This window comes from Microtus oregoni, unplaced genomic scaffold (genome assembly GCF_018167655.1).
Source record: "Microtus oregoni isolate MIOR12 unplaced genomic scaffold, Mior012 000008F_ref0000371, whole genome shotgun sequence".
Lineage (NCBI taxonomy): Eukaryota > Metazoa > Chordata > Mammalia > Rodentia > Cricetidae > Microtus > Microtus oregoni.
Genome location: NW_024543067.1, coordinates 13150001 through 13210948, shown reverse-complemented (window position 1 = coordinate 13210948; position 60948 = coordinate 13150001). Strand labels below are relative to the sequence as shown.

At 41.4% G+C, this 60948-nt stretch overlaps 1 protein-coding gene and 1 pseudogene across 1 annotated transcript; both read right to left on the bottom strand.

Moving 5' to 3' along the window:
• Positions 1-1293: 1293 nt before the first annotated feature.
• On the bottom strand, positions 1294-28114 carry Ubxn2b (UBX domain protein 2B). Its single transcript, XM_041657302.1, has 8 exons — positions 27997-28114; positions 25003-25106; positions 20153-20303; positions 18692-18775; positions 17706-17815; positions 8312-8449; positions 4638-4799; positions 1294-3044 (listed from the first exon to the last, which is right to left on the bottom strand). The coding sequence occupies exons 1-8, from the start codon at positions 28078-28080 to the stop codon at positions 2882-2884; spliced, it is 996 nt and encodes a 331-aa protein (XP_041513236.1). The 5' UTR covers positions 28081-28114; the 3' UTR covers positions 1294-2881.
• A 23316-nt stretch (positions 28115-51430) lies between these two features.
• On the bottom strand, positions 51431-52585 carry LOC121451833 (annotated as a pseudogene).
• Positions 52586-60948: the final 8363 nt, after the last annotated feature.

Genomic DNA, 60948 nt, shown 5'->3' with positions numbered 1-60948 from the left:
TTAGCCGAATTGTACAGTCATGTGCAAAGCAGGGCTGGACATGAGGAGCTTGAGACTAAGCTGGAATTCAGGAAAATTTTAACCTGCTTCTTTCTGGGTGAAGTAAAGTTTGATAGGAAATAGAAACGCTGTGTGAAAAGGTGATACATAAAGAGAAACCAGGGCTAGGGAGCTCTCAGCCTACCTCATGACAGACACTTAAGAAGAAAGGTAATTTACAAATGACATCACCGGCAGGAAAGCCTGAAGCAGAAAAACGAGGGTGTGGGTGCACAGCCCTCAGATAACACAAAAGGCTGGGATGGCTCAGTAGCTAAAGTGCTTGTCATGCTGGCTGGGTAGGATGGGTGCCCACAATCCAATACAGGGAAGGTGAAGACAGCCTAGCCAACCGCTGCGGTGGTGAGCTCTGGCTTTAACTGAGATCTGCCTCAATGAATATGGTGGAAAAAGACTGAGGAAGACTCCCAACGTCAATTCAGGCTTCTTCCAGACACACATCCAAACATGTACACAAGCAGTACACCACACATGTAACGAAGTGGTCTGCATATTAAGTCACGCAAAAGGCTCTCAAGGGTATGACACAGTTCTGTTTTCTCTGAAGAACTAAAACTTAGAGATGGGATTATTTCTGTTATAGAAAGTTGCTTGGAAGAGCTTCCTGTTTAATGGAGCCAATCTCCATGACACACAGGCGATCCGTGAGTTTTTTCACAGATCACTGCTATTGTAAAATGAAAAGCACACAGCACATTATGAGAAGAAAAAACAAGCTGTGTGTCTTCTGCGAAAGGAAGGTGATGTAGACAGTCCAAACTCAAAGGACTAAGTTACAAGAGCCATACGTTAATGGTGGGCCTTAGACATTGATGGAAGGTCTGGCTGATTTGCAGGTTTCTCGGTAACAGTGGCTCTGCTTTTCACTGTTGCCTGCCTTTTACACATCAATGTTTATAGCTTATTCTATAGCTGTCCTGACATTTATCTGTGAAGAGATAGTTCATTTTTAGTGTCATAGGCTGATGGGGGGAGTGTCATATATCAATCTGTTGATTTCATTGGTTAAGCAATAAAGAAACTGCTAGGCCCATTTGATAGGCCCACCCTTAGGTGGGTGGAGTAAACAGAACGGAAGGCTGGGAGAAAGAAGCTGAGTCAGAGAGTCGCCATGATTCTCCCATTCCAGGCAGATGCAGGTTAAGATCATTCCTGGTAAGCCAGCTCGTGGGCTACACAGATTATTAGAAATGGGCTAGTCCAGGTGCGAGAGCTAGCCTAGAAGAGGCTAGATAGAAATGGGCCAAGCGGTGTTTAAAAGAATACAGTTTCCGGGTAATTATTTTGGGTATAGCCGTGGGGGTGGCTGGGTGCCGGGGGCGCAGCCCCACAGCTCCTATTTCAACAATAGGCAGAGATGAATCTCCACTTAATTTAGGTCATCTTAACAAGATTTGGGACTTTTGAAACCAATGAAATTCAGGTAAGTGAGTTGAAGTGATACGCTGAGATTTCTGAGCACCTGTGGATGAATGGGGTGAGTGTATTTAGTAGGTGAATCTCTGAGACAATGTGGGCTGTGGTAAGCAACTGTATCAACTCCCCCACTCCCAAGAAGGTGTAACTGAAGTGGAAAAGAGCAACCCTGAAGGATGATTAAGGTCACTATAAAGCTAACGCTAGGCAATGAGCTTGGGTTCACCTGTGCATCCTGTCTTGTCTTTATGTCCTCGAAAGCAGAGCACACTGTAGTTACAGAAGGCTCAGGGAGGTGAAAGTGCTGGCAGTCAGAGGAGTTTGAGCACCACGGGTAAGGAACACAGGCGGCCTCTGGAGGCTCAGCAGCCAGGCAAAAATTCTCTGGAGTCTCCATGCAGTCCCACTGACACCTTAATTCTAGCGTAGAGAAACTCGTTTTTAATATCCGATCTACATACTTTTAACATAATAAATCTCTGCTACTTCAGTCACAAGCTCTGTATTTTCTTACATCAGCAACCGAAAAGTACACAGCCACAATACTAAGAATGGAATGGTGTCTGCAGGGAAGCAAGCTTTCCCATTGTTCGATACTGCCTGCATCACTCAAGATGTGCCTGGACAAGGAAAACACTAACATCTTGCTGGCAGTTTTTGCTCCAGCCTCTCAGACTGAGTTCACATGTTGAAGAACACATTCTGTGTTACACACCAACAATAATGTTTCTAGTTTAACAGATCCCTGTTAAAATGCTGGATGAAAATGAATGTGATCAAGGCAGGTCGGATGGGACTGCAATGTCTTGACTTTAAAGTTCTGTTTATCCCATCTTCTCAAGAGTGGAGCGGATGACCTTTACAGCTACTAAGATTTAGTTGTAATTTTATAAAATACAAGGGCAAAATATACTCAGTGATACTAACATAGTTCAAATGACATGTAAAAATTAACAATATGTAAAATCTTAATTACTTTATGATCAAACAATTTCAAACTCAGAGCAGACACTGGCATATATTACAGAAAAAGGGATCCTTACTGGTTACTGGTCATTGGTGCATTAAAAAACTTGAGTGCAAATTTTACCAAATGCATTTACCAAAAGAGATTCTTTCCACTTCTGAAAACATTATTACATTAACACTGAGCACGTAATAAATTGCTGACCTCGATGTTTATAGCTATCAATCACTAAAAGCCTGACCTGCAACTAAAAGTTCAAACATTCAAAAATTCAAAGATCTATCCGTGGTTTAAATTTATCTAGACAAATACTGGAAGATAGATCAACAGCAAAAACAGGATTTATCTGAATAATAAAAATAATTTGGTTGTTTTTATGCTGGAAATATTTTACCAGTGTGTACAACATTACCTATTCCTACATGGGTTGGAACAATACTATTTTAGCTGTTGGAGTATCACAGTATTAAGAATATCTGCTTCTTGTAGTGTCTGACTTTCATCTGTTAGCTCTTTACTTGGAAACGAAGTCACAAGAATAAAGTCTGTTGTTGCAAACTCAGGACGGGACTGTATTATGAAGTCTCGGACATCCAGGACCCTGAAGGAATAAGTAAAACATTCATTGTAGCAAGGGCACATTTCCATGTAAACTTTTAGCTAAAATCATCCTCACAAAAAATTATATAATTCCAACTTTTGTTTAAAGGTGCTATAACTTTATTTAATTATTTTGATGGGAAAGTTCATCAGGTTATGAAAGAAAAATAATAATTTTGGAGTATACATTTGTAATAAAACAAAAACAATCTTTAAGTGAATTATGTATAAAATAAGTATTAACAATATTGTTATATTAAAAGAAATCAAGTCTGATTATTTTCAAAATAAAAACCGTTGGTAGCCTATGCCTCTAAGCCATCTGTGTGGACAGTGAGCAGGATAAGCCTAACACTATGAAAGACACACACACACACACACACACACACACACACACACGTGCACATTCATACATATGAAAGTTAGGTGTGTCGTACAAGCCTGTAATTCCATTTCTTGTATGGTTAAGTCAATATCACTAACTGAGGCTACCCTAAGCTACATAGTCACACAGTAAAATCCTATCATTAAAAATAGTAACAAAGAATTTAAAAATTATTCTCACATATACTTAGTAACTTAACTAAGACCATAATAAGTGCATGTAGGGCCCACAGGTCTACACCTCCTCCAAGGGTTCATACTGAGGATCGCTTGTAGTTTCTGGCCAAACTTGTTGTTGCAGTTTCCGGCTAAACATCCTCTTTGTTCCTGTGCTACCTCTGACCCCACTGGTGGTTAGCTTAGGGGTTTTGTTTACTTTTGAGCCTGATAATTTCCCACCTGTCTTGGGGGGATTTCCATTGTGCAGCAGCTAGGTATATAAGGTTTTTTTCTAAGTTTGAATAGATGGCATTTGGCATTCTCTCCTCACGAATGACCCATGTGTCTTGTATGTTCCTTTAATCTCCAGGCCCTTGCCTGGCTCGCATGGTCCAGTAGCGCCAACTGTACCGCAGAGAGTAACGCAGTCATTACAAGTACACATCAGGGTCTTATAACCAGTGAACAATGAAAGCACTATTATGTGCAGGGAAAATATTTATATTCAAGTGAGCATTAAAGAGAATGAGGCAGCCTATTAGAGAATACTGTACCAACAACACAAATGACTTACACCATGCATTTACAAGATGGGGTTGCTTAACAGAAAGTTCTGGTTAGAATTTCATAAACTTATTGTTTGTTTGCGATATACCTTATTATGTAGCTCAGATTTACTTCAAACTTGTACTTGCTTTGAGCTGCCAAACAATGGAAACAGGTGTGTACCAACCACCATCCTAGGTTATAATGACTAATATGTTAACCGAGAAAGTCCCAATAGATTCTTACTATCTTGAGTCTGAGTCCACTTGATGTAGTTTTAGTCACAATGCAAAACTACAGCTAATATATTTGGAGTTGTCTAAACTTGGACTAATAGGATAATTTACCACGAATATTACCATCAATTTCATCTAGTGTATAGGTCGTCACCATCCTTTTAACTATTTTTCTGTCAAAAGCTTACTGTGAAAACGTAGAGCATGGGCAATTTTCTGTGATGAGCAACAGTAGATGAACAGAAGACCCTGGCTGGGGAGCAGCTCACCGGTGGGTGCTGTTGAATCTCTGGATCAGACGACTTCCATCTGCCAACCTAATCTGAACTTTTGTGGTTGGCACAGAATCATCAATAAGAACAGCTGCATTAAGTATTGATTTGTCCTCTTCCTCTGGAGAAGAAGGAGTACTGACAATTTCAGGTGTAAGGCTAAGAAAGAAGAATGTAAGAATCAGAACACACACTGAGGACACAGGACACAGGACACACTGAAGGTGGCCGAGCCTCAGCTCTGCAGTCACTTGTGCCATGACTCCTCTGAGGACTTCCCTAGCAAGACCACAGTTCCCTTCCAGTTTTCTCTACTTCTTTTGGCCTCTTTAATTCTACTTAATCCCAGATATCTCAGAAGCCTAGCTGCACTTTCTCCAACTCCATCTCTGAACTTTCTTTACACTGTTTAGTACACAGTTCAGGGAGAAATGAGAAACCAGAGACTTAATGTCAGCATGCCCAAGAGTATAAAGAAAATAAACTTCAAATCCCGACTATGTTCTAGCTAGCTACACTGGAGGAAGAACATCAATCTAGTATAATTCTGTAAGACTGTATTCTTAATGTATTTACTATCCCATGAAGTCCTTCAGGATGATGCCTGGGACAAAGAACTCAAAAGTTAATTTTGCTTATATAATCAGAACTGAACTGATACTTTCAAACACTGTTAAAGCAATTTTAAAAACATCTGACTTAAGTAGATACTGCTTTGTAAAAGAGAAATAGCTCTAAGCTTTAGTGAGAAATAAATTCATTACCCAGATGTCCTTTCTCCTCACCAGTGGCCATGCATAGACATGATACATAGCACAGCACACTTACCTCACCCACCTGCCCCGTGACCCTGAGACAGCCATCCCCACTGGCCTGCATCCTTGTTTGGTGAGAGAATACCACTATGTTGTACAGATTAACCCCGTCAGGTACAAGGGTTCTTCAAGTTAGGTTGCTACACTACTTGAAGGGACCTACTGAGAAAGGAGAAAGTTGCTGCATAATGGTGATTCTATCATCTAGTATCTTCTAGGAAAAATTCTGAGCAGGCAGGCAAGCTTCTTCTGAAATAAAAAGTTAGTATACAGTGGGAAGGGAGCCTCAGTAGAGAGCACCTGAATGTGTCTCCTTGTAAGAAACAGGTGTGCGGAAATGAGTTATTGACAAACTAGAATTGATGGAGTAGGTGTGGCAGCGATATCAATGGAAAAGCCGAGTCAGAGGTCGACCAGAACGCTGTCCCATGTCAAGTTTGTTACTGGTGAACAGGCACTGTGGTTTTATTGCTACATTCAGTGTTCACTTTCAAAGTCACTCTCCCTTCTTTGAAGGCAGTGTCTCACTCTGTAGCTCAGATTGGCCTGGGACTGATCCTGCTGCTATGGTCTCATGATTGCTGGGACAACATCAGTGCACAGCAAAGCTCCCCCTTAGTTGACCATCACACTACAGTGAGTTTTTAAATAAGATTTTTTTGTGTACAAGTGTTTTGCCTACATTTATATATACGCATAATGAGCATGCCTTGTGCCTGTGGAGGCCAGGGAAGGCATCATGTCCTTTGAATCTGGAGTTAGAGATGGCTGTACTCTGCCCCAAATGGGTACTAGGAACCGAACCAGGTCCTCTGTAAGAGCAGCACAAACTCTCAACCACTGAGTCATCTCTGCAGCCAGCTACATTTTCATAGACTCTTTATATTTTAAGGTTAATTAAAAACTTTTTAAAGAGAGAAATTAAGAGATACAAAAAGACTTTTAAGAAAGCAAGAAGAAAGGATCTGAGCTGAGCTTTCCTTAGACAGTTGGAAACTCACAGGAACGGACCAGGAATCTGAAAGTATCATGAAAACCATCACCATCGGCCTGAGAAACTCTGAGCCAAGCGAGGAAATTTGCTTAAGCATGCAATGCGGGATTGACGAGGGGCCGAGGGAAGGGAGCAGGGAGCGCCTGGGATCAGCCCCATGGGATCTAGGGGGCCTAGCACCACCTGCTCTGCAGGGGTGCTCGAGAGAGAAGATCCAGAGGCTGAGGCAAGATGAGGGCTGAATGAGTGGCAGGACGAGAAGGCAGGGCAGAGGGGCTGCTGCACATCAGACAGGAGCATCCCAGCTGCATCATTTATCATCATACAGTTGAAAACCCTCAGCCAGGGCCACCTCTGGTTCTCCCTGACAGCAGAAGACTATTGGGCTCAACTCCTGCTCAACTCAGGGTATGCTATCATTTGTAAACATACAGCTGTCACCCATGACTTCCTTATTTCTATTTACTTGTAGATCACAAGAAAACTTGGCCAACTTCTGCCTGTACGCTCTTTGTAATTAGACTACTGCCAGTGGACAAAACTGGATTATTTCCCTTTTTGTACTTCAGTAGCTGGCTGGAGCTCTTAGGAAATGAGAACTGTTAAGCTGCTGTCTTAATAGTTTTTTAGTTTCAATTTTCTTTCTTTCCTTTCTTATTAAGTTTTGGTGCCAGGGATCAAACCTATATAGTTCTTGATGTAAATGTCCAGTGTAAAATGTTATGTGCAATTCTTCACTTTAGAAATGTATTATTTGATTAAATATGAGTTTATGTATACTGAGTCACGTCACATTAACACACTAGTGTTAATTTTCTGTATATTAAAACTGAACAATTTCCTATTTCCACTTTGAGGCAAGGTCAACCTCTCATAGCCCAGGCTAGCAACAGAGTGAGTATACACCTGAGACTGGCTGCAGACTGGGTAGAAGGTGGAGGGTGACCCTCTATCTCCTTAGTGCTAGGATTAGAGGTGTGGCCCAGCAGGCCAGGTTTGTGGTGCTGGAGCCGGAACCGAAGGGCTGCTTCCAAAGCACAGAGAACTGAGGCACACTCCTGCTGCAGCATCTCAGAGTTTATTCACAGCAGACACACCACTAAAGTTGGGGGGGGGGATATGGTCACTGCTTTCTCCAGTCAGCAACACTTGCCAGGGTTCTCTTTTGAAGCTGTGTGACTGGAAGCAGAAATGAAAGAACACACCCACAAAGAACAGAAAAACGCCTAGAACCAAATCTGGACAAGAGGGGTTCATAGGAGAGGGAGGAGGGCAGTGTGTGCAGAGGATATGCTCAAAGCACTATAGACTTACATGAAAGCAGCCAAAACAAACAGGAGAACATGGCACAGTAGGGAAAAGTAAGCACCCAGAGCGCTTGGATTGCAATTTGGTCCTAGTCATTCTCTAGCTCAAGCATACCTTGGGCAAATTACTGTTCTTTTAAAATAGAGTAATAAGTATCCATATGTTAAAGGGCTGCTTTTAAAAATAGATTTATTTTCATTTCTAATTCTATGCATGTTTGTCTATGTGGCAATATGGGCATATGTGCAGGTGCCAATGGGTACCTAGAGCTGGACTTTTACAGGTAGTTGCAGGCTGCATGGATGGGTGTGGGGAACCAAACTCAGATCCTCTGCAAGAGCAGTGTGTGTATCAGATGAGCGCATGAGTGTAAGGAGGACTGACCTCTGGGTACTTGCTACTAACATTATTAGCCAAGTTGCACACCCTATTCCAGCAGGAAGGTCTTTATAGCTTGTATTTCAAATTTTACTTCACAAGTCATTTTGATTTCTTATTTTCAATGAAATGTCATTTTGAGCAAAAAAGTATTTTTCTCACTAGAGGAATTTTACCTTCCAAGTTTTTGTCCTTCTCCACTAAAAGCCTTGAAGCGCAATCTGGGTTTTATGTACTCTTGGTCTTGATGATCCTCCATATCCAGATTCACTTGGCTGCCATGGACCAGTCTCTGAAGCTCCAGGGGAATCTCTCTTAAAAGGAGGGAGAGAAAGTTTTAGTTAAGATTGTTATAAAAACACTCACTACTCCACTGAGATGACCGCAATTAAATCACGAGCTACATGCTAACAAAAATTTCCATGGTGATTGAGGGCCACGTAGTTATTCTTTCTTCAGGTTATCTTACACTTTGAAAACTTTTGTACTTTAAACGTATGAGTGTTTTGTCTCTATGTATGTACATGTACCATGTGCATGCCTGGTGCCCCTGGAGGATGAGGCCCCTGGGACTGGAGTTTCAGATGGCTGTGGATGCTGGTCCTCTGGGAAAGCAGCCAGTGCAGAGCCATCTCTTCTAGTTGGTCATGCTGCTCTTTAGTGACTCCTAGATAGAAATGTTTTGGGTAGCACAACAATCTTGGAGTACATTTAGAAAGGCACATTATAAGACATCAATTGATACTTAAATTAGCAGAAGAAAATTCTTATATAGCTTAAAAGTTAACTTAAATATTTTTGAATATTTTTGGTTGTTTCTTTGAAATAGGGTCTCGCACCGTGGCTCAGACTAGCCTGGAATTCTGTATATACATCAGACTAGCTGCAAACTCACAGCAATCCTCCTGTTTTAGACTCTCAAGTACTGGGAGTCTGCACATATTTATTTTAATGTCCCTGGGGGAAGTTGTGGAAACTGATGTTGAGGTATTTCTGAGTGTCTGGTAACTGGTGGGCAGGGGCCTTGAGACACAGCATGGCGAAGTCAGCCTTTTTCCTTTTTTTAAATTAAAAATTGTTTTAGGTCACACACACAACAAACAAACAACAACAACCAACCAAACAACAACAAAACAAGCAAACAACGACAACAAAACCAGGTGAGTGACCCGCCTGCCAGCTAAACTGCCCCACTTCCTAGATTCTGTTCCCAAAGAGCCAACCCACAGCCCATGCCCGCCCAGCTCATCGCCTGCTCCTCTTCCAGGCCCAACCCCAGCAGACTTCTGCACAGGCACAGGACACACCAGTCAGAACAGAGACCGCCTGCTGCAACAAAAGCCAAGCTAGCCACCAGAAGGCCTGTCCCCAACTTAGACTCCCTACTAGATCAGAGGTTACGCCAGCCACAAGAAATCCAGGTCACAATGACAGAAAAAATTCAAAGCAAAAACAGAAGCCAGGGAACAAAACACCCATCTGACAAAGACAAATGTGGACATCAGCACCTAGACCTGTAATTACCCCAAACCCAGATGCCTAAATACCCCAGGCAACACGGCACCATCAGAGCAGCTGTCCAAAATGATTTTAAAAACAAATTTATGAAGATGATAGAGGTCCTTAAAAGGAAATTAAAAACATCCCTTAGAGAAATAAGAGGGAAAGACAACAAAAAATTGAAGAAAATCAATAAATCCCTTAAAGAATGCCAAGAATGCGGAAAAAAAAAAACCCAAAAGGTAAAGGAAACTATTCAAGACCTGAAAACGGGAATGAAAGTAATATAACACAAATGAAGGGAATTCTGGAAATGGAAAAGCTGGGTGAATGAAAAGGAATTACAAACATAAGCATAAATAAGAGAATACAAGAGAAGCTCAGGGCAGAAGATATGGTAGAAAAAATAGATTCATCAGTCAAAGAAAATGATATATCTAATACTAACACCAAACATCCAGGAAATCTGGGACACTCTGAAAAGACCAAATCAAAAAATAATAGAAATAGAAAAAAAAAAAAAGAATCCCAGCTTGAAAACCCAGAAGATATATTTAACAAAATCATAGAAGAAAATTTTCCTAACCTAAGGAAGGACATGCTTATAAAAGTACAAGAAGCTTAAAGAACACAAAATAATTTGGACCAGAAAAAAGTCCCATCGCCACATAAAAAAGAAAGAATAAAGAATATTAAAAGCTGCAAAGGAAAAAGACCAAGTAACATATGAAGGCAGACCTATTGGAATTACACTTGATTTCTCAGTGGAGACTCTGAAAGCCAGAAAAGCCTGAATTGATGTCTCTAAGACATCATCTAATGACTCTAAGAGACCAGGAATGGCAGCCCAGACTACTATATCCAGCAAAACTTTCAACCACCATAGATAAACCAAAATATTTCATGACTAAGCCAAATTTAAACAATACCTATCCACAAATCCATCCCTACAGAAGGTACTAGAAGGAAAACTCCAACCCAATGAAGTTAATAACAACCACAAAAACACAGGCAATAATCTTACATCAGCAAACCCCCAAAACAGGAAAACACAAACACAAAACACACACACACACACAACCTACTACTACTACTACTACCACTACACTACCAACAACAACAACAATAAAATAACATAAATTAACAATCATTGGATATTAATATCTCTCAGTGTCAATGGACTCAAAATCCCGATAAAAGACACAGGCTAACAGAATGGATATGAAAACAGGATCCATCCTGCTGCTGTATACAAGAAACACACCTCGACTCAAAGACAGACATTATCTCAGAGCAAGGGGTTGGAATAAAAGATTTTCCAAACAAATGGACCAAGGAAGCAAGATGGTGTAGTTATCCTAATATCTAATAAAATAAATTCAAAATCAGAGTTAATCAAAAGAGATATCCCAAACAAAAGGGCACCTATATTTGTAAAAGAAACGTTATTAAAGCTTAAATCACACATTGAACATCACACATTAATCATGGGAGACTTCAATATCCCACTCTCACAAATGGATAGGACATCCAGATGGAAAACTAAACAGAGAAATAATGGATCCAACAGACATTATGACTCAAATGGACCAAACAGATATCTAGAGAACATTTCACCCAAACACATAAGCACCTCACAGAACATTCTCCAAAATGTGCCACATACTCGGTCACAAAGCAAGTCTCAAAGGATACAAGAAAATTGAAATAACACCCTGTACTCAATCAGACCGTCAGGGATTAAAGCTGGAAATCAACAGCAACAGAAACAACAGAAAGCCTACAATCGCAAGGAAACTGAACAGCTCCTTATGAACAACTATTGTGTCAAGGCATAAATAAAGAAAGACTTCCTAGAATTCAATAAAAATGAATAACAAACCCAAACTTATGGACACAATGAAAACAGTGCTAAAAGGACAGCACATAGTACTAAGCGCCTACATAAAGAAACTGCAGAGATCTCATACTAGCAACTTAACAACACACCTGAAAGCTCTAGAACAAAAACAAGTAGACACACCCAAGAGTAGACTGCATGAAATAAACTCAGGGCTGAAATCAATAAAATAGAAACAAAAAGGACAAGACAAGGTTGTTCACTTTCTCAACATCTGTTCAATACAGTACTTAAAGTTTTAGCTAGAGCAATAAGACAACTAAAGGAGATTGCAGGGATGCAAATTGGAAAAGAAGAAGTCAGAGTATCATTACTCACAGATGTTATGATAGTACATATCAATTCTACCCCAAATTTTCTATCAAGGAACTCCTACAGCTGATCAACACTTTAGTGAAGTGACTGGTTATAAGATTAACTTAAAAAATAAAATGAGTAGCCCTCTGATATACAAATGTCAAATGGACTGAGATGGAAATCAGGGAAACAACACCCTTCACAATAGTCACAAATAACATAAAGTATCTTGGGGTAACTCTAACCAAGCCAGAGAAGACCTGTCTTTCAAAAACGCTTCAAGTCTTTAAAGAAAGAAGTTGAAGAAGATATCAGAAGATGGAAAGATCTCCCATGCTCATGGATTGGTAGGATTAACACAGTAAAAATGACCATCTTACCAAAAGCAATCTACAGATTCAATGCAATCCCCATTAAAATCCCAACATAATTCTTTACAGACCTTGAAAGAACAATACTCAGTTTCATAAGGGGGAAAAACAGGATAGCTAAAGCTATCCTATACAATAAATAAACTTCTAAAGGTATCACCATCCCTGATTTCAAACTGTACTACAGAGCAGTAGTAATAAAAACAACATGGATGGCCTGGCTTAAAGCAGACATGGTGACCAATGGAACTGAATGAAAGGTCCAGACATAAATCCACATGCCTATGCACATCTGAGTTTTGATAAAGACATAAATATACAATGGAAAAAAAATGGCATCTTCAACAAATGGTGCTAGTCTAACTGAATACTGGCATGTAAAAAAAACGCAAACAGATCCACATCTATCACCCTGCATAAAACTCTAGTCCAAGTGGATCAAAGACCTCATTTAAATCCAGATCCACTGAACTTGATAGAAGAGAAAAATGGGGATTAGCCTTGAATGCACTGGCACAAGAGACTCTCTGAGCAGAGCAGAAACAGGACAGCCATTAAGATCAATAACTGATAAACGGAATCTCCTGAAACTGAAAAACATCTGTAAGGCAAAAGACACTGTCAATAGAAAAAAAAAAAACGGCAGTCCATAGAATGAGAAAAGATCTTCAAGCCCCATATCTGACAGAGGGCTAATATCCAAAATATAAAAAGAACTCAATGAAAGGTTTCTGTACCCTCATATAAAGCCTCTCTGCCGATCAAACCAAGCCAGATTAATAATTAAAAGTCCAGGTTTAATGAATAAAATGCTCCTGGATGGTCTCCTGGCCCCAAGAGAGGAGGGGAACTGCATGGAACTGGAAAACTACATGGTCTCTCCTTAGGAGGTCCTTTAAATACCCCGCATGCATGGTTCCAGAGGAGCCGCTGTTTCAAGGGCTTTCTGAGACTGGGCAAAGATTAGAACCGGAGTAGGGGTGGGATGGGGGACTGGAGTTGGGGGCTGGTGAGGCAGAGCTCATCCAAACACTGAAGAAACCAAATAATCCAATTAAAAGATCTAAACAGAGAAGTCTCAACAGAGGAAACTCAAATGGCCAAGAAACAAAGAAATGGTCAACATCCTTAGCCATCAGGAAAATGCAAATCAAAATAATTTTGAGATTATCTTATATCTATCAGATGGCTAAGATAAAAAACACAAGAAACAGCTCATGCTGTTGAGGATCTGGAGCAAGATGAACTCCCCCACTGCTGGTAGAGTGCAAACTTGCACAGCCACTTTGGAAATCACTATAATGGTTTCTCAGAAAATTGGGAACCGATCTACCTCAAGACCCAGTCATACCACTCCTGGGCATGTACCCAAAGGATGCTCTATTCTACCTCAAGGACACTTGTTCAACTGTGTTCACAGCAGCTTTGTTTATAAAAGCCAGAAACTAGAAACTACCTAGATGCCTCCATCCAAAGAATGAAGAAAGAGGCTGTGGTACATTTATATACAATGGAGTATTACTCATCTGTTCCAAGTTCCATCCTAATGGAACAGAATGATAAGCATGATATGTACTCACTTATAAGTGTACACTGGCTGTAAAATAAAAGATAACGATGCTACAATCCAGAGACCCAGAGAGTCTAAGTAACAAGGAGGGCTCAAGAGGGGATACAAGGATCTCCCTGGAAAGGGGAAATAGAATAGATTTTGCTGGTAGATGGGGGACAGGTGGGAGTTGGGAACAGGAGTGATTACCAGGGGTGGGGGAATACTAGGCGAAATGACTGGAATTAGGGAACATTTTGGGAATAAGGTGGAAACCTAGTGAAATGGAAATTCCATGCAATCTACAAGAGTAACCCTAGCAACGACTCCTAGTAATAGGGGACCTGGAGCTTGAACTGGCCATCTTCTGTAACCAGGTAAGGCCTCAAGTGGAGGGATTGGGACACCAACCCAGCTACCAAACTTGTAGCCTAGAGCTTGTCCTGCCTGCAGAGTGTTCTAGGACCAGAGCCAGCACAACTCTCATCAAACAAACCAGAGAGGCATCACCCAGCAACCAAATGGAGGCAGATGCAAAGACCCACGGCCAAAATTAGGCATAGCTTGGGGAGTCCTTTGGAGGAGGGGAAGGAAGGATAGGAGGAACCAGAAGGGTCAGGGACACCAAAAGAACATGGCCCACAGAATCAAGTGACCAGTATGACCAGTACTCATGGTGTTTCACTGAGATCAGGGAGCCTGTACGGGTCCGGTCTAGGTCCCCTGCATATGTGCTATGGCTGAGTAGCTTGGTATCCTTGTGAGACTCCTAACAGGGGGAAAAGGGGGCGGGAGCTGACTGTTTCACCTCCTCTTGGGACCCTTTTCCTCCTACTGGGTTGCCTTGCCCAGCCTTGATGATATGGTAAGTGCCTGGTCTTATTGTAGCATATTATGCCATGTTTGGTTGATGTCCCATAGAGGCCTGCTATTTTCTAAGGAGAGATTGTGGGGATGTGGATTTGGGGCAGAGGGGAGATGAGGAGAGGAGACTGGGGGAAGGAAAGGGAGGAAAAACTGTGGTTTGGGTGTAATATGTAAGAGAAAAATAATAAATAAATGCTTTAGGTTAGTACAGAAAGTAACAGATTTCATTATGGCATCTGCATACACACGCCACTGTATTTTGTTCTTACTGTTGTTCTATGCCCTTCACTTCTTTACTGAAAACAGGCTGTCTCCCTTCTGCTTCCTTCCCACATGTACTGATTGATCTCTTCTTTATCTACTTTATGATCTCTTCTTCCCTTCCCATGATCCCCTTTCTATTCATGATCTATGTACTCATACATAGATACATGCATTTATATATCTATGCATATATTAAATCTAGATGATGCATATTAGAGAAAACACATGGTATTTGAGTCTGGCTGGTATTGTCTAACATTATTTCTAATTCATAGAAATGTATTATGTATCTTTACGTTTTCTTAATCCATTCATCAGTTGATGAATACCTAGGCTGGTTCAGTCCCTGAGCTATTGTAAACAGTGCTTTATACACACGGATGTACCAGTAACTCCATGGTATGTTGCTTTAGAGTTCTTTAGGAAATTATTCAGGCATCCTAAGTGTCAAATGGTAGGCAGATTTCTGTCTTTGGAGAACCCTCCATACAGATTTCCTTGGCGGCTGTACAGGTTTACAGTTCCACCAACAGTAAGGAAGGGTCTTCATTCTTCATATCTCTGCACTGCAAAGAGGTCTTTATCTACTCAAGGACTTGCCATGGATACACAGAATCACCATCCCTGGCTACAACCATTTGCTTTGAACTCCATCCTGGAGGCAGTTAGATACTGATAAAGGTATCTCTTATTATCAGGTAACTGGAGAGCAGCAGACGCTTCAGTGTCAAGGGAGAGACTGTGGACTGCATGGCTACAGAAGACTGGTCTACCCTGAGGACAACATCACAGTTAACACAGAATCAGAGCGTGCAGAGACTGACATGGGGAACAAACTCTCTTCTTCATGATGTCTTGGCCTATACAAGTAACCAAAAATCGGGGCTGGAGAGATGGCTTAGCGGTTAAGAGCATTGCCTGCTCAGGTCCTGGGTTCAATTCCCAGCAACCACATGGTGGCTCACAACCATCTGTAATGAGGTCTGGTGCCCTCTTCTGGCCTTCAGGCATACACACAGACAGAATATTGTATACATAATAAATAAACAAACATTAAACAAAAAAAAAGTAACCAAAAATCAACTATGCATTTTTGGAGGATTTTATATTTTTATTTCTGAAGATCCCTTGCATTTCCAAGAATGTACCTCCCATATTAAGTCCTTGAATGAAATGTGATTTATAGTAATTAGGCTGACAATGCCACATACTTCATCTATGGTAATTTTATATGTTATATTTACATAGAAAGTGTACGAATTAGGCATATATAACTTGAAATATAAACTTATATTAAAGAAATAATGTAAATATCACTGATAGGCATTTTTTACTTATAAAAATTACTTTCCTGTATTTAGTATACGTAAGGTACAATATTCCAAACAGTTGTTCCTATAGGACAACAAAAACAGTGTTACTAAATCTTTCACGAAAGAGCTAATGGATCTCAGCTAGTCAGAACCTCTAACAGATATTCTCAGAAAGGAGACTTTGCTCATTACTGTTCTTGATGATATGGTGTGGGATATTTGCCAAAGAGAGCTGCAGACAGAGAGGAATGCGCCCACTAGAGAGAAGTATGCTGCAGTCAACAAAGCCGGAAGGATTCACATTTGAAAACTCGGTCCCTGGTTGGTAGGACTTTTGGGGAGGATCAGAGTGTGTGGCTTTGGAGGAGATGTGTCACGGGAGATGGGCTCAGAGGTTTAAAGCTCACGCCATTCCCAGCAGGCTCTCTGCCGCACGGCTATGGATCGGATGTTAAGTTCTCAGCTACTGTTTGAGGGCTATGCAGGCCTGCCTACAGCCATGTTTGAGGGCTATGCAGGCCTGCCCACAGCCATGCTTTCAGTCCTCATGATCACGGACTCACCCAGAGACTGTATACCAACATTAAATGCTTTCTTTTATAAGTTGCCTTGGTCTTGGTGTTTTGTCATGGCACCTTGCCAACAGTAAGCAGGATAGAGACTGAACGGATAGGTAGATAGATGCTATTCAATTCATTAAGGCATTTCTTCTTGGAGCAAAGCCCATAGTGTCATATTTAAAAGAGGTACAATCACCCAATGTCCTTTCTCTACAAAGATCCATCTCCCAAAGTCACTTATGTAATACATCACAATAACTAATTCTTGAAAGCAAACAGTGTATACAGAACAGTAAAAAAAGAAACAGGGCCTGGGAAAAGGAGCTACTTGGTCAGATAACTGCCACACAAGCATGACTACCTGGGCTACCTGGGGAGCTCTAGGCAAGGGAAAGAATACTACTGAGACTGACCTACTGTAGTAATAAGGGGCGGCGGGGCTGCGTCCCCAGCACCTCGGCTGCCTGCTCGGCTAGCTTATGCCCGAAATAACAACACACAAACTGTATTCATTTAAACACTGCTTGGCCCATTCTCTTCTAGGCTAATTCTCACATATTAATTTAGCCCATTTCTAATCATCTGTGTATGGCACCCCAAGGTATGCTTACCAGGAAGATTCTAGCCTATGTCCATCCTGGGTCGGAGCTTTATCCCGGGAGTGGGGCACGGCTTCTCTCTCAGGCGTCTGCTCTCGAGAGGAGAGCTGTCGAGACTGAGCTCACTTCCTCTTCCTCCCAGCGTTCTGTTCTGTTTACTCCTCCCACCTATCCTCTAACCAATAAAATGGGCCAAGGCAGTTCCTTTATTAGCCAATGACCTTCCTCCATCAACCTACGACCTCCACATCCATGTGTATACATACATATGCAGTCATAGGAGCATGCATGCACATACTCAAAACAGTTCCATTCCACATAATAAAGAGAACAAGAATAATTCATCTTACCCTCTCTTAACGGATTCCAAAAACTGAGCATTTGTTGGGTCACTGTAAGGTCTCAATTCTCCATCATCTAAACTGAAACCATTGCTCCACAGCTTCAGTAAAATCTGAACCTTTTGGAGATGGAAAAAAAAAAGAATTTATCTCCAAACAATATTAGATTTCAATGTTATATCTCCTAACTTACTATCTGATTAATTTATCTTAAAATACAGAGGTATCTGTTTTAGTCAAAGCTAAACATGTGTGTCCACCATGTATTTACTTAGTAGGTTTATTTTTAGCTTAGAACTCTGATAATAGCTGCAAATATCAAAGTCCCCCAGGTGGCGCCTGGCTGCTGAGCAATCACTCAGAGTTCATGAGGGAGCACAGCAGCAGGAAGACAGACTCCACTGGGCACCTGTGATTCGAACCAATCTTCCAGCCCCAAATCTCTTTAGTTCCACCACTTAATAATTCAAGCCAAGGGGCAAGGGAACCCTTCCAAGAAACTCTTAATGTCTAAAATAAATTTATAATTTTAATATTTTCAAAGGCAACAGAAATAATGATTTCAAATGTTTTTATAATTTAATTCATGCTGTATTATAAAAGCATACAATTTCTAAGAAGAAATTGTAAGAATTATATATTCTGCCTGGCAGTGGTGGTGCACGTCTTTAATCCCAGCATTCAGGAGGCAGAGGTAGGAGGATCTCGAGTTTGAGGTCAGTGTGGTCTACAGAGTGAGTTCCAGGACATCCAGAGCTGCACAGAGAAACCCTGTCTCAAAAACCAAAACAAAAAAAAAACCCAAAACAAACAAAAAAGTTATACATTCCAATGTAGCAGTAGAAATATTGCTAATAAAAGCACACAGGTTCTTTAACTCCTGCTTCAAAAACTAGTAAGAGATGTCTGTATTTATAGTATCAACTATTAATTCAGGAAGGAGAAAAAACAGGATCAACTAAGTGAATGCTTAACATTTTGATGACTGTACCTACATCTTGCAGCTGATTTTCTCCATAGATATACTCTGACCGCTTACAGAAGGAACTGCCCAATCTGTATCCTCCACCTGTAAATGACTGGAACACAGGATAAATGGGTTAAGAATTCACTATGGCTTACAGTCAGAATGTTATTTGGATACTTGATATTTCAAAACTAGACAAGAAATTATTGGCCAGATTCATAGTGACTAGGGAAATACATTGGAATGAACTCCTTAAGTTACAAGCAAGTGTATGTGAGAAGTTAAATGTCTTTTCATATAAACATTAGTAACTCGAAATGTGCAATAACTTAGTTTGATCCCCAGAAGCCACACGGTAGAAGGAGAATAGACTCCTGCAAACTGTCCTCTGACCTCCACAACATGTGGGTTGTGGATTTGTGTGTACACGACCACACACACAAAATAAATGTTACAAATTGTTAAAGAATTCTGTATGTATTTTATAGGCTTTAAATTTTTTTGTTTTAACTGAAATAGAAATTACATCATTTTCTCCCTTCTAGCCCCTCCCACATCTCCCCTCCAAGTTGAGAGCCTCTTTTTTCTTATTGTTACATACATACATGTATGTAAATACATATCTCATTATTGTTCCATAATACATGTATGTAAATACATGTTTTTATTGGTGGTGTGTATATAGTTTCTAGGCTGACCACTCTGCATTGGATAACCAACAAGGTGTCATCCCTGGGAGAGGGTAATCCTCCTTCTCCCGCAGTCAAGGGTTGCCTGTAGTTCTTAAAGGTGTGACCACATGCGATCTCCCCCTCCCTTGAAACTGCCATTGTTCCAGTCTTGGTTATGCAGCCACTTCTAGGGGACTTTTACAGCTGACTTCCTGGTATTCTGGCTCTTACAACCTTCTTGCCCCCTCTTCCACAATATTCCCTGAGCCACAGAAGCAGGAGCCGGGATGCAGATGTATCTGTTGTGGCTGAGTTTCACCACGACCTGTTGATTTCTGCACTGTGTCCATGTGTCGTTTCCTGGGATGACCTTCATCTTAAGCTGTTTTGTTAGCTACCGGAAGTCAGCTATAGTCACAATTTGATCTTACCTACATCAAGTAGGCTATGATCACACTTTTGATATTGCTGTACTGAACACATAGTCCTCAGGAAGGATACTGTGGGCAGAAATGGCTATTCTTTTAATTACTATTTACATGACAAATGTGCTTTAGATTACAACCTTACTTTGTTCCACATATGAAATCAATTCCATACTTTGCTTATAGAATTGGAGAATGTGGAAATGTTAAAATGACCTCAAGGCTTGACAGGAGGAAGTTTCCCAGCTGCTGCCAAATAAAGCCTAAAACTGAAGTTTCATGGAGGAGTCATTCTCAACCATGGGGCCAGAAAGATCATAAAAGCATCACCACGACACATGACTAAGTACCTCACACCTTCCCAGAAACAGTACAGTCACAGACAGCACTGACCTTAGCTTTGTCGTCACTTGAAGATCTTGTGGCTTCACTTAGAGGGACAGCCCCATGCTCCCTTGCCTCTCTGAAAAGGTCATTCACAATGTTCCCCGGTGGAGGCTGAGCTATATGTACTCCACCACATTCCTGTTCACCTGAATAAAGCCTTTAAAAATCACAGCTCATGAATAAAAACTCAGAACAGACATAAACCACTCTAAAATAAGAAGCTACACAGCCACGGGAAATAACTTTTCTTTATAAAGCAGTACACTGAGCTCTTCAGGATACCTAACTGTACAACAGAACTCAGGGAAATAGAAAACAGGGAGAGTCTGCATCCCTTCTGGGTTTGTGGAGCCTAACATTGCAGCACCAGCACAGTGATTGGGGTCCTGGTTTCCCACTTCGACCCTGGATGACTGCTTAAGGATTCTTCTCCTGGGGGGGGGGCACTGGCAACAGGTGGAGGCTATTCTTGCCCCATATGGCTACACAAAGGTTTATTCTTCAGAAAGACCTAGTGCATTACAATTCCCAGTGTAAATAACTTCATACATTCCCTTTGTACTAACTAAGATCTGCCCTGACTCTAATTTCAGAAAGGCTACAAAACACACATTTCCATTCACCTAAGATTATCCTAACCTTTGTCAAGGAGATCAGAAAATTTAACAATGAAGTAACACATAGAAACTTCCAGTACAAGGTGACAGAGTTCACTTTTTATTTCCCCACTCTCTCTACTCCAGTTCCCACTAACTCACAGAGCAATGGCGGAAACTACAACAGCCCTGCACAGGGAACAGAGGTTCCCTTCAAGGTTTTCTCCTAAACTGGCAACCAAGTTACAGAGGAAGCGGCAGTTGGACACAGGTATGTACACCAGCAGAACCCCACTGCTGCTGTGGGGAGGGGCACCACCCCATCCGTGTCACTGAGTCTTCCCAGGCTCACCACTGCATACCCGCGGTGGAAGTGGGTGCAGCATGCACGAAGAAAGTCTGCCTGTCTCTGAAATGAGTGAGGGACTGCATAGCACACGACCTCAGGAACTGTGACAAACAAAGCCAGCACAGCTTCCTGCCATGTTTGTCCCCAAGTATAGCTTCTTCCCTCCCTGTCTCATGTCAACAAGCTGGCAGAGTGAATGACCCTGCCTCTTTGCCTTGTGACAAAGGCCTGGGAAAACTGGTCACAGGAAAAGATTTAGCGGTTTGTTATGGCCTTCCCTGAGATCATGCAGCCTCACTGATATTTATAGTCAGAGCTGCAAGCCATCTGGAACTGACTGTGTGTTGCATAAGGGAAAGAGAGGCCAATGCTAATTTCTTCCCTTAGACAATATGAAATGCCCTCTCCTCGTTGCTCTGCAGGGGCATCTTTGTCAGAGCCAAACAGCCATCTCCAAGGGTGGGACATTCAGTGCCCCAGTTTTGACTCACTGGTCAGACTTTTAGGCCTCTGCAGCTTTGGAACAAGTCTTCATATCGAGTACTTTGTGTCCTAAGCTCGAAGGGTGCTCCATGAATTCTCTAGCTGTTTTTCGTGGAGACAGAGGACCAAGGGTACCTACAGCTGGAGCAGTGACAACTGCCCACTTCCATTTCCTCACTTCACATGGGAACTCCATCTTTCCCTGACTTTCCTGAGAGGCACCATTCGACCCACTGTGCAGTTTCATGGGGTTCCAACCATGCTTTGGTTTTACTAAATTTCCTTTCTTCCCTTTTCCACAATAAGATGTCGATGCCCTTGCCTTCTGTTCTCCTCTTATTTGAAACTCATTTGATCAAAAAAGTATTTATCAGCTCCCATTGCAACTTCCGATAAATGACTCAAAGGTAATATTGCACCTCCCTTTAAAAACATCTTTTCTTCCATTCTCTCACCATGCAGCACAAGCTGTGGTCCTCCTGCCTGAGCCACACAAGTGCTGGAATTGCAAGCATACACGTTGGGCGCCAAAATGTAGCGGCGTAAACGAATGCAGACAGATTGTAAAAATATATATAGTTTTAATGTAGAAATAGACTTACAGAACCACCGTTCCTGCGGAGACCAGGAAAGCAGAAGAGACAGAAGACATTAGCCCGAGGCGAACACGCCCCCTAAGGGGCGGGACTTATCCCTACACTCTAGCTTGTGTCAAACTGACAGAAACTAACCAGTGCAGCTGGCTTAAAAAGCCAGGGGGCCAGGTGTGGTGGTGCTAGCAATCTCTGGAAATCTCAGCCTTGGGAGGCTGAGGCAGGGGGATTGCAGGTAGCTTGACTAACAGTGAGTTTCAGGCCTGACTAGGCTGCATATGACACCTTGAAAACCACAAGAAGTGACAGGGAACATACAACCACTTTGATTTCTAACACTGCCCTAGGAGGACAGACAGTGAGTAGGGCAAACGTTCTCACTGAAGGTGAAGCAGGGAGCTGTGAACTGCTGCATGAAGTGAAAACTACTGGTATCATGTGCAGAAAAGACTGCCGATGATCTCTGTGCACATGTACCTGAAGTGATTAAACAGCCTCTGAATCTTTTACAGAAATTTATCCTTTTGAGTGGTAAATGATTCCTGAGGTCAGTATTACTGGTTGGAGGGGTACAGCTCAGTGGTAGGAGTACATGGTTAATGTGTGTGCCATACTGAGTTTAGTCCATGACACCCCTAAATGAACAAAGAGCACGACCAAATCAAACTACTAACAACAAATTCTTTTTGGATTGCATAAGTAAATGCATCCAATGGGAGGAAAAAAAGAGTTCTAGGGATTGAACCCAAGGCCTTGCACATGCTAGGCAAAACTCTACCACTGAGTCACATTCACAGATCTTAATATTTTCAGGTTGCTCAAAATGGCTTGCACCTCTTGGCAGCCTAGGACAACCTTAGCTCATGGTCACAGAATTAACCCATGAAACACAAGGAAAATATCTATATGTCAATCTTGCAAAAACTCAGATCAGGTTTACTGCACTAACAGCAAAGTTAAGTTCTTCTTATGCGCTCAAGCTAGGGAGTCAAAGGCTGAGCTATGAACTACTGAGTGAGGAAAACTTAGGTAGAATCACATTAAATACTTTAAAAATGGGGGGGGGATATACACATTAAGGAGGTAATTAAAATATTACACACATCTACATATACTCATATATCTAACAATAAGAGCTAAGTCAAAGGATAGTATTTTCAAACCATGCCGAGATACCGACCTGCTGATTACAAGGACAGACTGTACCTGACAATGGAGTGGTGTGGTGGTCAGCACCTTAACCAACTGAGCATATCACCAAGAGTGGGGAACTTGGAACTATATGGCTCCTGATGTGATATAATAAAAAGCAGACAGTATCACTTATCTATACTCTTGACAAAAATGTTTAACAAGAATCTAATTATGAGGAAACAGGGATCTAGAATGCAGGATATTTTGAGACATCTGGTGTATACTTTTTAAAACAGTGAATGTAATAAATTTTAGAATATGGAGAGCTAAATACAGGTAGAGAGAGAGAGAGAGAGAGAGAGAGAGAGAGAGAGAGAGAGAGAGCGCAAGAGCGAGCACGTTTCTACATTTAAAACTCAACACAGGAAAAGTCAAATGCAATGAGTAGTCTCTAGCTGGGTCCCCAAATCCCCAAAGTGGCTGAAGACATGACATCATGGTGCCACTGTTAATTTGTAAGCTACACTTTGGGTTCTCTACCTTCTTCTTAGGGGGTATACAATGAAATGTCTAGAAGCGGTGTCATGAATGCTGTCATTTGCTTTCAGATAGCTGAGTGAAAAGGAAGTGAGCATGCGCGCGCGAGTGAGGGCAGGGCTATATGAAGACACATTAGCCCAGGTGAAGAAAGGGAAAGGCTCAGTCTTTATTCACCTGTCTAACCTTCACACTTTCTATGGGCCTCAACATTTGTAAAGGAAAACACAGGGGAGAAAGTATAAGGGCTTTTCTTATCATTCAAGTACAGGAAGATGTATCATTTTTGTCTCCCCTTCAAAAAAATATGTGAAGTGAAAAAACATAGTGTCTGGGCTGGAGAGATGGCTCAGAGGTTAAGAGCATTGCCTGCTCTTCCAAAGGTCCTGAGTTCAATTCCCAGCAACGACATGGTGGCTCACAACCATCTGTAATGAGGTCTGGTGCCCTCTTCTGGCCTGGCCTGCAGTCATACACACAGACAGAATATTGTATACATAATAAATAAATAAATATTTAAAAAAATAAAGAAAAAAAACATAGTGTCCAGTGAATTTTTCTACTTCTGATGAAATTATACTTTTTGAGAATGAGAGGTAATAAGAAAAGTCAAGCTTGCTCTCGAATGTAATACTAAAATACCAATAAAAATATTCACACTATAATAAATGTGATTCTTATCTTCTAAACCTCTAGTCTGTTCTTTTTGTCATCCAGAGATTTTAATGACAACAAATACATCCAAGGAAATCACGTCAGACCAGGCATCGCAGTACAGAAGCACATACAGACTTCAGAACTGACAGATTCTTCAGTGGGGACCAGGGACTTGCAGAGCTCCCGTGGGTGGTGGTGAGAACCCTGCTAGCCCTCAATGGACAAGACTGCACATGAGTGCTGTTGAGAGGAGAGCCTGGACATGTCATCGGGCTCAATGAGCACTAGGACAAACACATTAGAGCTCCAGGATTCATGTGGGGCTTAGGATAATAGCAGCCACCACAGGATTTCTTCAGAAGTTTTTTTTTTCACTGATTATAAAAATTTTAGAATAGTACTTCCATATTTATTTTTAAAAAATTAACTTAGAAAATCCTCAAAGTGACTTAAAATCGGCTCAGTGCGCTAAGCTACTGAAGGTAGCTGTCGGGAAGCAATACTCACCGTTGCGGCAGTGTCCGTGGGCTCTTAAAGACGGGAGCTGCAGATCTGGCAGGCCTGGAAGACTTGCATTTCACTTCCTCTTCGTACAGTCCTGCCAAGGCCAACTACATACAATAACAGGCTTGTTATCCAGCTAGCAATGGAAATACACTTGCAGACAGCTGAGGAACATGCATTAGTTTGGAAGTGGGCACTAACAATTTCCTACTAAAAAATGAAGGCTGTTGCCTCAAAAGATGTTGCCTTTCCAAAAGAAACTAACTTGTGAGGTTTCCTAATATTCAATTAATTAAACTGCCTAGGCCAGAGAAAATTTGTTACAATAATTCTTTTAATTAACTATTTAACAGTTTCAAAAACTGAGTTTGGCAAGACACTGGTTTCCCCTCTGGACCTGTGTAACTTTCCTCCAGGCTCTCAAGGCTTTCTGAAGACAGTTCATGCTATAGTCAATTTCTCTAAATCAATCTCACAATATAATTTCTCTTAGTAGTTTTCAAAATCCAGGAACATGAAACAAGTTCAAAAGTATCGCCTAAAAGTCTATCAGACATAAATTTCATCAAGTTCAGGGGAAAGCTGAAAAATAAGACAATGAATTAAATATAGGTTTCAACCACTTATAAAGCAATACTGCAAAATCACACACTGCAGATACATAGCTGCTTACTTTCGAAATAAAGTAAAAATATATTTGTCCTTGAAATTTAGAATTTAAAATGTTAATGTAATTATTAGAGTTTTTTCCTCCCTCTACTTCTGCTATTTTGAGTAACAAATTGAAATATTTTCATTCAGGCATCGCGTCACACCCCTTTAATCCTAGCACTTGGGAGGCAGAAGCAGGAAGATGTCCGTGAGTTCGAGGCCAGCCTGGTGTCCAATGTGAGTTCCAGGATAGTCAGGGCTGTGTAGAGAGACCCTGTCTCAAAAAAACAGGCAGAACAAAAGAAAATTCCTTAACGCTCCTAGTGGGTATTCAATCGGTGTGATTATAATCTTTGGGCCCCCACTCACTCTACAACCAAACAAGCCCTTTCCCCCACCAGGTAACTATCTCTGTGTATTTTTTCCTCAGAAGGAAAAGAAGAATAAATAACTGAGGCCAAATCATCCAGTGCTGATTTTGTTTTCCAGGCTGGGAACTGAAGCCAGGCAGAGCCTCATGCACATGAAACAAGCACCCTAACACTCAGGTACATCCCCTGGCCAATAGGTCCAGTACATCTTTGGCTAAACACATTTAAAATACACACTCAGGGCACCTAGAGGCTTTCCCCCCATTTTCTAACTGTTTTTATTCCTCCTTCTTCCAGTCTCTCACAGATGATGCAGCAACTCGTGGATTTCTGAAAAGGCAATTTCCCTAGAAATGCTAATGAATGGCTCTGACCTCTTAAGAACTGAATTAAAAGTTTAGAAGTTCTTACATAGATCATAATTCTTTTGACATTAAAATATAATTCCATCATCTGTCCCTTTCTTCTCCTTCCCATGTTCACACACCCCCTTGTTCTCTCTCAGACGGATCCAAACCATAACTAAGGTACTAGTTACTGTGTAAGTCTGATGGATCACTGAACATCGTTGAGTTTAGTTTTTACATCTTTAAATGCCTAACGAAATTTTTGTCAACATCAGTTGAAAGATTAGTGTATGTAAAGCACAGGCACAGATACCCATCACAAGGTCTTAGTTTTAAACTGTCCCTGTCTTCACTCTCCCCCAGCAGACTCCTCTGCGTCTCTTGGTCACCTTTACTACCCCTACTTAACAAGGTTGGAGTCATTAGGAAGGAGGGGGGCCTTAATGATTGATGGGGAGGGCCCAGTGCATTGTGGGTAGTGCCATCCTTGGGCTGGGGGGTCCTGGGTTCTCTAAGAAAGCAGGCTGGGCAAGCCACAGGGAGCAAGCAGGTAAGCAGCATCCTCCAAGGCTTGTCTCCAGGACCCTGCCCTGCCTGAGTTCCTAGCCTGACTGCCTTGAGGATGAACAGTGATGTGGGAGCCTAAGTCAAACCCTTCCCCTCTACGTTGCTCTCTGGTCTCGGTGTTTCATCTCTGCGGTGGTGACCCTGACTAAGACAATTAGTTAAGTGGCTTCAGGGTCACCTGTAGGGAACCAATGCTCAATCAATGCCATTGTAACTTTACATGGGTTTGGTCTATTAAGGCTAGTTTACAAGCCCGTTTCAAGTCTGTGGTCTTTCAAAATACTTAATACCATACAACAGTATCCTGTACTACTTATGGATTTGATAGCCTATTTAGCTCCAAATTCCCCAAAGTTATAACAGCAAGTAGTCAGTTATGTTTGGTTAAAGATGAAGACCAGCTACTAAAAATGCTCTGCCAAGGTTGGAGAATTCAGGCTCATTTATTCTTAACCATAACCCCCTACACATGTCTAATTGCTGAGTGTTATCAATGATCTCATGAGGAGACAGAAAATGCCCTAAAATGAGCAAGTACTGTTAGCATCTGATAAAGTAGCATTTAGTGGACAAGTGTTCAGCTGACTAACGTCGGCATAGTAACATTATCGAGTTTTATTTCTGTTACATTGTTTCATGGACTACCTCCTACAAGTGGGCTGCAACCACAGCCTGAACTGTTTTAAGCTCTCTCCTGTAAAACCGCCAAGCTTTTTGATAAGGAAAAAAAAAAAAGAAGAAAAACTGCCTTTAGTGTGTAAGTCTTTAAATCCCAAAGAGCATCCAAGAGAACGAATCAACAAGCGTTATTTTTAAATTATTTTTCAAGCGATGGCCATAGGAACTCTCCAGCAGGCAGACCGCCCCGCAAAATGACATTGCCCACAGCTGCCCGGTGCGGCGCGCGCCCTGGGTTCCACGCCCACCACCCCGCCGCGCGCCTCCCCGAGAGACCCGAGCCATCATTCTCCTCCTGACAGGGTCTGGGCAAGGCTCAGGCGAGGTACCCAGTGGCTCTGCCCCGCGCCTCCCGCCCTCCGCCGCGCTCCCGGCCTCCGCACCTGTAGGTCCCGCGCACTCGGGGGCCGGGGCCTCGAGGACCCCCTCTCTGGCTCCTCCGGCTCCGCGCGCCCTCCCTCCGCCATCTTCCACCAGCTCTCCGCGCCCGCCCGCCCCGGACTCGAGACTTCCGGGGCTGGTTACTTAGCGACCGCGGGAGGGGCGGAGCCACTCAGCGACCACCCCCTCGGGAGTGGGCGGAGCTGAGTTGCGTAAGGTTGGTCCTTCTTTTCCCCACCGGTCCTCAAGATCCTCCAGCTTTTTACCTTCTCTCTGTCACTCCCTGGGAGATACTGTAGGTCGTCCCAGAGTGCAGCCTTGACTTGCAGGTCCACACAACTCAACAGATGAACGTTGCAACTTCACCTTTTAAGTCTTGGTCCAATCGTTCGTTTTCCCTTATCAAGGATTGGATGGTACCTCCGTCCCTCCGCATCCGTTTTGAAGAAGAGAAACGCAGTAAAGCTTTTGGCAGTGAAAATGGATACTCTTAAACCATCCCAGCCAGGATTGATTTAACCCTTTCCTGTCTTATCCAAGGCACTTAGACCTCCCAAGGATTGCCAAGGTAGAAAAAGAAGTCCAGACCTTTATGTAACCCGAAAGCTTGTGAGGGAAAAAAAGACGAAAACAGATAACAGAATAAATTTGTAATAAGCTTTGCAAAGAGTATTAAGCGAGGTCTGTATGTGAATTGAGACTATTCCATTGGTACCTACTGTGTGCACCAGGCTGGGTGCCAGCCTACAGTGCGCTGCCTTGATGTGGTCTTTAAAAAACTCCAAATTTGACCAGCGAAAAAAAGTGAAACTGAGAGGTCTGTACAGTGTGCTGCCTCAACCCCAAACCTTCCTCTTTCTCCTCCAAACTGCTGCTTTTTCGTTCTGTTCCTTACGGTATCATCTAACTTATATTGGATATTAGTCATCTGGAGGTCACTGAGGCTATTCATGGGTGAGGTCAAATTTCCCAGTGCTGGTGTAGGCTGCAGCGGTTAAGCCTAGAAGAAGGGGTCTTGAAGTAGTCGCTGTGGCCAACAGCAAAAATTTCAGTGTTTCCCCACCTGAACTGTAGCTCCAGGCGGTGTTCTCAGCAGTGTGCTGATCAGGCAGAAGGTGTAGAGTTGACAGCTTTCCATGCAAGGTATCCAGGCAGCGTGAAGGAGACTAACAGGCATCAGTCAGAAGACGAGGTCTTAAGAATGTATAGGACTTGTGTGGAGATGGGTGACTACGTGTAGCTTGAATGTGGGACCAAAGTATGGTGTTATCTTGTTTGTACAAGTAAAGCTTACCTGATGATCAGAGGGTGAAGCTAGCTACTAGCTGACCATAGAGGTCTGGAGGTCTGTACAGACATATAAAAAGTGATATGGCTGCGCAGAGAGAGAGGAAGTGATGATGCAGGAGGAAGTTGAGTAGGTGACAGTGGTTTTGCTCCTTTGTCTCTCTGCCTCTCAGCATTTTACCCTGTATCTGACTTTGGACTTTTATTGTTAAGGTCTATTAGAATTCCTGCTACATATTGGTGCCCAACTTAAAGGCAGTAATTCACAAAAACGTCACAGGCAAAGGCATAAGCAGGAGCTGAACGTGGGGGCTCCTGAACCTCCCAGATAGACTTTCTTTTCTTTTTTCCCCCCAAGCCTCTGACATTTTGCTATATGATTCAAATGTAGATACTTTAGGAAGAATGTTTGAAAAAAACAAGGAAAATTTTGTCTTGTTGGGGATTGCAAATTGTTCCTGAAAAAAAGGAGATTCTATTAATTATTTAGGCTATAAAATAGGTATACAGAATTTAGATCCCAGAAGGTACAAATTAGGAGAGATCAATTGCAAACTCTTAATGACTTTCAAAGATTGCTAGGAGACATTTCCTATCTATGACTCACTATTGGAATAAAACATGATGAACCGATTAATTTAAAATTAAAACTTTAGATGGTGACAAGAACTTAAATAGGCCTAGGAAATTATCAGCTGCAGCGGACAGAGAATTGGCTTTGGTAGAAGAGAACTTACAGATTGCACATGTGTATCCTGTGGATCCAAAGCTTAACTGCTTTCTGGTCATACTTCTCCCTGTACCTGTAATGGTCTGTCCTGTCTTTTTAAGATACAAATCTCCCCCCACTCCCCCCCCCACTGCCAAGGCAGGCAAATCTTCCTTCCCCTTCCAGTCTGACCTCCCTGCTGTCTGTCTCTGTCCCAAAGAGGTAGCTGCTGCAGTGGCTCCTCTCCTCTCCCCCCTTCCTCCCTCTCTCTCCCTCTCTTCTCTTCCCTTTCCTCCCCTTCTTCCCTTTCCCCTTCCCATCCATAACCCACTAAATAAATATCCAACCTCACTCTGCATGGCGTACCTATCCATCCTGGTCTTTCACCTGACACACGGCTCCCTGCCTGGGATGCAAATAAACCAGGAAAGGCAGGTTACAAATCAGAAAATTTAAAGTGGATCTAAGCTCTCATGATTTTGTACAACAGTCAGAATTATGTTATTCTCATGCTACTAATAGATTTTATGGAAACTTTCAATATAGTTAGTGTTTCGCAATATGCAGAAAGAATTGTTTTGCATATCGAAACTGCTGAATTTATACTAGATGATACATAATAAACTTTATTATTTATTTAATTACAAGAAATAATCAGGAATAGAAATCATCCCATATATATAACACACATCTGATTTCATACAGTTCTGCCAGGCCCTCTAGCATAAGGTAATGAATAAATCAATCAATTATTAATTGGAAACATGCTGGAGGCCTCAGAATTTCATTAAAAAATCATGTCAATAGCAAAGGTTTAAATAAAAGATGTTTCATTATGTGACCACAAGCCAAGGAAATTGTAAGGAAATGTTTTACTTGTTCTTTATACAAAATACCACTACCTATGGGAAGTAACCCAAAGGGTACTCAAAGCAATGAAATCTGGCAAATAGATGTGTTCTGTTTTATAGAATTTGGAAAGCTAAAATATGTGCACCACACTATTGATACCTGTTCAGATTTTCAATGGGCAGCACTTTGAGTTCAGAAAAGGCTGATTAGGTAATCACACATTTGCTAGAAGTTATGGCCACCCTGTGTATTCCTGTACAAATAAAAACAGATGATGCTCCAGCATATGTCTCTAAGAAAATGAAATAGTTATTGCTTATTATAATATAAAACATATTATAAGTATGCCACACAATTCTATAAGTCAGGCAGTTATCCAAAGATCAAATTGAACTCTAAAGGATATGTTAAATGAGCAGAAAGGAATGACAAAGACCACCAGAAATGACTTGATAATGCTTTATTAACTTTGAATTTTCTAAATACTAATGAGAAAGGAACAACAACTGCAGAAACACACTGTATAGTAGGAAAAATACGGAATTAAATCAGCTGATATACATTAAACATTACTGACCTTAGAATATAATCCAGGACAAGTGTTATGTTGGGGTTTTGCTTTTGTTTCCACAGGAGAAGGAAAGCTATCTCTAAATTTCAGGGATTGAATTCCAGCTCTGCCTCCAGAGGGGAAAAGATGCCAATTTCTCACTCTACCTTTTGTTGGTTTCTGTCTGGTGTTTGGATGCTAGGGGACAGTTGAGGGTTTGAGAAATAGTCGTTTTTTTTCCTACAGAATTTGGAACCCCTTCATTTGCCTAGGATGTCTCTTAAGTTCGAGTCACCCTCAGCCCCAGACTCTACACCTGAATCCCGAGCTCAACGAGCATGCTGCTTTATCTCAGGCTCCTTCTCATGTGCAAGTCTGAGCGAGGGGAGCTGTTGTGTGGGACACCAGCGAGTTAGATCTACCCAGTGCGTTCCCTTCTCCTGGGCTTCTGTTCCTCCAGATGCCCTCTGCATATGGCTGTTCTTTGGTCCTGAGTTTCCAACTGTGGTTAGGAGATTGGTGTTATGTAACCTCTTCTGATGTCACTGGATCTTCAAATTCAAATTTACTAAACCTGTTTGGTTTTGAATTTATGTTAATGAATAATAGTAGCCCACCTTTATGCTTTCTTATTTTGTTTTAGTTTTAATACCAGGTTTATTCTGGCTTTGTTAGATATGTGGGGAAAAAACTTCTCATTTTTTCTTAATCCCTAGAAAATCTTAAGTTATATTTTCTTTTTTGTTGTAGTTTTTGGTTCAAAATTTTTAACAGATTATTTTTATCTTGTGTGTGTGTGTGTGTGTGTGTGTGTGTGTGTGATTTGCCTGAATACATCCATCTGTATGTACTCTGTGTGTGACTTGCCTGAATATATCCATCTGTATGTACTCTGTGTGCCTCTGGAGGTATGAAGAGCATGAGATCCTGTGGAAGTGGAGGTACAGACTGCTGTGAGTCACCTTGAGAGTGGATAATGATAGATCCCAGGTTCCCTGAGAGTAGTGTGCTATCTTAACCACTAAATATCTCTCCCATCACCTTATATTATGTTTTCATTATTTTTTCCTTAAATGTGGGGCTAGAATTTATTGGAAAATGTGTTCAGGCCTAGATTTTTCCCTGTGGGGGAGGGAAATTGAAATTATAGATGTATATTTAATAGTTATAAATTTATTTGGATTATCTGGTTTTAAGTAAAGTTTTTCTTCTCCTTTTAAATTTATATTTTGTTGGCCTTAAATTCTATGTTAGTGAGTTCTCTATCATCATAATAAATACCCACGATAAAAGCAAAAATAAGCAAAAAATAAAAAGACTTAGGTAGGTGAGATAGCTCAGTAGTGGATAAAATCATTTGCTGCTAATCCTGAGAAGCTGAGTTTTATCCTCAGGACCCACACAGTGGAAAGATAGAACCAGCTCCTACAAATTACCCTCTGGCATCCAGAGGGGCTCAGTGACAAGTACCCCATTCCCACAGAAATAAATCAATGCACGTGATCTCACAGTTTTGGAGATTTATAACCTGTGACTATTTGGGCATTGTTGCTTTGGGCTGTGGCAGCATATGATAGCTGAAGAACATGGCGGAACAGTGAGGTCAGGAGGCAAAAGAGAACAAGGACAGGGGCCTTTGTTTCAGGTCCCTTCCTGTTGCCTGCTCCACATTTCTGGTCAGCACCGCCTGAAGCAATAAGCTTTTTAACCCATGGGCTTTTTGAGTCATCCACTACAAATTTGGAAATTGTAGTAAGTGGGTAGCCTGCTTTATGATCATATGTTTACATGTATGACAAAGAATTGCTTCAAACTAAAATTGTTTATGATTTGTTATCAATAGAATGATTTGTATACCTATTTATGTACCTGTTTCCTGAATCATGTTAATATTCTGCAGACAAAAGGGTTATGAGCAGAAAACATTGAAGTTGCCCGAGAATAGCACATACCGTGGTCTAAGATCACTGATGTCTTCCCTGTCAGGCTGGTGTCTGCAGGCAGAACTGTTGTCAGTGGTTTCAGAGTTGTGTAGGCGTCGAGCCAATCCTTTACAGGGACTTTGCATCACCTCTTTTGGTTGTTTCGGAGGCATACCCTCTTAGTTCTTACTTTTCAGGTCAGCTGTGCAATGTATCACCTTCTTTGTCTTTGGTAAGAAAGTGTTTAGACCCAGAAAAGTGAGAAGTAAGAAGTAAAGTAAAGGAAGGCTACCAGCAGCTACCATGTGAGCTATAGTAGTGTATTGCTGCTCACTGGTTGGAAGTGCCACCCCAGGCCCCTTAGCATCAATTCTAAAATGTTCTGGGTGGAACTTTCCACCCCAAGTCCCCTCCCCTGGGAGTTGCCGCAGTCCAGACTCCACCTCCAAGAAAGCTCACCAAACGGTGACCCCTCCCCAGAGAGGGTCAAGACCACTCCCACAGGCTGTTTAAACTGATTCCCAGAGAAGGAACACAGGGTCTTTCTGGTTCTCCTCCCACCCCACTCTCCGTGGTTTCTCAGGGCCACCTGGGAGCGCTGGGAGTGCTGGCATGAATTAAAGCTGGGCTTTGTCTATTTCAGTTTGATTTGGTCTGATTTGGATTATTGTATCTGGGGAGAGGGTTGTCAGATGGAAAACACTTTACACTCCCCTCTGTATAAACATAGAGTCAATGAGGAATCCACGGGCAGTTGAAAAGCTCTCTGGAAGCTAGTTAGGCAAAAGGCAGTAAAAATAGGATTCCAGGTTCATGTAGCACTGGGCAGAATGGTCCAGAAAGGTCTGTTTTAGAAGACAGTCCTATCTATGGGGTTCCTGCCCTGCCTTTTCGTCAGGTTCTGCCATCTTCCAAACCTACACACTGTCCTCCTACCTCAGAACTTCTCTCTGGCATCCCCAGGGTAGGCTGAGGTTGGACTGCTGTTCTGAAGTTTTCAGCTCTAGGGAAGCAGTGGTTTTTAAGGCAAAGCCTTGAACCTCTGCCAGTGACCACCATGTTCTGTGATTTTGCTCTGAGAAAGATTGGGAACAGTTCCCTGCAGGGTCACTTCCACTTTCCTCAGTGGTATTTGAGCGCCACTGATTTACAGATGACCCAGTGGAGGAACGGGGCATTTGATATAGTGATACTGGTCTTCTCTAGACTCGGGCTGTTACAGCAAGTTCCTCCCGAGCTGTATTACCAGCTGCCATAACAAAGCACCACACATACCGGCTTAAATCACTGATGCTTACTGTCTCATAGTTCTAGAAACCGGAAAGTCAAGACGGCCTGTGGGCTCTGGCAAGAGCTATCTTTTCAATTTTTAATGGCTGTTTTCTTGCTGGGTCCTCACACTGTGGGGTTGGGGAAGAGATGAGTGTGCTATTCTGGTGCCTGTCTTAATAAGGATACCAATGCTGTGAACAGGATAGAATTGCCTCCCAAATCTCTATCTCCTAATGTTATCTTAGGGAGTAGAGCTACATATTTTAAACCTATGAGTCAGCAGTACAACACAGTACAACCCATAGAGGCTCCCCAGATTCTGTGGGATATAAAATTCAGATGTCATTTTCAATATTAGGACCCACAGATTCTCTCTACTGAATATTGGCAAGGTCTCAGACTGACAGTGTGCACTGTAGTCCCCCGTTCATTTTCATTCTGGTATCTACCATGTGAGAATGTCCCAGGGTGAGGGTGGGATTTCTCTCTCACTAACTCTCAAGTCTAGGTTCCCCATCTGTTAGTGTTGAATCCCATAGCATGAATAATAAAAACCCAAGGAGGGCTGGAGAGATGGCTCAGTGGTTAAGAGCATTGCCTGCTCTTCCAAAAATCCTGAATTCAATTCCCAGCAACCACATGGTGGCTCACAACCATCTGTAATAAGGTCTGGTGCCCTCTTCTGGCCTTCGGCATACACACAGATAGACTATTGTATACATAATAAATAATAAATAAATATTTAAAAAAATAAAAACCCAAGGACAGAAATTGGGGTTTAGCCTGAAAACCAGAAAAGCAAAGCAGCCAAGCCGCTAGAGATGTCTTACCTCTCCCAAGGTTGGGCAACTGCAGGCTAAGTGGACTAAGCAGTTCGAGCCTCTTTCCCCTCCCATTTTATATTCCCTCTAGTGCTGGGATTATGACTCCCTAGTGCTGGGATCAAAGGTGTGAGCTACCACCACCTGGGTTTGTTTCAGCATTGATCTTGAGTAGCCCAGGGTGGCCTTGAACTCACAGAGATTCATCAGCCTCTGTCTCCCAAATCCTGGGATTAAGGGTGTGTGCCACCACTGTCAGACCTCTAAAGGCTTAGCTCTGCCCTTCTGATCTTTAGACAAGCTTTATTCATTAAAATCGAAATAAAATATCACTAGAGAATCCAAAATGTCCTCTATAAGTTTATGCTTTTGAACACTTAGTCTCCAACTGGTTGCATCGTGAATAGAGCTAGACCCTCTGGGTTATCAGGCATAGCTACCTGATAGAGGCCAGTAGGACTGTGTCCTAAGATGCTCCTTTTCTTTGTTTCCTGATTTGCTAAAATGTGAACAATTCATATCTCAAACTCCTCTTTCCTGCCACCATGTCTTCCCCACCCACAAGGAGCAATTTCTCCTGAGACTGTAAGCTACAGAGTCCTTCACCAAGTTGCTTCTATCAGTCCTTCCTTCCTTCCTTCCTTCCTTCCTTCCTTTTTTTAGATAAGAAAACTAACTAATGTACCATCTCTTGTTAACAGAATAAACATTTAAGAACAGTAATTGACGAGTTATCTTTGGGACTTTCCGTTCCACCACACACTGTTACTAGCCAGTTATTATCTTTGAAGTGGCCCAGAAAAGCTTTGAACAGATGGCCTTCACTGGGTTTCCATCTCAGCTTATGGGCATGTGCCATTGTGCCTGGCTCGGCTATTTCTTTATAATATTTAATCCCAGCACTTGGTAGGCAGAGGCAGGTGGATCTCAGTGAGTTTGAGGCCCGCCTGGTCTACCAAGCGAATTTCAGGACAGCTAGGACTGTTACACAAAGGAACCCTGTCTCAAAAAAAAAAAAAAAAAAAAAAAAAGTAAAATTTGTGCAGGGTGACACATGTCCACAAGAGGGCCCACCAACACCAGCACACAGCCTTCAGCTCTAATGGGAGGCTCCAGACTCACACTGGACTCCTAATCTTTCTTTACATACGGACTCTCCAGGAACACAGTGTTATATCTGAAGTATACAGTAAGAAGACCAACTGTCTTCCTGTGATCACTGGTATATGGAGAACTGTAAAGACCAGCTATGATCACCGTTGTATAGAGGACTGTAAAGCTAAATCTGATTAACAAAATGATCAGCTGCTAACCATAAAATGTGTGGGGTTTATCCATCTCATAACACCTTTACACTAAAAAAGCAGTTTGAAAGCATCCAGAATAACTGCAGTTTTATTCCATTTACTGATTTAATGAAAAATGTTAATCAGGTATTTCTCAAGTCTTTGTCCGGTCCCAGGAACTTTTGTTTTCCCCTGCTCTCCTCTCAGGCCCTCTGCTCTTCCTCCTCTCTTTCCCTTCTGCCTAAGACAAGCAAGCCCTCAGCCACAGTCAGGGTGCTGAGTCCTCTGCCTCTGCTTTGCATCTACGACAAAAACCTCAACCTCTTAGGAACGGTCATTTCCTCCTTTTACTTCTTGTCTTTTGTTCAATAGATGGTTGCTTCCTATGAGCAGTCATTGTAAGGCAATTTCTTTAAGTAAATCGATAGTAAATAGTTTCTTTGAAACACAGTTTATCTTTATCAGTAGAGAGCACCTGCCTATTTCTAGGAGTCCTAGCAGCTCTAGAAAAATGAAGCCTGAGGCCTGATTCAAATGAACTATCAAGGTTAACGGCAGCTTCCCTGAAGGAGCTGGTACCCACGCTGCTGTTAAAGCTTACAGTTAGCCAGTCAATATCACCAGAGATCTGAGAAAGATACATTATAGCAGAAAGTGTAATCCAAGTGGCTTAAACTCAGGAAAGGGAGGACTTGCTGTAGCTGGGTGGTTACCCTAGGCTGCCACCATCTTGCTGGCTTTCTTGGGGGGCAGAAGCAGTTGTCTTCAGCTGTCGTGCAGGATCTTGATTTTCAGCTACCACACACGGCAGCATCGGCCTTTGCCTGTCTGACCCAGAAGGTCTGAGAGATTTTCCTGTGGAGAAGGAAAACTGAGCTCACCTTGATGAGGCGGAGTAGGGCAGTCAGCCAACAGTGCACACGGTCTGGGCAGAGACCTGGTGGCAGGGGAGGTAGGGGGAAATTTTCCCAGTGGTTAATGTCCCTATAATCCAGGTGTCATAGTTGGTGCCCCATTATCTTCTTTGGAGACTTTAAGTTTGCTTCTAGGATCTGGCATTTTTGTCTATCATAGCAAGATATTTTATTAGGCTTTCTTTTCTTTTCTTTTTTTTTTTTTTTTGGAGAGGTTTCTCTATGTAGCTTTCCTGGAACTTGGAACTTGCTTTGTAGAGCAGGCTGAATTTAGAGATCTCCTGCCCTGCCTCCTGAGTGCTGGGATTAAAGGTGTGCACCACTGTTGCCATGGTTACTAAGCATCTTAAAAACCATACTCATCAGATCTCTGAAGATTTTGAAGGCCATCTATGAAGTAGACCTGATTTTAAATAAACTTTATTTGTTTTAGCTACTTGCTTTAGGCTTAACCTTGAAAACATTTAGGAAGCTAAATAAAGCTTGTCGTTAAATGAATTCTATGACAGTTTACAAATTAGTAGCTTTTATAAAATTAAGAATTTTACATCTTTATCTCTGTTAAGTTTGAGCCTTAAAAGTTTGAGTTCAAGATTTAATTGAAGATCCTTCAGCATTAAAATAAAACTTTAAACCATAAATACAGTCCATAGAAAGACTGGGGACTTTACAAAGCCATAAATATAGACTGGAAACTTTATTCTTTTATAGTGCTCTACTACAGAAGGTCACAGTTTTTTTTTTGATGACACAATTTATCCAAATATCAAAAGCTTAACAAAGTTAGCAAAGACAGAAAGACTAGATATGTATCTTCAGGTTAGTTACTGTCAACCTCAGTAGTACTTAGGACTTTAAAAACCTTATTTATCAAAAATCCCTTATTCAAACATACATTGCTTCCTGTTTAAATTTTCTAGGAGCCTGGTGCTGAGCAGTTAGCAAAGATCTGAGTGGTTAGACATATGTCACTAAGTCAGTTTTTAACCTGAGTTATTTTTATAACCCGAGTATATCTTTATAACTTAGGAACTTATAAACCTTACAAAATTTCATATTAATTTAAGATATTTTGGAGCAGAGACAATGACAAACCAAGGGCTCAGTGGGACTGAGAAGTTTTATGCCATCTGGTCATCTTAAGACAGTGATGAAGTCACATGGTATGTATGCTTTAACCTTAATAAAGATGGCTGATAACCATTGTGGATGCTGTTCAAAATCCCTCCCCCACTTTTAGCAAGTCTTCTTTAAAATAAGAGTTGAATCTAAGCTACTTATACAGTATATTTTAAACAAGATTTGAAACACACAAACACACATGCGTGTGAGCACACACACATACATATTAGCAAATTGGATTATCCATGGATGGGTTTTAAACTATAAGCCTTTTAGTATAACTTTTAAGCCAGATTTTTGTTACAGATTTTATAAATGTTTAAACCATACCCTGAGATTAAGATAGAGTTCATAACATAGTTTTAAGAGATTTTCTGAGAGCAGAGCAAAGAGAAATCAGAGAGAAAAGATTTTTTAAAGTGATAATTAGAAAAGCCTTAGAGATAAGAGACCTATTGAAGTGGTGAGAAGTTTAGACACTAGAGATTTGGGATCATTTGCTTGTGCAGCGGCAGAAGTTGTTACCATAAGAGAGAATCTAAAAATTGTGTGTACCAATCTTTGATTTTTGATCTGTATGGAGGCCAAGTAGTAAGAGAGTGCGGCTTTAATAAAATCTGAGCCTGAGGAGGGAGACAGAAAGGGTTGCAGAATGGAATATCTCCAGGGAGAGGGCTTCTGTAAGCTCCTAGAGGGAGCTGGGAGAGGGTGTAGGTGGCCCTGAAGGGCTAAGGCAAGTTCTAGGACCACAGGAGGAGGCTGAGAAGAGGGCTTAAGGAAGAGATAGTGCAGGTGGCTCTTAAGGGAAGGAGGGGAAACTTCCGAAGGGAGCTGAGAGCAGATGCTGAGGGACTGCAGATGGCACCCTAGAGATGATGTAGTGGCCCAGGTGGGCTTTGAGAAGCTAGACTGCTGGCAGCCCCTGCGGGGAGAAGACAAGAAAAGAGTCACAGGAGGTGACAGGTGGAACTACAGGAAATCCAGCTGCTTCTGTGAGGAGGGCTGAGAAAGCTCCAGGCAGGAGCCAAACCGAGGTGGCTAAAATGTCTTTGTGTCAAGAATTTCTGCTTGGGACATCCCCAAGTGGAATGAGAAATTTATCAGAGAGAAATGTTCCGAATCACAGACAAGAGGCATTCTTACTCACGTGATAAGGGGGTCCAGAAGGACCAGGGGAGCTTCTGGCACATGGTTGTGGTTTTTGTAGTATTAGTAAATGAAATCAGTAGCTCCAGGGTGATTCTTATTCAGTAGAGAGATGCCCACGTGGGTATGTTAGGCTCTGGGAACCAGGGAGACAGAGAGGAGGAGAGATGAACTTCAGAGTTCGGATTCAAGAACAATTGCAGTGGGTTTTTGATCCTACTGCATGTACTGGCTTTGTGGGAGCCTAGGCAGTTTGGATGCTCACCTTAGGAGACCTGGATAGAGGTGGGCGGTCCTTGGGCTTCCCACAGGTCAGGGAACCCTGATTGCTCTTCGAGCAGATGAGGGAGGGGGACTTGATCTGGGGAGGGGGAGGGAAATGGGAAGCGGTTGCGGGGACGAGGCAGAAATCCTTAATAAATAAATAAATTTAAAAAATAAAATAAAAAAAAAAGAAATTTGTTGGGTGGCAGAAGCCAGCAGAAACAACAGATCTGCCATACTTTAGGAGAGACAGATCTGCAGCTCGCTGCGGAGCCGCTGAGTTCCTAGGGAGGGAACTGATTCATGCTCCTCCCAGGTTTCAGCACCAGCTGAATGAGAAAGAAATAAAAGGAGGATACGGTGGCCTGCTCCCAAGGCATTGAGAATTTATTATAGATCTAAGGAAGGACACAGGCAGAGGCATCTGCAAGGGTACAAACTAAACCAGACCATGAGAGGAGAAGGTGGAGAAAGAGCAAAAGAGAAAGAGAGAGGGACCAGGAGACCAAGAAGCTAAAGAGCTAGTAGCCCTAATGGCTGAGGTTCTATAGGAATCAGAAGCTGGGGGAAGGGAAGCCCCCAGTCCAGTCATTGGGCTGGAGAGTTTGGGCAGCGGGTGGGGTATGCCAGCCAGGATGTCTCTGTAACAGGTGCTAGTGATGCTGTGGGACTGGCAGCGACAGCTCTACTTTGCTATGTTAGTAGCCACCCCAGGTTTGAGACCTAACACCTATGTTTTGTGGTAAATGATTGGAAAAAAAAAAAGTTTGAAGATTAAGTTCTGAGGATCTAAAGAAATTAATTAAGGTATATAAATGCAAATTGTAAAGAACTGAGGATGTGAACACTTAAGTAAGTTGTGAGGGTCTAAGAAGGTGTTTCAAGGTAATATAAAAAGATGTTTCCGATTTTTCCCCCTCTCTATGCTATTGTTATGCTAAGACAGAGTTTTAACAGAAAGGAGTGGAGTTCTAGCTGATCTAGCCCTGGGAAAGCACAGTCCCAAACTCAGATTATAAAATCTCCTTTGGTTGTCTTCTAAGTATAGACTTAAAAATGCCTCTCATTATGCTAAAAACGTCTCTAAATGTAAAAAAAAAAATCTTGTAAGCTTCAAGGAGTTATGAGACTTGGATCGACTGCTCTCAGGTCGAACACTCCCATTAGTAGGCCTGTCAACAAAGAGCCCAAATTTCCCCACTACTGCCTGTTCCTGAGGGTGGGTTCTTTCTCCATTTCTGCTGGTCTTGGGACTACCCCAGCCATCTACCAGGACCGTGGGCCTAGAAGTTTCCAGTGTACACCCAAGATAAAAATTTTCTCCTAAGGTCCTTAACTCTGCCTTCTTTCCCGATGCTGTATCTGTCCCAGCGGATTTCCGATCGCCTGAAGACTGCAAACTGCTCCAAACATGCCAACCCTAGATGCTTCTGACTCATTTTCTGGCGTGAGCTTCTGTGTTCCAAAATGGTCCAAAGCGGCTAGCTCCAGGTGGCGCAGCCTCCCAGACTGCTCCAGAGCAGCCGGCACTTCCGAAGTCCCAGGTGGTTCTAAAGATCTGAGATAGTGGGCCAAATATCAGGCCTAGCTCTCTCTCTCTCTCTCTCTCTCTCTTTCTCTCTCTCTCTCTCTCTCCCTCCCTCCCTCCCTCCCTCCCTCCCCCCCTCTCTCTCCCAAGCCTTGGCCAGCATTCCAGCCTTCCTGCCTCTGCTCCCCTCAACAACACCCCTATTTCACCTAGAAGTACTTACCACCCCTTTACCAACAACAAAAAGGCTGGGATGATAGGTCTCAAACAGGGGACCAAAGGCTGAGATGCCTATTAACATATTGAAGAGGATGCTGTCCCTAGCTTCTCTCAGGGTCCCTAGTACCTATTATGGAGTTATCCTGGATGGCATACCCTGCCCCCTACTCCACACTCTCCAGCCCAGGGACTGGGCTGGGTTTTCTTTTCCCCAACTTCTCTGATTCCTTATATAACCCAGCCATTTGGCTACAAGGGTCTTTTTGCCTCTTGGTGGTACCACTTTTGGTTTCTACTCTCCTGGTCTCCTGGCTTCTGACTCTCCCCTTTCCCCTTCCTTCCTCTGGAATCACGGTCCCTGTCTCTGCCTGTGCTTCCCTCAATACCTATAGTAAGAATCTCAACCCCTTAGGAGCAGTTATGTCTTCCTTTCCTTCCTTCCTTCCTTCCTTCCTTCCTTCCTTCCTTTCTTCCTTCCCTTCTCTCTCTCTCTCCCCCCCTTCATTCACAGGGATCCTTTCTGCTTGCAAAAGCAGGCTTTGAAGCTGAAAGAATACTTCGCAAAGCCTATTATCAAAGTCTGAATAAGTAAATAAATAAATAAATAAATGTCATCTTTGAATGAATTCTCAACGCTTCCACAAAGATGTCTCACACTTGGCTGACTTTTCTTCTTGTCTCTTAGTGAAATTCCTGACCTTTGAAATGGGGTGAGATTGGTTTAAGCCCCTTGTCATTTGATTTTAGCTGAGGAAAAGGCAGATAGAAGGTAATGTGCTCTAATGTCATTTCCATACATGTTTCTTCTATAAAGATACTAAGGAAGACTAGAAACCTTTTCTGCTGTGTCTCTTAGGCTTTCCCCTTCATTTCTTCCCAGGTTCTGAATTACTATGATCCAAAAAAGGGGTTGTTGTCTTTTGTTCTTCTGTCTTAGTTGGGGTTTTATTGCTGACCAAAACCAACTCAGAGAGTGTGGTAGTTTGAATGTAGTTGGTTACCACGGTCTCACAGGAAGTGGCACTACTAGGAGATGTCGCTTTGTCAGAGTGGGCATTCCCTTGTTGGAGGAAGTGTGCCACTGTAGGGCTGGACTTTGAGGTTTTATATGCTCAGGATACAGCCTAGTTTCTCAGTCTTTGTTGCCTGCAAGATGTAGGCTTCTCAGCACCACATCTTCCTGCATGCTGCCATGCTCCCTGCCATGATGGTAACAGACAGAACCTCTGAAACTGTAAGTGAGCCACCCCAATTAAATGTTCCCTTTATAAGGGTTGCCATGATTATGGTGTCTCTTCACAGCAAGAGAAATCCTAACTAAGACAGAAATTGCTATCAGGGACTGGGGTATTGTTGTGATAGCTCTGACCATTGTTTTGTTTGGAGGAACTTGGACTTTGTTACTTGGGGATAAGAAAACAGTGGAACGCTTTAAGCACTGCCTAATGGCCCATACTAGGGGGAGCATGAAAAATAGAGGTGATAAGAGTTATTTGAACTGTTGAGGGCTCACTCAAGAGGTTTCAGAAGAGAATTTTTAGTATGTTGTTACCTAGAAATCATTCTGGTAGAAATTAGAAATATTCTTGTGACAAAGGTGGCTGCCTTTTGCCCTAGTCTGAAGAGTCTGCTGTTCTACTGGAATCTTAATCCCAGCCTCTCGTATCCATATACCTACAGAGTCTGGGATGTTCTGGTGGAAGCTCCATCCCAATCCCCTTCCCCCATCTCTCTCTAAAACCTGCCACATCTCAGAAAGCCTGCCAAATGATGACCCCTCCCCCAGAGATGCTCAAGTCTGCTCCCACAGGGTATTCAAATTGCCCCCCAGAAAACAGATGCGTGGTTTTCTGGTCTTCCTTTCCTGTCTCTTCTCTGGGGGCTTGGAAAACCATCCAGGAACATTTTATCCATTAAACCTGGGCTTTTTCTAATTTGGTTTGATTTGGTCTGATTTGAATTGCTGCATCATCGGAGAGGCTTATCAGTGTGTAGGAACTTCTCAGCTGCCTGAGACTGAAGGGAAGAGTTCTGGATTCTGGCAGAGGAAATCTCAAAATAGCCAAATGTAGACACTGCCATGTGGTTACTATTGTCCATGCTTATAAAGATTTATAATGAAAAGGAGCAAGCTGAGCAGGGTAAATGACAAAATGTAAGTCTGAGGAGAAGAGCACCCGGAGGTAGAACGGAGCTAAGTCCTGTGTTCAAGGAAACAGATAGATTAATAAATGGAATAAAAGGAGCGGTAACCTCAGGGTAAGACCCCACCCAGCTACATTTCTAACTTGTGAAAAAGAACTAAAGAAAAGCTTACAGTCACTAGCGCTTGGGAGGCAGAGGCAGGTGAATCTCTGAATTTGAGACAAGCCTGGTCTAAAGAGCAAGTGTCAGGACAGTGCAATACCCACAGATTAATTTTATGAAAATTGTGGTTCCTACCTCTCAGATGATTCTTATTTGAGTCAAGTTGACAAAAACTAATGAAACAAACAAACAAAACAAAACCAAGCAGCACATCTCCTCTAGCCATTAGCAAAGCACCTGGAGAGTGCCTTCACCAGGCCTGACCCCTGAGAGCCAGGGCCTCAGACAGGCCAGTGATAGGAATGTTCCAACATTTTCCCAAAGTCTCAATTGGGAATTACATGGAGCCATCTTATACATGATTTCTTACCTAACACCATCACACATTACAAAGTGTATTGATTGCTGGAGATGTAACACAGTGGTAGGACATTGCCTAGCATGCACAATGTTTTAGGGTTCAATTCTCAGTACTCCCCTGCAAAGCAAAATGAAATAAAAAACAAGGTAAAACAAGCAAATAAAGGCTGCAAAATATTCTGCACAGTGTTGTTACTTAGTTTTCCTACAATTTATTTTACCTGACTATTATAATACTTTGTTTCCAAATATTTATTATGCTATTGCAAATAGTACTGCCTTGAATATATATGTCTGAAAAAAAATGGGTAGAACGGATTCTCAAAGTGGAATTGCTGGGTCAAAGGCTAAGGGGTGTATCTTTGTGATCGAAGCTTTCAAACTACTAGCCAACTTCAGCACCAATCAGCCATCTCACAGTTTATAAAGCATTTGCTCTTGCATCCTCTCCACCAGTTCTTAAATTGTCGGTCAGAGAGTTGGAAATGCCTCCTGCGTTGTTTCTTTTATTATGGGTGAGAAAATAATAAGGAGAAAATGAGGAACACAGACTGCTCGTACTGAATAATTCAGCCAACTCACCTTCAGGAGAAAACACGAGGACTCAGTAGAAACTCAGGTCTAAATTATCCCAAAACAAAAACGAGAGGATGAGGGAGGCAGGAAAACCCGTCACCGTGAGAAGTGATGTCATGCAGAACCCATATCCGTTGTTAAACTGGGCATTGACATACAACATGGAGTCCGCATGCTTAAAGGGCATGCGCTGCTGCACAGAGGTCCTGACTGGAGAACCGGGGGGCCGAGAGGAGTCTTAGATGAAGTCAGTCAGACGTGACATCGGTGTGCATAATTAGCAGTACAATCTGTGGGAATAATCGGGCACCGCCTAAGCTTTGTGTGTCTGTTTCCTTACGCACAGACAGAAAGCAGTGAGGACATCGGCACCTTGGAAGAGTGGGGATCAACCGGTGTCTGGTGTTAATGAGTTTGCTTCTGTTGAGGGTTTCTAAAATGAAAACCTCCTGATTCTGATCGTCCAGCAGGTGGTGACATCCCAACACCCAAAATTTACTCTGAAACGTGGACGTGGACAGGATTTCCCCTCAGAATTCAGCTTTGAAACGTTCTTTTCCATAGTAGTAAAAATTTATGTTATAGAATAATGCATGTTTATAAAATTTATGACAATGCATCTCATATACTCACTTTGGATATCAATTGTTGAATTCTTCTTTCACTATCTTTACAAATTGAAATTCTAATCTGGCTAAGAGCCCCAGGTGATTTAACTTCCAATCTGTAGCAGTCCCCTCAACTCAGTTTTATGAACACTTTGGTTTTAGGGAAGTGGCTCGTATGGTTGAGGAGGAATGATAGATGCAATTTGTTGATCTTACCTATTCTTTCCTCCAGTCTGGATGTTCTAGGCAAGTGCTCTGCTGTTGCCCTATGCAGTCCAACCTCTGAAACTTTAAAAGAAAAAGAAAAACTGTGGAGTAATAAAGGAGAGCCAACATGTTAGGAAGTCAACTTTACTAAATGTATAATTATGTAGTAGAAAATGCAAAGGTATACACAAAAGGCATTCAGTTTAAAAAGCTGCAAACTTTTATAATTCTCTTAAAAACCACTGACACACATCTACAACAAGTGGAAAGTGTGACAGACGACTAAATGCTGTATATAGTCTAGTGGAAAAAAAGCCTAGTCTTAATGGATTTTATTTGAGAAGTCAAAATATAATAAAAACACAAAAGGAAAAATAAAGGAAGACACTCATAATTATAGAGGATAAATATAGGGAAAATGAAAAATAATATTTAAGTTAGGCGTAGACTAAATGTGCACACCCGGTCAGAACTTTCAGGCCATCTGTTTTACACAGCTGACAAAAGAATACAGGAACTCTGTAAAGCAGCCAGCAAGCACAAAAGCTTTAATAGCAGCCGTACCTGCTCTAACTTCCCAAATACTTTCCAAAGCTTTCCTTCAAGTTAGGTGGTACCTAGTGAGAGATGGTAAAGGTGATCATGGACAGAAAAGCAAACGGATTATTATTATAATGGTGCTTCATCCCAGGTATACAATGTCAGTCTTGCTTATGCCCTATAAAACACCAACGCTAACATAAACTCCTTACAGAAACTGGCGCTCCCCGGAAGTTCCACAACCAAACGATGATTCTTTTTATATGATTAACATGAAAAGCCCTAAGTCAAGTTATATAGTGCTACTTAGAACAAAAGATTCTTCGAAATTATGCTTTATTTTAATTTATTTCCATTAGAAATGAGAAGTCACTTACAGAGAGGGCTACGTATCATTTCCTTGGCAAGATATGGGATCTGTCTGTGAAAGTTTGAAATAGGACAGGCTGTAATCTGAGTTGATTTAAGAGGTGTTCTATAAAGTAGAGATGGGGGATGAGCTCAGAACTTTCACATTCTCGTCCCCTTTCAAAGAAGGAAGGACTAAATCCATCCTATCCAAACAGTCACTCTCTAAGTAGTGAAACCTAGGCTTGAATAGAGTGGCATTAAAAGCCTTGTAATCCAGTCTCAGAAGTGGGATAGATCAGATAATGAGGGATATTTATATAATGATGACTGACTTAAGCAAAATTGAAAGGTGAAGTGAGCCCAGAAAAACCGGTCTGCTTTAGCCAAGAGTAAAGGGATTTGTGGGCAAAAGCATTCCTTCTGTTTTGTGTTCACAGCACACCTTGGCTTGGCCATGTGACTCTGGTCGTCTGAGCTGCCTTAGAGATCTCATGGCTTCAGGCTTCCTAGATTTTGTTTGTTTGTTTGTTTTTGTTTTATGAGACAGAGTTTCTCTGTTTAGCTTTATAGCTTTGGTGCCCGTTCTAGAACTAGCTATTGTAGACCAGGCTGGCCTCTAACTCACAGAGATATGCCTGCCTCTGCCTCCCGAGTGCTGAGATTAAAGGTGTGCGCCACCACCACCAGGCCCTAGGTTTGTTTTATAGCCACCAGTGTAGCTTCTAAATACATGTTCTGGGATTTTGCTTTCTGTTTACCAAAATTAAATTTTACCTAGTTGAAATTAGCATATGAATGTTTTTTACTGTTTATTTTATTAATTGTTTCATCATTTGTGTGTGTGTGTGTGTGTGTGTGTGTGTGTGTGTGTATGTGTCGTGGGGGTCTGGAGATTGAATTTTGGGCATGTGAGTAAGGAAAGTATCCTACCACTATATTAATACTGCCTTCCTCCGGCACATATTCATGTTTAAGAATGTTGGCATGTGAACAGTTTTTAAAGACTATGTTATTATCTTATTTTATATGAAATACTGTCTTGAATTTCTTATCATTCTTGTACTAAATTTCCAATTTTTCAGCCCTAATTAGCTACTTAGTACCTTTATATGTATTGTTTGGGAAATATGGAAATGGAAATCTCCAGTGGGAAAAAGATAAATGTGGCCAGTGACCATCATACATAATATGTTTTCTTAAAACTCAGTGAGCTGTGCAGAGAGAAGCATTGTCTACAAAAGAAAACTATAATTGAATTTTCTTAGAACTTCAACTTTTTCTCTATGAATGGTACTGTTAGGGAATGAGAAGTTAAAAAAAATTTAGAAAAAAATCCTTGCAAAATACATTACTAAGCATGTGGGTAATGGAATGACCTAAAGGACATAAGAACTCTCAGCTCCAGTAGCGCGTCTGCCTGCATCTGCTTTGCTTCCCACCACAGCAACAATGGACTAAACCCCAATGAAATGGTTTCCTTTATAAGAGTCTTCATGGAGTCTTCTTCACAGCAGTAGAAACCCTGTATAAGGCAAACACTTTCAGATAGTTGGTGCCCATTTATTTTCCCTTTTCCTTCTTCTCTGATGAGAACTGGCTGTTCTGCTCCTTTACCCCTTTGTTGAGTGGACTTGTTCTTTGGTGTTTATATTTTAGTGTGATTTCTTCTCAGATCCTAACATTAGTTACTATCTCATGGACAGTTGCAGTAGCTTGTTCCCTTTTCAGGAGACTGTCTCCCCATTCTGAGGACTGTTTCCTCTGTTATTGAGAAGCTTTTTAATTTTATGAATCTCCTTCACCAGAGCTTGGGATTATTTTCTGCCACTAGAATCACTTCAGAAAAGTTATTAGCTATGCCTGAAGCTTGGAATGCTTTCCTCTAATAGTTTCAGAGATTTGGATCTTACGTCGAAGATTTTGGGTTGTTGTCTATAGCCTTTAATGTTTTGATATATGCTCTTTCTACACTCAATTTATTTAGGGCTGTTATCATAGAAAATGTTGTTCTTTGCTAATATTATTTGATTTCTGTCCTTAAGTGCATTTGTGTGTTGTTAGGTAGGAATAGATAGAAGTAGAAGTAGGTACAGATAGAGGTGTGTCAAATCATTCTTGTATATGGTTATAGTATGTGATCTTAATGTGTTCTTGAATTTGTTTTGTAATAGTTTCATTAAGAATTTCTCTCTGGAATAGAAGCAGTATTTCTCATAAGCCTTTATGTTCTCAATTCCATTTCTCTGTACACGGAAGAAAAACCATGGTTTTATACAGAAATTCCTACTTGTATCCAAATTTCTCTTTAATAATTTTGATAGGTAATATCAAGAAACTTGTAGTAATTAAATTCTTCTGCTGAATTATATCAAAGAACAAATATGCTTATAAAGTTGCTAATATCACAAAATTTATTAAGTCATTAAGAAACTTGCAATAAATACAAATAAAAAAATTTGGTGACATCTGTCCAAGACTGGGTTAGAAATATATGTAATTGCCTTGACAACATGCTTATATTTGAAAAAAAATGTATTTTTAAAGAAACCTCACCCTTTAACTTATTTATTTATTTATTTAGCTTAAGTTTCACTGCATTTTAAGGAAGATTATCTCTAATGTCAAACACATGCCCCGTCATCACAAATCCAATAATATTCCTGTCAGAAGTTCTTCCTACCAGAAGTTTGCAGAAACCAAGAAAACACCACCTATCCCATTGCTCTTCTATGCTAGAGAGAAAAGAGAAACAATAAAATTATGCATAAGCCTGAACAGAATATCAAAAAAAAAGAATTTCTGTATTTATACCCATCTTGGAAATTTGTTTATGGTTTTATTTAGGGTATTCTTGTTTGGTGATGCTGACCGTTTAGAACAAGTTTGGCAGTGCTCCTTTCCTCTTCTTTGTGGAACAATTTGAGAAACATAGCTGGGAGAGTTTCTTTAGAGGTTTGGTAGAACTTGGCAGTGAATTCATCTTCTCCTGGGGTTTTCTCTGTCAGGAGACATTAATTTTTAAAATTGCTTCAATCTTCTAGTTAGTTGTGAATCTGTTTAGGTTATCTATATCCTCTTGATTTATTTTCGGCAGTTGTAGTTCATAGAAATATAAAGAAATTTATATATATATATTTTTTCTCACAACTTTTTAAAAATATTTATTTATTTATTATGTATACAATATTCTGTCTGTGTGCATGTCTGCAGGCCAGAAGAGGGCACCAGACCTCTTTACAGATGGTTGTGAGCCACCATGTGGTTGCCGGGAATTGAACTCAGGACCATTGGAAGAGCAGGCAGTGCTCTTAACCACTGAGCCATCTCTCCAGCCCCGAAATTTATATTTTTTATAAATTCTTCTAGATTTATTTTTCTTCTAGATTTTCCACCTTTTAGAATATAAGTTTTCAAAGCATTTTTCCCCTATGGTTCTCTTGATTCATTGGAATCTGCTGTGATGCCCACCTTTTCTTCTCTAATTTTTATTAATTTTGTCCTCTGTTTTGGTCTTTCAGCTAAGAGTTTATGGATCTTGCTTATTTTTTTCCAAAGGACCAATTTTCTCCACTTATTCTTTGTATTATCCTCTGTTTAACTTAAGTGTGATATTTTTTATTTCTGTCAGTGGCTTTTTGTTTTTCTAAGACAGTGAGGTGCAGCATTGAATTATTTATTTGAGGTCTTTCCGGTTTTTAATTGTGGTAATACACACTATCCCATTAGAATTGTTTTTGATGTATAACAAAAGCTTTGAAAGGTCTGGTTTTATTTCATTGGATTGCATGTTTTCCTAATCTTCTTCCCTGTTTATTTAAGAAATCATGGTCATTTGTGGGTTTGGAACTATTATTATAGCTTCTGGCGTTTCTCTTGCTATTGATTTCTATTATATTCTTTAGTGATGTGATAACGTACAAGAAACTATTTCAGTGCTTTTGAATTTGTTAAGACTTGAATTCCAGTTTAAAATGTGATTTCTATTAGAGAAAGGAAATTGCTGTGGAATGATCCTTTCGTATACTGTAAAGATTTGTCGCTCAAATTGGTTTTATAAAAAGCTGACTGTCCGGTAGCCTGGCTGGAAGTATATGTGGGACAACTGCATTAGAGAGGCTGGAATGAAGAAGCGCAGAGTCAGAGGAGGCACCAGCAGATGCAGAAAAAGCAGGATGTGTAGAAAATGAGGTAACAAGCCATGAGCCACGTGGTAGAGGGTAGATAAAAACATGGGTTAATCTAAAAATGTAAGAGTTAACATGGCGGCTCACAACCATCTGTAATGAGGTCTGGTGCCCTCTTCTGGCATTCAGCCATACACGCAAGCAGAACAATGTATATGTAATAAATAAATAAATCTTTTTAAAAAATGTAAGAGTTAGATAATAATATTGGCTAATAATATTGGCTGATAATATCATATAATAATATTGGCTAAGCATTTATAATTAATATTTGAATTATTATTGCTGGTTATTTGGAAACTGGAAGAAAAGTCTGCTTACAGAGAAGAATGCTAATAGATGAAATATTCTGTAAACAACTAATAAGTCCATCCTCTTTGTATGAATTATCTCTTACATTTCTTTTTTTTTGTCTTTAGATATTTTTTATTTCTTCAATTTTTATTATCAGGAGTGACTGAAATAAAAAATATAATTGAGTCCCATCATTATTGTCATTATGGAAATGGCTTTAAGAGAAAACTGGTCAGATGAATATTATTGCTTCCCACTTTTCAACTGGTAAATAGTTGCCATTGATAAAACAGACAAGCCCAGAGAATCTGTCCAGAATGTTCAAGATATGGTGTATTATACAACATGCCTGTTCTCGGGGAGAACACCTACGACATAATTATGTGTACTTCTTGATCTCATCATACAAGACAAGCACAAAGGCACCACCCATGCCCCTGAGAACGTTGGACCATGCACCCTTGAAAAAGGCCTTGCTCGAGGAGCAATCTTCCTCCAGCAGTCAATTGTGCCTGTGTACATGATGTCAGTTCCTTTGCGTCCTGATTGCATCATCATACGATGGCGAACCGTGTCAAAGGGATAGGAAGTCAAGCCAGCGACAGCAGTGACAGACTGTGCAATCATCCAGCTGATGAAGATGTGAGTGTTCTTGGGATCTGGAAGCATTCCCTTTGCAGTGTCATAGATGCCAAAGTAGGCAGCTCGGTAGATGATAATGCCCTGGACTGACACATTAAACCTTGGTACAGGCCCCTAATCCCATCAGATTTGTAGATCTTAACCAGGCAGTCACCAAGGCCTTTGAATTCCCTTTCAGCTCCAGCTTTGCCCACATCAGCTGCTAGATGGGTACGGGCAAAATCAAGGGGGTACACAAAGCACAAGGATGTGGCCCCAGCGGCACCACCTGATGCCAGGTTCCCTGCAAAATAGCGCCAAAACTGGGTCCTCTTGTCCACACCACCCAAAAAGATCTGCTTGTTTTTATCTTTGAAGGCAAAGTTGAGAGCCTGGGTGGGGAAGTATCGGATGACATTGGCCAGGTTACCACGCCAGAAGGACAGGACTCCCTGTTCCTTGGGGATACGAACCACGCAGTCTATAATGCCCTTGTATTGCTTATCTGCCGTGATTTGCTTGCTGGCATGCTGCACGTGCAGCAGCAGCTTGACCCGCTCGATGGGCGCTACCACCGTCTTGGAGATGGCCGCGGCCACTCCACCTGCCAAGAAGTCCTTGGCGAAGGACACAGCGGCACCTGTCATGTTGAAAGAGAAAGAAAAGGCAGGGGAGCGCGGAACGGGACTGGCTTGACAACTGGCTTCGACTCCCGGACTCTGGGGCTCTTACATTTCTTTATTGACTCCTAAGGTGGTTGACCTATCTATTGATGACACTGGGTGTTGAAGTCACTCACTCATATAAGGATGCTTGTATGCTTTTATGTTTATTAGTGTTTGTTTATGAATCTAGGAGCCCCAAACATTGGTACATATGTATTTACACTTACTATATCTACCTTAGCTCTTTTAGTTGGAAAGATAAGATATTTTACATTTAAGGGGATTATTAAAAAAAGTTTGCTAATTCTCATAATATTATTGGCTGATTTTTTTTTGTTAGATGGATGATTATTCTTTTTTATTAATTCAATTTGTTCCTTGACATTTTCATACATCTTTAAAATGTATTATAAATACTCCCCCCCGACACCTGTTGGTCCTCTCATGCTTATCAATCGTTTTCCCACATTCATGTATTTTTGTTTTGGTTTGTGACCCATTGAGTTTAATTAGGCTGTCTGTATGACCATGGGTTTGAAGCTAGTCATTGGAGTTTGGTTGGCTCACTTTTTGGTGCACACCTGAAGACAGTGACGCCTTTCTTGGCATCTTTCAGTAGCCAGTAGTTCAGTAGGAAGAGGTAGGACCCTATAAGTGTCTCCCCTGTTGGTAACTGATGGCTGACAGAGTCAGTCTAGTGTAAGCCCAGTGCAAGTAAACACAGTTGCTGTGGGTTAGAGACTGCAGTGGCTGTGTCAGGCCTAGACACCGGTCTCTTTACTCCTGAGAGTGCAGTCTTTCTGTCCCTTCCCTGCAGTGTTCTCTGCACTAAGAACGGGGTGGAAAAATGTCTTGCTTTGGATTAAGCATACAAGTGCCTCTTATTTACAACACTTTGAGCAGCTGTGAGTCTCTGCCCTCCCAACTATTCACTGCAAGGATTAAGTTTCCCCACAGACGTCTAGAAGGAAATATGCTGCTATGTCCATTTAACAGATGTTTGTCCTCTTCTGTCTTGTTTGTATCAGGAGTCTGCAGGCCTCCTGTGCTAGGAATGATGGAGTCCTCAGCTCTCTTTAGCACACCAATTTTGGTTTTTAAACGAATGAAAAGGAAAAAGGAGAGGAAAAGTTTGATTACTAACAAAAAAATCAATAAACCAAATAACAAGGGTAACATAAAAAGAAAGCTATTCCTTTCTATAGCATAGTCTTTGGGGCTCAAGAGATAGATCCTTAAAGACGGCTCCTTACTAAATCTCTTCTCTTTGCTGTCTTAAGATGCCCACACCAACTCATTATTACATAGAGTTGGTGTCCAAGAATCTTAATCTAAGCCTACTGTCTAACTTTTGATCATAGAAGTCCCTAGCATAGAATTCTATAGCCAAACTACAGTTTCTTTTATTATTTGGGCACATACATATATATATACTAGCCTTGGTTTTGGTTTCTTGGGTGGTATCGTTTTGTAACACAAGTTCTTTAGCCCTGTTTTGCCCGATCACAGATACCGCTAGTTGCCACCTGAAAGGAAGCCTGAGGAAGCCACAAACAGCGTGCATTTGCTTCGCAGTGTTTTGCCATTTTCTGTTTTGCACAATTGTACTTTTTGGGGATGTTTTTCTCCTCACAGCAAAGCAGAGGAAAAATTCAAAAATACATCCATAAATGCACTTCTCAGAAAATGCTTTGGTGTATAGGATCACTGATTGGAAGCAGGCGGCTCTAAGGACTTCAAGCCCATCCTGATTAGACGTCTGTCCTTCCTGTGTGACTTAAACAGCCATATATTAATCTGAATTTGAAGCCATTGGCTCCAGCTGATGGTTTTACATTGTTGGAAACTGCTCGCTCGAGAACAATTTGCATTTGTTTTTTGTTTTTCGAGGTTGCTGAATAAATGGAAGCTCAGAAAGCCAAAGAAAAATTTAGCTTATGTAGCTCTGACTGATAGAAAGGCTCAACCCAATGGTATTAGTGAGAATATACCAGTAGGAAATATGAAATACCAAAGATGTTGGGGCATGTAATTCCCAGCAGATGGAAATTTTACGGGGTCAGATCACAACCCCAGGGACATTCCAAGAGGGTTTATAAAGCTGGAGAGATGCTGTTCAATGATATTTACAAAGTGAAAATCTATTTGCCCGAAAAGTATCAATATGATTATTTAGCAAGGTCTTTGACATTCTAACAACAACAACAAAAAGTCACAGCTTTGTAACAAATAGACTTTTCTAAGACTGTTTTCTCAGGCAATTCTGCAACGTCATTGAAATTGACAGCTTGTTCTTAGTACAAAGTATGAATTAAATTATGGTAAATTATATTAATATTTTTTGAGATCTACTGCCAAGGCTTTAAAAAGTAGCTGTTCTGTTTGGCATACTATTGTGCTTGTGTGTTCCAAATAGAGCTTCATATGTCCCAAATGAAGAAGGATTATTTATTATTTAGTAATTTATTCTTTTTAAAATAAAAATTATTCTTGTTATTTTTTTTTTTTTTTGTAACTTATTCAGAGAAGAGAGAAACGGCCTCCCTTTCTGCTTCAGAAGTCTCAGGAAGCACTGGACAGCTGACTTGATCTTGGATCCGCAGTTGTACCAGCTCACTGGGTAGGTGATACAAAGTCTGGGCTGTGAACAGAGCAAAACCCTAACAGGGAATATTGCAATCCTCCTGTGGTCCAAATTCTCTACTTCCTCTTCATTCTGCAATTCAGCGCCACTCCCTCAAGGGATTCTTAGCCAAGCTTTCATTCACACAAAAGAGGCAGAAGGGCTGGGATTCACCGAAATGAATTCATTTTTGTCCATCAGCCTGGTTTTGTCACTTAGGAGAGCTATAAAAAGTCAGAATCCCATAAGGCTGCATTTTGTCTCCTCCAGGATCTTTGGCATCTGCGCAGATCATCTGAGCCGGCTCAGCTTAGCCGTGGTTATTCACAATAGGAGGAGAGGAGCATTTTCCCTGGCACTCGGGTGAGGCACAGGATCAAAGTAGCTCTAGCTTCTAAGAGGGACGCGACTTTCTGTACAAAGTAACTGGCTATGGGTACGGCAGTAATAAAGTAGATACTACCCACAGTTAGGCAAGTTGGTTCAGCAGTGCTCACTGGGGTGGTTAGTAGAGGTAGCCTTGTGCCAGGTGCTAGGTGATCAGTTAAGCAGGGCTCTTCTCCTCCAGAGCTCAGAGTCCAGCAAGGGAGAGCTGAAAGAGAGCATCATCTCATGTAGTAGGGTGTGACTCTCCTGACGTCTCTGGTTAGATTTCACCCTCCAGAACTCTTCTTTGCAAAGCTGATAGTAATTTATATTAAAAAAAAATGTGATTCTGGGTATTGAACTGAGGGTTCCTCATATACTAAACAAGTACTTTGTGAGGGAGCTATATTTAGGCCCTCCTGTTTGCTTATCCATCCAAAATTGAATGTGCAAATGGGCAATTTTAATAAGTACACAATTAAAGATAGATGTTTATAAATATACAGATAGTCATGCAGTTGTATATATGTAGACACACAATTTGGAAAGCTAAATGGCTCCTATGCTTAAAAGAATATGTTCAAAAGCTGGGCATGGTGGCACATGCCTTTAATTCCAGCACTTGGAAGGCAGAGACAGAGGGGTCTCTCAGTTCAAGGCTAGCCTGGACAGAAAGAAAAAAATACCAGGACAGGCAGAAGGTACATCGAGGAATCCTGTCTTGAAAAACCAAAACAAACCAAAACAAACCAAAACCAAAACACATGAAAAGCAAACAAGCAAACAAACAAAACAAAATAAAATTGAAATATATGTTCAATTTTATTAACTTGTAGAAAATGCAAATAAAACCAGAACCAGAAGTCCTCTTTTAATTAGTGTATAGGCATGAATGATATGAAATGCTTGTACCACATTTAAGTTACATGTCTGAAACAAAAACCACATGGAAAAATAGGAAAATGGAACAAAGTTTACATACCAAAGATGCAGTACCTTTGGCGGGGAGCAATGGTATACGGAGTCTACTGATGATTAGAGACTGCTATTGACACTCTGTTATTCCTTTCAGGTGCACTTCTCCCTAGGTATTTCTCGTAGTTTACAAATAGTTGTTTATATTTTTCCTACACTCAACATCGAGTATGTAAATGACCACTAAGGTGAGGGCTGGGAGACGGTTTTATTGTGAAGTGACTTGAAAGTGTGGGGACCTGAGCTCAGATTCCCAGAATCCATGTGTCCTAGAAACCCCAAGATCAAAAGTAATTGGAGGAGGGTTTGTTTCGGCTACACTCGCAGGTGACAGTTTATCACTGGGGGAGTCAGGGCAGGAACCTGGGGGCAAGAACTGAAGCAGAGAGCCTCGAAGTGTGATGCTTAATAGCTTGCTTCCAGTCCCAGACCCATATTGAGGCAAGCATGACTCTGCCCACAGTGAGAAAATGTCCTTCACACTTCTCCACAGGCCTGTCCGCTGGAGACAACTCCTTGGTTGATGCTCTCTTTCCTTATATATTCTAGTTTGTGTTAAGCTAACAAAAGCTAACTAGTACTCCATGATAAAACCAGTCACAGTGAGATGTATGGACCCATGTCTGTATGAACATACACACACAAGCACACATATGTACACACACACACACACACACACACACACACACACACACGTGTAGTACAGATAATAAAAACCCAGAGACAGATATTGGAGTTTAACCTAAAGATGAGAAACACAAAGCAGCCAGCCACTAGAGAGCTCTGACCTCTAAGAAACCCTCAGACTGAAAAGAGAGCCAGTTCCTGACTCATCTTGGCTTATATTCCTCTCTAGTGCTGGGATTAAAAGTGTGAGCCACCACCACCTGGATCTGTTTCTGCACTTACCTTGTGTAGTTCAGGGTGACCTTGAACTCACAGAGATCCGTCTGCCTCTGTCTCCCAGATCCTGGGATTAAAGGTGTGTGTTACCATTGCCTGGCCTCTATTGGCTTAGCTTTACCTTCTGTTCTTCAGGCAAGCTTTATTTATAAAACATAAATAAAATGTCACTATTTAGGTTTTCTTATAGTTTTAAAATTCCTTTATATATAAAGGTTATACATATGCATAATCTTTGATTGCTGATAATTTCCTTTGGCATAAATAATCTTTCCCTTAATACTGACACTTTTACGGTCTTAACTCCTATGCACTTCTATCCAGCTGCATGCACTAGTCTCATAACAGCCTGTAGGTTGCTGATTCACAAGGCAGGGACTGTGGGAAAGGGCAAACGTCTGAAAGAGCAAGCAGTGCATTGGGACTTCACCCTAAGAGGCACAAAGAATGTGCTTTGGGAACAAAATGGCTAGTGTAAAAATTTTGGATGGAAAAGGCAAATAATTTGTAATCAAAAGCTACTAGTACACCATAGTGTTTTTGTTTGTTTCAAGGAGGTAAGCTAGACATCAGAAACGTGCATTGTGTAACTCACACAGATGGGGAAATTTGTTAAAAAGCCCATAAAGCCTTAAAGAAGTTTAGCATATGAATAATAATTCTTCAATAGCTTAATTTGTTGAGGAGTGTAATAAAAACAGTAGGGATCAGTAGGTCCTAATCAGCTTTCCAGCATTTCAGCTTGGCATCAGTTTGAAATTTAAGACTTTGGGCAAATATTTAGAAAGATCTTTTTTTTTTCTATTTTAATTAAGGAAAAAATTATGTACCTGGGCATTTTGCCTTCAGGTATGGCAGTATACCTATGCATGTCTAGCACCCACAGAGGCCAGAAGAGGACATCAGATCTCCCAGCATTGGAATTGCAGAAGATTGAATGTGGATGCTGGGAATCAAACCTAGTCCTCAGAGCATCCAGAGTTCTTAACCATTGAGCCATCACTCCAGTCCCAAGGAAACATTTCTAAATTTACATATTATTTAGATAGTAGTTCCCAAATCGGTTGAGTACAAAATTGCGCTTTCTCAGCTGCTATGAGAGTAACCTCTTGGAGGAGGAGCCCTATGTGGATACTGCTGAGACTGAGAATTTCAAGAGTAATACTGTGGCCTGCCCACATAAATTGTGGGTCATATCTAGATATCTGCCAGTTAGCAAGAAGAGTGGAAGCCTGAGTATCACCATGGTCTCCTATTGTCCCCTTTGAATGGTAAAATTGAACTGGATGAGCTCTCAAAAATCTCAAGGATACGTGCAGAATATCAACACGCTTTAAGGAGAAATAGTTTAGGTCTGAGAAGTAAATAGTTGTTCCTTGGAATGGGAATGAAAAGCAAGGGCATTAATCTCTGTAAGATGAAACATCTTAAGGCTTCTGCCTTGCGTTTGACATAGATATGAAAAGGGAATGAGGATTTGCATTTTAATTGGCCACCAGGATATTCATAGTAAATTATTCGCTTGTTCTCTGTTCCTAGTTCTCTATTTGAGCTTCTTGGCAAGACCACTTCTCTGAAATTACAGCAAATCCCATCTCCTTCTCCTTCTTCCAGTAAGCATTTATGAGCACCCACGGGATACTGGAATTCAGAGGTAGTTAGGATAAAAAATTGTAACAAATATTGTATAATGATCTACACACAAACATTTCTGAAAATATAAGAAAATAGAAGAGTTTATCCTCCCATCTCTTGGACTTGGGAACTATCCCTTCAACAGACAACCACGTGGGACAAATGTGGCTGGACAAAGTCTCTTAGAGGATACAATGACACTGAAAATAATGACAGCAACTGCTAGGCAGGGGTTCACTTTAGGCAAACTATTGAAGCCCCTGCTGTTATTATGCCGGTTTTACATGACAGAGATGAGGAAACCCGTAGTGAATTCCTTTCTCTTTAAACTAAGGACTCATCAACTGAATATGCATCATTTAATCAGCATACCTGGACTCAAAGAATCACCATCCCAGTAAGCATGTGGAGCAACTGGAAGACATATCTCAACTCCAGATGCATTCAAATGTCTACTCAGGGTGTTCAAAAAAAGGGGAGGCCACTCACTCCACTTCCTGTGGCAGCTTGACCATTGCCATCAAATTCCATTACTTTATAATAGGCACAGGATTTGAAAAATAACACACAATTCTTAAAAGGAAGGTTACTAACCATTCAGCACTAAACAAATACCAGTGGCCATCAAATGTATTGTATGCACACAGAGCTTATGGATGATATGGTTATTCAATAATGCTTCAAGAAAATTCAAATCTCAGCCATTGGTAATGTAACAACAAGAGAAGGCAGTAAAAATGTCTCTGAGTGGCAAGTTCCATGTGCCTTGTCTTTAAATATATGCCCCGACTACTTGAAATTTCAGGCAAAGAAGAAAAGATGCAATTACGAAGAAAGCTTAGCCTGAGAGAGAGAGAGAGAGAGAGAGAGAGAGAGACAGACAGAAAGACACACAGAGACAGAGTCACAGACAAACACACACACACACACACACACACACACACACACACACACACACACGCACACAGAGGGAGAGAGAGAGAGAGAGAGAGAGAGAGAGAGAGAGAGAGAGAGAGAACACGATTGGTCCCAGGACTTCCCACCCTATGAATATCCAAACCTGCAGGGGCTCAGGAAACACTTAGGAAATAGCATATTTCATGTGACCTGCAACCCTCCATCAGCTCTAGATGGTTTGTAATACTCGATGCAATACAAATACTATCCAAATAGTTTTTTCAGTCTATTGTTCAGTCCTAAGGACAAGGTGGAAAGAATGAACATGTTTAGTACTGAATAATTAAGAAAATTGTTCTCCATCTGTGGTTGGGCAAGTCCGTGTGCGAACAACCACTGGTACCAGGATCAGACAGTGGTCAGGGCCAGGGCAATGTGCTGACGAGCCAACCATTCTCCTAGCCCAACGATCCCTGGGGTGCTAGAAAGCACAACTTCTTGCTGGGGTTCATTCCCTTGGTCACCTCTTTTGTGCTACATAGCAACATAGTACAATGACCAGTGCTGCTAAGAGGGTTTGTCAGCATGTTAAAAGATGTAGAAATATTTCTTGATGTCTTTAACTCAACATGGAATACTCTCCAAAGATGCTAGGAAAATGAGACATCACTTTATTGGAAGAGAGCTCACAAGCATGCTATGACACCTGAGTCCTTCTGGAATGTTCTTCTAGATGATTTTGTTTCCTTTAAAAAGCCTTTACCCTTAGTGTTAATATTCTTTCCTGTGAGGAGAGCCTAGGTTGTTCATCACCAAATGGCAAAACTTACCCAAAGCTGTAAACATCTTGAAATAACTCCCCGATTGCTACACAGGAATAGAGTTTCTTATTTTCAGGTCACTTCCTGTTCTTTCAATGACCTTATAACGGAAGGTTGCAAAGCCTGAAG

Bases quoted from the DNA above. Each gene is read 5' to 3' on its own strand.
- Ubxn2b (XM_041657302.1), bottom strand. From the start codon at position 28,080: ATGGCGGAGGGAGGGCGCGCGGAGCCGGAGGAGCCAGAGAGGGGGTCC. The intron at 8,450-17,705 runs GTAAGATGAATT...CCTCCTTTTAAG, and splicing joins TTGGAATCCGTTAAGAGAGG to AGAGATTCCCCTGGAGCTTC. The intron at 4,800-8,311 runs GTAAAATTCCTC...CTTCTTTCTTAG, and splicing joins GAAGGACAAAAACTTGGAAG to CCTTACACCTGAAATTGTCA.